Source organism: Ursus maritimus, unplaced genomic scaffold, assembly GCF_017311325.1.
Source record: "Ursus maritimus isolate PB19 unplaced genomic scaffold, ASM1731132v1 scaffold_25, whole genome shotgun sequence".
In the NCBI taxonomy this organism is placed as follows: Eukaryota; Metazoa; Chordata; class Mammalia; order Carnivora; family Ursidae; genus Ursus; species Ursus maritimus.
In genome coordinates, this window is record NW_024425008.1 from 10,949,169 (window position 1) to 11,021,257 (window position 72,089).

Genomic DNA, 72,089 nt, shown 5'->3' on the forward strand with positions numbered 1-72,089 from the left:
TCAACTCTCTAGTGGAAACCGCTTTAAAAATGGGGCAGAAGGGAGAATTTCAGAAGAGGAGCAGCTGGAGTGGAATCCAGGTGCAAGCAAGCGGTGGGGCCCAGCCCAGAAAGGGCTTCAGCCCGGAGGGTTTGTGACTACACGCTGGGACGGACTTCCCTCCCTGGCCAGTTCAGCACGCACCTAGTTAGGACCTGCTAGGGGTTAAGTCCACTTAAAATCCTTTTTGGAACAAGGCCAGATCTGTTTAATTAAATAAATACCCACCGAGTGCAGGGAACTGTGCCAAGTGCCAGCCAGAGAACAAAACAAAACAAATGTGTAAGATCCAGTCCCTGCTTTCAAGGAACCCTAACTCAAAGGGGAGCAGGACCCTCAGCTAAACCTCTATTTATTTATTTATTTATTTATTTAAATTTTTTTTTAATTATGTTAGTCACCATACAGTACATCCCCGGTTTCCGGTGTAAAGTTCCATGATTCATTAGTTGCGTATAACACCCAGTGCACCATGCAATATGTGCCCTCCTTACTACCCATCACTGGTCTATCCCATTCCCCCACCCCCCTCCCCTCTGAGGCCCTCAGTTTGTTTCTCATAGTACATAGTCTAAACCTCTATTTAATAGGTCAGTTCCAAAAGTCACTGTTATGCACAACATGCGTTATTCCCTCACTACTCAAAATGTGGTCCGCGAGAGCGTGAGCGCTGCCTGGGAACTTGCAAGGAATGCCGGTTCTGAGGCTGCAGCCCAGACTTACTGAGCCAGAATGTGCATTTCTTCGCAAGACTTCCTGGAGATTTGTGGGCACACCCAAGTATGAGAAGCATGGCCCTTTTGAGCCTGTCCTCGTGCATGGAGCCTGGTCACCATCTGCATGATTCCTCTTGGTCTAAGCAGGGATAATTGTGTTTGTGTCAGTCTGGCACAGTAGCACAAATAAGAGGTACCTAGAGGGCAAGGGGAGGGAGAAGGTTCACTAATTATTTTTTAGCAACCCCAGTTCAGTGCCTACACAGATACTGAAGGCATGAACACAGGACTAATTGCAGCGGCAACCCCTGGAGGAAATGAAATGGAAAAGGCCAGTGTTGGTCTCGTATAGAGCAGTGCAGGCTCTGTGTGGCCTGTAGAGACACCTTACCTACCATGGAGGCTTCTCCTCCATATGCGTGACTGTTACCAAGCATGCGTGCCAGGGATCAAAACTTTTCATACGATGACAGTTTTCTTCTCATTGACTTGGCCATACACGGATGCATTTATCAATAGCAAATAGAAAACCCTAGAATGTGGGAAATGCATCATTTGGAAAGCTAGCCAAGAGCCTTTGGCATCAAATGGAAGCCGAAGGAAAAAGTTAAAATGTTAACATGTTGTCCTATCCATAAGACAGCCGTCGGGTCACATTGACTGAAACAACTCCAAGAAACCAAATGGCACCTGCTTACTAGGATTTAGTATTTTCTTAAAACGTCTGTCCGTGGAGCCCACCTAGGGCTGTTTAAATCAAATTTTTGAAGATGTTATTTATTTATTTGACAGAGAGGCAGCCAGCGAGAGAAGGGACACAAGCAGGGGGAGTGGGAGAGGAAGAGGCAGCCTCCCAGCGGAGGAGCCGGACGTGGGACTCGATCCCAGGACTCCGGGATCACGCCCTGGGCCGAAGGCAGATGCTTAAGAACTAAGCCACCCAGGCGCCCCTAAAACAAATTTTTGAATCCGAAACAGGCCAAAGGAGTCATCAGGTGTCTGCCTTTAAACGTTTAGCCGGCTCTTTTACAGAACATTTGTTTTCTTTGACAGCTTCCACCTGCTTTCAGTTAATAGAACCTTGGAATAATTTCACATGCACAAATGGATTCTTCTTCTTTGACAGTTTAAAAAGCAATTCATTTGAATTGTACTTTTTGCTTCATTGAAATAGTGCCCATTACCAAATAGCCTCCACTCCAGCTCTAAGGACTCACCCTGCAGAAGAGATAACTGGGTTTTATACACCTTTCAGATTCAAAGCATTCAGGAGCACGTTCTAAGTCAGCAAGGCTATTGGGACAAATGGAAAATGCATTTCTGGGTTTATCTCAGACCCCGGTCTGGCTTCCATGCCACTGGATTCAGAGAATCCCCTCTGTTTTCTTCTGCGGTGGCATAGTGGGAGACTCTCCGCAAGCCAAATGGTTTTGGCCATTTTAGTAGGAAGGCTCAGTCGGTGGGGGATAGAGACAATATCTTTTTCTAAAAAATTCTGCCCGGTGACGGGAAGAACCTCACCATTTGTCTTACTTGGTTTTTTCAAGTTTACTAGAACGGCCTTCCCTATCAATTCTAATTCCCCTCGCTCTGCCTTTCAGATGACTGGAGGCAGTCAGCACCACCTAGGGCAGGGTTCTCAATCCTGAGCATGCCTCAGAATCTCCTAGAAGGCGTATTAAAACTCACCTGGCTGAGCCCCACCCCAGGGAGTCAGGTGCAATAAGTTCGAGGTTGGTGCCCAATAATTTGTATTTCTAACAAGTTCCCAGGTGGAACTCAGGCTGCTTTGAGAACCCCACTTTGAGAACCACTGGGCTAGGTTATGTCATGGTGACCGTAGCAAACAATGAAAGTTTCCTTCTGGTGGCAAAAATCCGCAACCCCCAAATATGCCACTTTGGCATAAGGATTACTTTGTGCTGAAGACAAATGGGAAGAAGCAGATACATGAAAAACTCTCTGCCCTTCCCCTGTTTGTATAAAAGCAGGACATAATTTTGTAAAGGTGCCCCCCCCACCAGGAAGGACAGAAGTTAATCACAGGTGACAACTCTAGATTCTTATCAGCCTAGAGACAGCGCCAGAGGGATCTAACAAATTTTGCTAGAACTAGCCCTTATCTTCCACCATTTATTTGCCTTCCCACAATTTGCCACCCCTAGAAGCTCGGTCTTTTTTCCTTTGTCTTGTCCCTTTGCTAAAAATGTATTGTTCTTTTGTTCAGAGGTGATACAAGCCTAAGTTCTAATCACCCCTTTGAGTTACTCATTACTGAGTGCACACACTCCTGTATGTACGCACGATGCGAATGTTCATACGCTTCTGTTTGTCTTTCTCTCGTTGATCTTTCATTGATCTAATTTATAGGCCTGCAGCCAATGAATCTAAGATGGGTAAAGGGGAAATAGTGTTTCTTCCCCTGCGCTGTGCTCAGGTACCTGGGAGCAGCCAGAGGGAGACTTCTGGAGGATCTTGCACTGGCACGGGAATATGCACGCTGGCCTGGAAGGGACATGCTCACTGCTTGCTACCCACCACTCATCAGCCAAAGCCAGTCCCAGGTGCCCACCAAAGCACCAGGAGGTCCTGCAGTGCCATTCTTCCCCTGCTGGCTGCCATCTGAACTCCGCAGTGGATGGCCCCAGTGAAAACCACAGTGCAGACCTCACATCCCTCTCCCCTGCTAGACAGGATCTTTCCTGCCCGCCCCTCGCCGCTCCCTGGCAGAACGGGCAGCGTGTTGCAAAGCCGCTGTCGTGCATCTCCGCGACATGGCCTGTGATAGGAGTGACAGTATCCATCTCCTGCTGGCGAGTGAAGGCCTCAAGGACTTGCTGTCTTATCCGCCGCTCTGAACACTGTGCCCAGCACATTAGGTGCTTAATAAATATTTAGGGAGTGAATACATAAACACATTTTGGCTACAATGTGAAGGAGATAAAGAAGAGTTGCCCCTGTGGGGTGGCGCCTGCTCTCATGAAGCCTTTCGTGCCACCTTAAGTTTCCATTCACGGTCACTGTCAAGGTCACCAGCGACCTGTGGCTACATCTCAGGGGAATTTGACGTGCTCGAACGCACCTTTCTATCAGTAGTCACATCTGTAACTTTCTGGATGGCACCTGCTTCTGGGTTTTCTCTTCCTTCTCTGACCAGCTCTTCCCTCAGCCCTCTGGGCTTCTGTCCTGGCCTCGTCTTTCTCGCTCTTTCCTCTCTTCCCCCGGAGAGCTCATCAGTTCTCTGCATGGCGTGATTTGCCCTCTGCTGCTGACTCAGAAGTCCAGAGCTGGGGCCTTCTGAGGAATGTAGACCTGTGTGTTCAGGAGATTGCCCAAACCAAAAATCTAGGCCTCACCCTGTCCTCCCGCCTCTTCCTCTCCCAGCCCGGTCTGTCACCACTAGGACCTCAGATGGGTCCGCTTCTTGCCATCGCCGTGGACACCACGGGCTCTGGGCCTCACCCGATCCCTGCAGTGGCCTTCTTAACCAGTATCTTGAAGGCCAGCCTGTCCATCACATTCCTGTCTCCACTGGGCGCTAGAGTAATCTTGCCAAAGAAGGAAAATTCGATTATGTCCCTTTCTTCCATGAAACCCTCAGAGACTCCCCATTGCTCTCAGCGTAGACTGCCAGCTCGTTAGCTTGACATAGGATCCTGCGTGACCTAATCCGGGCTTTCCACATTCGCTGCACATTCAATTCACCTGGAGAGCTTTTCAGCTCCTGGGGCTGGGCACTGGGCGCTGGTATTTTTTTTTTTAAGATTTTATTTACTTATTTGACAGAGACAGCCAGCGAGAGAGGGAACACAAGCAGGGGGAGTGGGAGAGGAAGAAGCAGGCTCCCAGCGGAGGAGCCTAATGTGGGGCTCGATCCCAGAACGCCGGGATCACGCCCTGAGCCGAAGGCAGATGCTTAACGACTGCGCCACTCAGGCGCCCCCAGGCACTGGTATTTTATCCAAACCGCAGCCAGGGTGGTGAACCCTGCTCCAGACCCTCACGGCCCCTTGCTCCCCATCCTTCATCATTCCTTTCCTTTCCCTCCAGGCTCCAGCCATTCAGAATCCCTTTCTTGTTCTTCAGGGGTGACCCTTGTCCCATCTTTCTGGATCGTGCCTTCCTGCCTCCAAAGCCCCCTTCACCTGGCACTATGGACTGAATGTTTTTGTTTCCCCCCCAAAATGCATATGTTGAAATCTATTGCCCGATGTGATGCCATTTGGAGGCGGGGCCTTTGAGAGGTGATTGTGAGGGTGGGGCCTTATTAGTTGGATCATTGCCCTTAGTAAAGGGGCTCAGAGAGCTCCTTCTCCCCTTCTGCCCTTGGGGACACAATGAGAAGATGGCTGTCTAGGAACTAGGCAGTGGACCTCCCCAGACGCGAAATCGCTGGCACCGGGATCCTGGACATTCCAACCTCCAGACCCGTGAGAACTAAATGTCTGTTGTTTATAAGCCACTCGCTCTGTGGGATTGTTAGAGCAGCCTGAACTAAGACACCGGGCTAACTCTTTTGCATCCAATCATGAGGAAGATATCATGACCTCTACGAAGCCTTGCAGGACCACTGATGTCTGAGTTAAGAGCCCCCCTCTTCTGTGTTTTTATGGTGCCTTGTATTTCTATCAAATAATTCATCAGGCCATATTTAATGACCTATTGTGTATAGTTTCCCGCAGACTCTGAGCTCTGTGGGGATGGGAGCCACACCTACCATGCTCACGACCTGGATATACTAGGTGCTCAATAAATGCTCATGGAAGGAAGAGAAAGCATACCTGGCCCACACTCAGCATGTGTGACTCGGCCCATTGTGTTGCTCCCACCGGCATCTGTCCTATACAGTGCTTTCATTGCTGCATTCTTTGATCCCCGTCATAGCCCCCACGAGGAGGCAGAGCCAGAAGGAGCACCCCGATTGTATAAGGTCCCTCACACTGAAGCGGCCTGCTCAAGCTCGCACAAGGCGTTAGAGGTACAGCCGGGATCTGAACCGGGGCTGCTGCCCGTTAGCCAGACCCTTCACCACTACAGCACACCACAGCTCTGCCTCCTGACGGGCATGCTAACTAGCTTGTTGGATAAGTTCTAAGGAGAGACAGAAGGCTACGTGTCATGGCGCTATGTCCTGCCTGGGTCATCTCCTGGTTACTGACTAATGGGGGGGACTCCCGGCCCAGGCCGATTGGAGGAGGAAAGATGCCTAGCTAGAGTAGACCTGGGTCTCCTAAAGTCAACCCATGTCACTGCTCCACGCTTTGCAAGTCTGCTTCTTAGATTCTTTGGATTTAAATATGAAAACTACCAAACCACTTTGTTCACCGCTCAGCAAACATTCACTGAGCACCTAACTCAGTATCGCTTCAGGCTTAAATACCTCACCACGCCACAAGCTTCCGCAGAATACGTCCGTGAGAGTGCAGTGAGTGGCTGTGTCAAGGAAATCCAGCACTACAGTGACTTAAAGGACAGCAGTTTCTTTAATACGAGAGTCCGCTAGAGCAGTCCAGGTCTATAAGGTGGCTCAGCACCTCATCACCACACAGGGACCTAGTGGCTCTGCCATCCCCTCGGGCATGGTCGTCAGCTATGGGGTTGAAGCCAATTCACCACCACTCCTGGTTGCAGCCAACAGGAAGGAGGAGGAGAGCCCAGTGTTTCAAGCCCCAGGCTCTATCACTCCTCGTATCCTGTCGGTGGAAGCCTAGCCGCATAAGCACACCTCACCCAGGAAGGCTACGAAATGCTTGGCTGGGCAGCGTGTGCCCGGGACAATCTGTGATGGCGGGAGCCGAGGAGGGGGTTTCAGTGGACAGCTACAGGCCTCCACCGCCGAGGGGATGGGGATCCAAGGAGAATAAGGGATTTGTCCAAGATGCCCCAGGTAGTAAGTCACAGATGCAAGCCTCCTCCCCAGGACGCAGATTACTGGGCGCCGTCTACTCATTGCCCCTCTGGTCATTCAGCTCTTGTCGGCCTGAGAGTAGACGTAAGGCAGGGACGGATCGCCACAAGGGACAGTAGGAAGGGCTATTTGGCAGGGGACATGGCTCCAAAGACGCCTCCGGTGTAGACCCTTGCTAATTTTCTGCTATTGGATCGGCCTCTCCGTGCTCAGTAGGAGCCATGACATTACACAAAAGCCAGATTTTCCTTTACAATCAGCGTACTGCACAGCCAAAGGTGAGAGCAGCATGGGTTTTTGTTTTCCTGTGAATGTGCCCTATTTTCACATTTTTTCATTTCTCTCTAATGGCTTGAGCCTCAGGAGCCCCAGCCTCTCTGTAGCTCTGGAAGGGCCTGAATATACGGGAAGAAATGACAATTATGCCAGAAGTAAGATGACAAGTGGTGAGAGACAAGGAAAGATAGAGTGTCAGAGGTTTTCATCAAAGGGAGTGCAGATCTGCCACAAGGGGAGTCACTAAATCCCGAAGGGACAGCCTGGCAGGCGCGTCTCCCATCCAGGTGCGTTTCCACAAATCACTCCGCACCAGAAGCCGATTCTGCTCGGTGAGCATCCTTCTAGCCTGTGCTTTGGGGTTTTAATGAGGGAAAGTTTCACTTTGCCCACTTCAGAGGCTCCCGTACAAACATTCCTGCTCATTTCCGCGGCTGGAAAGTCGGGAGAAGACCAAGATCCGAGGACCGAAATGGTGTGCCGCCTGGCGAATGGGAGGCGCTCCCTGCGGCGTCTGGGCAGAAACGCATGGTCCAGAAAGCAAGAGTAGTGAGCCCAGGCGGCCAGCCAGGGCAGCTGTCTGCAGGGAACTTGCCAGATACCAGGCCAGCACTTGCTGGACACGCAAGCTCTTGTCCCCAGCCAGAGAACTGGACGTCCTTTGGTTCGGTTACCCAGATAACATCCGAAACTCGGAGTCAAGCAACTGAATAGTCACAGCGAGGCTCAGCCCCTCAGGAAAGACGTCTAGGTCTTCACCGAATTCCAAACCTAGCCCGGTGCCTTGCTATAGTAACTCGGCTGCCCCCAGATCGCACTGGCTTAGCACTTCTGAAGTTTATTCTTCACTCAAATGACATCCAAATCGGGTATAGGGGGCGGCAGCCCTTCTCCATGCGGTTGGCCAGGAATCACGGTCCCCTCCATCGTGGCCATGCCATCTTCAGCATGTGGCTTCCAGGTTGGGGGGGTGGGGGGGGGCAAGCCGGTCTGCACTGAGAGAGCAGGGGGGAAAGACATGGAGAGTCCCAAACGGAAGGTTTTCATAAGTCAGGCCTGGACGTGGCGACGTCCCCCCTATGGGTTAGAACTCAGCCACGTGGCCACGGCTGCAAGGGAGGCTGGACGCGAGGTCCAGCTGTGCACCCAGGGAGAAGAGGAAGTGGCGTGGTAAATAGTCTGGGCCATGCACAAGCAGTCGTCTGGCCCCAGCCTCAACAAACACCATCCTAACAGGGTATCATATTCACCTCCCCTCGGTCTGGGCCAGGCAGTGTTCCAAGTACATTATATCTATTGACTCATTTAATCCTGCCAGCAACTCCGGGAGGTAAATACCATTATCCTCTTCTGTTTTCAGGTGAAGGAGTCCAAGGGTTCTGAGTGGTTAAGTAACTTGCCAGAAGTCACACAGCGACTAAGTGACAAAGCTGGGATTCAGAGCCAGGCAGTCTGGGTCCAGGATCCCTGCTCTTCACCGTCCTGCCTCAAGAACGAGCCTTCCTATCCAAGCCCCCCTTTTACACGTGAGGAAACAGAGACCCAGAAAAGACAAAGGGAGCTCAGGTGCAGAGCTTACTCTCCCACACGTATAAGCCGTCAGCAAACACTTGTTAAATGAATGGATTGGTGGTTCTCTTTTTGTGCATGATTCAAAGTGCTCTTAAAATATCAAGGAAGGTTTTCATGTTAGCTACTAGCTTTCACATGGACCACGACCCTTGCTTTGAGGCGAAAGGCTGACTAGGAAGCCGAACAACAGACTCAACCCATTTGAAAAATAAATTCGCAAACTGCAAGTCTTTTGGGGAATTAAAAAAAAAAAAAAAAAGGCCCAGAGGAGATTTACCACTGTGTTGCATAATAAAGTGCCCCCCAAAGTAGTACTAATACTTTAATGGCTGTTACGCAATGTGGATGGGCCTGTATGACTCAGCGTTTTAAATTAATTTAAAGGATTTCTGATGAATGCGGTCAGCTAGCTTTGGGGCCTCTCCTTTCTCTTTCCCCCTTTTAGCTGGGCTCTAAGAGCAAACTCTCTAGCAAATTCTTACCTGCAGGGTGGAGATATTTCGGGTAGGGACACGCAGATACTTCAGAAGATATCCGAGAAAGGAAAGAAAAGAGCTTTTGTGACCAGCACACAGTTCTGCTCTCCCCTCTGACAATTGCCGGAACCGTCCTCCGCTGGGTCATGCGTGTGAGCGGTCATGAGGCCCTTCGAGCCGAGAGAATTCTAATCCCTCAGGCTGCCCGTAAATAATAATGTATAAACTTATGATTAGTATTCTGTTTCAAAGGCCAGTGATCAAAAGACAGCAGGCGGCCAGAATGGTGAACTTTAGAGCTCAGCTTCTGAATGAAGTCTTCACAGGCTCCCTCTGTGGATCCAGACTTCACGCCTCTGGGTCCCGGTTCCACCAGAACCTTCTCTTGGTCACCTCGGGAATGCCCCACTGCCTCGGGACACGTCTGTCTATGCAGGCTGTGCTCGGTAATGAGGAGGTGGTTTCCTGCAACCAGTTCTCGGCTTCTGAACATCCGTCTCTGGTTCGCGTGGAGAGAGTCCAAGATGGAGGCCTTAGCATCTCTGAGGAAATGAGAGAAAGTGTCTGGCCTTGAAGAGACACACACTTTCAGGACATTGGTGCCCTGGAGCAACGGTTTCATGAATGGAGCCCTGTTGACCTGTAAGAGATGGAGCCTTTCTGAGACAGCAGTAATTTTCTCCCTGCCACAAACATGAGTATTCAGCAGCTAAGCTGCATACCTAAGAACCAGGGGGTGAGTGTCAGGACAGGGGAAGAAGCTAGGGGCGCCAGGGCCTGCCCGGGATGGAGGTGCTGCTTATCTCTCTCCTTGCCCCCATTCTCTGCCCACTTTCCTGTCATTTCTGTTCCCTGTTCCCAGGGCCCTGACTCCCAGTAAGATAGCAAAGTCCCACCTGGTTTGTTTCACATTCAAACTCTTACGTAGTCAAGCTTCCTCTCTACCAAGGTAAGAGTCTAAAGGCAGTGGGTAATTTGCTGAATGCTAGAGGCCCTATGCCCCCTGGGAAAGTATAGAAACTATACACATGGGAGTTTAAATACAAATTCTGGAAGACTGGAACCCTTCCCCCAAACCCTTCTTCTAAGGACTCTCAAGAACCCTTAAGGTGACCCTCATCCTACTTCCAAGACCTTACCAGGCCTATTCGTAGTTTAGACAAAAACTGAAAGAGCAAACAGCCATAGATGCTTGAAGAAGTGAATGCCTCTCCAAGGAGAGAGAGAGAATTCCGACGCTCATGCTGGAAAGACTGAGATGTTCTACGTTCAAATAAATTTCGAAATTATGCTACAATCCCCTTTTGGAAATCTACAAGGTATATTAAAGGCTCTGAGAAGATCTGCAACCATGGGCATCTTTCATTTTCCCAAATCCAACATTTCCCAAACTTATTTGGCCCTGGAACCCCTTTTGCTCCTATCCCCAGTTAGGTTCCCATAGAACTGGTGTTTTGAGGAATACTGATGTAGCCTAATCCCTGCATTTTATAGATGGGGAGACTGAGGCCCAGAGAAGGGGCATGACCTTCCCAGGGTCACAGTGAGTCAGCGGTGGAGCCAGTCCTTGGTCTCCTGGTTTGTGGCTCTCTCCATGTGGCAAATGGCCATAGTAATGAGGACTCCTCTAAGGACTGGAGGCACGGTGCAGCTCTCAGCCCCCTCTTCCCTCTGAGGAGACTGCAGAACAAGGCAGAACAACTATGTCCTAGTCACAGAGGCTGGGGAGGGGGTGGGGGTAGCAGAGAAGAGCATTTTCAGGGCCCCAGGTTTACAGCCCAGAGCCTGGAAATGTGTGTGGATTTTGCTCCATGATAATATTCTGAGAGCCTGACAGCTCAGCACAGGCTGCAGAATGGGACCTGGAGGACAGCCCTGGCTCTCAGGGACACTCTTACAGATCTGGTGACCCTACTAGCGTCGCCAGGGGAACCCGATGGGCCATCCCTAGGAGTACAGACAGCAGGCAAGCCCCCACCTCCAGAGCACACCTTGGCAACCAGTGAAAGCAAATTCAAAAGAACAGCCAGGGCTCCGATGGGTGAGTGGGGCTGCTCTGGGCCCCGGGATGTGGGCGGAGAGGCAGAAACTCTGCACCGACTGGACTAGGAATGAACCTCCCTTTCTGTTTGCTTGTTAAAACCTACAAATGACGGACTGCATCCTCCCCCCCACACACACACACTGCTCCAAAGCCTGCTTGGCAGCGAAATGGGGAGCCCTCCCCTATCACTTCCCCAAATCTTGACCCTTAGGAAGAGCCCTACTCCCATAGGACACCCACCGGTGGCATTTTCCCAAACATGCCATCTGAGCCTCTGTTCATCTTCCTGAGGCCAAGAGCATCCTCTGGTTCATTCCTAAAGACGCAGCAATCATGTGATTCATTCTCTCAGAAATCAAAAGATGTTAAGGGTTGCTACGAAGTTGACAGAAAAAGGTCTGGGATTTTTCTATTTAAAAAAAAAAAACCAATAATCCTCCTTGTCATGCTTATAACTATGAAGAAAATGTGTGCATTACTATGTGTGGGCAGAGACTGGAAGTAAAAATAGCTCCTTTGATAAAAAGAAAATATCAATGGCTTCCCTGGGTTTCTGGGCCATTCGTTGGACCGCAGGCTGCGTCTCTGTTCTCTTGAGTAGAGACAACTCCTCGGATGAAACTACCTGAACGTGGAGCCCACGGAGGCCCTAGAAGCCCCTGGCGATGGTGGCCCTCTGGGCTGGAAGGATGCACGGTGGGGAGAAAGAGGTGTCCCTTTTCTCCAGGCACCACTGCCTGGATGGATCAGTGCCTTTCCCTGAGGGAGAGGTGCCAGTCTGGGCTGCGTCAGGGATCAGCCCTGCAGCCAGCAAGCCAAGACGAGGCAGATCTCAAAAGGAGAGGCACAGAGACTGTCGCCACCAACCGCGGGAGAAGTCCCGGGTCAGGCAGCTCTGGACAATCACTATGGCCCCGGCACGAGATCCCTGGAGAAAAGGGGGCTCCCTGGCCAGCCTCCTGCCTCCTCAGGGTCCCTCCACTCCACCGCACCCCTCCCCACTTCTGCCTGCCCGCTGTACTCCTTCTCAGACCCTACCCCCCAGTTACTGTCCATGCTGTCCCCTCCCACCTAGTTTTTCATGACTGAACCGGAAGACGAAGATCTGCAACAAGGCGGTGATTCATAAGACAGCAAGCAGGGTTTGGGGTGTGCGGACCTGTGCCCCAGCCTCACATGGGCCTCACAGGTTGGGTGGCTCTGAAAGCGTCCCTTCATCTCTTTGTGCCTCAGTTTCCTGGCTGTGAACAATGGGGTTGGTCTCTCCTTAAAGCTCTGTCTCCAATCACTGAGCTCTGAACATCTGGTAGGAGCCTCTCTCTTACGCCACACGCCCCAAAGCCCTCGAGGGTGATCTACGGACACTACCAGCCACACTCACGACACAGCCCCGGGGTGCACCGGCTGTGCTCCCAAACTCGTGTTTCCTCTCCGGCCGCGCTCAGCTCCCAGCTCGGGGCTTGGGCTCCCGCTGCTGTCCTTAGGTTAATCAGTGGGTCTTGCTTCCCTACCCATTCCCTGGAGCACCTTATGGACTTGTTCTGACGGACGCCTCTGGCTCTGGCCACCCTTAGTGTCTAACATTCTCCACCTGGCTCTGCCCCTCCACTTGATTTTTGTCTGGCCCTGAGCCCACCCCTGACTCCCCCTGAATGGGGATTTGGTGAGTTCCGCAGGTGAGACAAGGTCATGCATACGGAAGCACTAACCTCTGTCATGTCTGGCACACGGAAGATGCTCACTGAGTCGCTTTCCTCCTGCTTTATCTTCTTAGTTCTTGGATCTCCTGGCTTCTGGAACCTACCAGTGACCCACACACATGCCATTCCTTTTGCGATACTGGGTCTAGTATTGGTTCTGCCAGAATGGCCAAGGAACTTTGTCTTACACACCATTTCTGATCAACTGGCGGTGACTTCCCAGAGCGTCACGCTGAGACAGAGGAGAGAGAGAGTGGGCTCGAGGGGGAGGAAGACCAGGATGGACCAACGGTGTGTGCCACGAGCATGCGAGGGAGCATTTGCAGTTCCCGGACACGCCCTTGTTCTGGTGGGGGCTCCCTCACAAACTGCGTGGTGATAAGAAAGTCACTTCCCTTCCCGAGCCTCTGGCCCCTCATTGCTAAGTGACAGAGGAGTCCCCGCCAGCTCCTCGCGGCTTCCTGGGATCGGAGGCTCACCTTTCTCCCTAATGGCAGGCCTGCTGGCTCTGGCTCCAAACCCCTAAATTGGGAAATGTTCAACTGCAGATTGTTTACATTGTGTATTCAGAGTACGAAGCGGTGTTTGAGAAGGGTTGCCATGGAAACGGTGAAGTGAGGAGGCAGCTAACTATGAAGAGAAATAATCCAATATTAACACGCACAAGCTACGCTCTTGCGCTGCTGTAAATTAAATATCATGTTATCGGGCGGGCAGCCACTGCCCGTGTGGCCAGCCTTCGTCTTCGAAATTGGAAGAGACTACCTCCTGGGTCTAGTTTGTTAAAGAAACCGTAGCCGATTCTGAGGCTCCCTGATTTGGGGCCAGGATTCCTTCCAGCTATAAGAGCTGGTGCCTCTAGGCCAGGGGCTCTCAAACTTGGTCGATTGGGGCCCCGCTTGGATTAAAGATCCCGTGGTCCACCTGCCGCGACCCTTCCCGATTTCCAGTGGGAAAGGAACCGTGTTGCTATTGCAACACCACCAGCCAGGCAAACTGGACGGAGCCAGAGGTGCACGAACGCACCTGCCTTTGGCCGGGGGTGTGGATGGTTTGCAAATGAATTGTAACATCTGAAATGTTAGCATCTAGTTATTGGAAAATTATAGACTCCCCGAACGGCCAATGCAAACAGACATCGCGACACACTGCAGGGTTAACCGCACAGCCTGCCACCAGCTCCATGGATACTGGTGAAGCCGGAAAGCACAGGCAACACAAGGCAGCGCCGATGGGACGCTGGCAGTGGGCATCCTTCCCTGAAGTTGCAGGATTCCCAGCCATTTCTGTTGCCAAGAGCTGGGTGGCAGCCAGACTCCTTAGTAGAACGCGGAATTAGAGTCCTCAGTAAATGCTAGCGACAGACTCCTTTTACCTTATAAACACCAGGTATTAGGAACCCTCCATACTCTTTTATTAGGTAATCTTGATGGTCTGTGACAAGGAAAGGCTTCGGGGAGGAGTGCCCTTTGCCTGGGGCAAGGGTTTGTGCGTTGTTTCAGGAGGGTCCCGAGGCCCTCCCATGGGCTGCAGGTCACTGAGAATCATGAGCAGGCAAAGCCAAGCAGGTGTGTCTGCAGCTCTGCGTCTCTGTCCCCCACTCCCGACCACGGTGCTGGAGAACGTTAGTCCCCAACCCGGGCTGCGGGCCAGCTACCTCAGAGTCGCCGGGAGACTTTGGGAAAAAATGCCTTCCTGGGCCTCAGCTCTGGAAATTTCATTCTACAAGGTCAGGGATAAAGCTCAGGGATCTACATTTTGAAAAATGTCCCCAGAGAGTGTGACAAGCAGCCAGATGTGGAAGTCTGAGCTCTGTCCTGGCAGGCACCAGGGCCTGGTTGGAAAAGCCCCAGCACCTCAGTTTCTCCATCTGTACATCGAGGACGAAGTGCCCACCCCTGCCCCCCAGGGGCGGTGAGAGTCACAGGACAAAAGCGTGGAAAGCTCTGGGCTCAGTGTGGCTCCTGGCGGGACCCTGCCCTGTTCGTCCAGAAGCAGTCTGGCCCATGGAGAGCCCCAGGGGCGTGTTCACAGAGGGACACTTTATTGTTATGCTTACAACCTTCACAGACATTGTATGTGTTCTTTTATATGTGTCGAATCCTTCATAGCTATTCAGTCTGTAATGCGAGGGCGGAGACTTCGATTTGGAGTCACAATGGGCTGTGTTGTCATCCAGTCCTGCCATTAGCTGTCCCCACTAGCTGTGTGATGTCCCCTCTCTAAGCTGCAGTTCACCGTCTTTAGAAATAATACTCGTTACCTCACAGGGTTTTAGTGAGGGCTGGAAAACAAATTTACCTTAAAATCTTTTTGAGGCGAATCCATATAACTGTATGAAGAGAATAAACAACAGGATGGAAATGGGAGGAAGTACAGAGAACATTCGGCATGATACCCGGGGGCAGAGGAGGCATGCCGCAGGCCCCTGCTCCTGGTGATTCCCGACAAGTGCCCCAGCAAGCCAGTGTGGGGGACTTGTGGCCAGGCGAGCCATAGACAGCCCAGGGTGGACCAAAAAGGGGCTGACAGCTGATGTTCTGCTGGTTGGAAGAGGAACAGCAGCTCTGCCTTGCAGGTCAGGGTGGCCGGCCCCCCACGTCTGAGGTGAGATTCCCCGAGGTCCCATCAGACGAGCAGAACCCAGCCTCACAGAATTGAAACGAACAAAATCGAGTCACGGGCAGGTCCTGCCTCACAGGCTCTGGGATGCAAAAAAGCTTCCCTGCCCAGCAACGGCCAGAGCACAGCTCACACCTCTCCAGGCCAACTTAGGAAGACGTGCCAACAAGCCAGCTTGACAGCATGCCCAGGCTTTTGCCCTGGGCCCCTGCCCTGCTAGGCTCAGGAATCCCTCAGAGGTGACTGACTCTGTGTACCCAGGCCTGAGGCCCAGCCCTAGCTGTCCTCGTCTCGTGCCCATAAACCCAGGCAGCCCCCCAGGCAGGCAGAGCCCACAGTGCTGCGGGGGACCCCGAGGGCTTTCTGCGGCCGGGCTGCGGCAGGTCCCCCCCAGCCCGCCAGCAGGCGGGATGTTCCGCCTGCAGTTACTGCACATCCGGCCTCCCCGCCAGCGTTCCGGTCCTGCGGAGCCGCCTCCACAACCATTTCCCTTGGGCACCAACCCCCCACAGTTTGACTGGGATGGTTGTCTTGTACAGCTCGAACTTCTATTACCCTTTGGCCTCTGGCCCTTGTCAAGGGTCAGCCTGTGGATACCATCTGCACCACCCTTCTGGAGAATTCGATGGCAGAGGCCACTCCTGCCACCTGATCAGAGTCACCCCCAAAGGGGAGGGTCAGGGGTTTGGGCCCTTTTCCTCAAACGGAGCACCTCTGCTCCTTCCCAGGTCTCCCCGGCAACTTCCCAGCTCGGCCTAAGATGGCTGGGTTGGGGGCATGGCACCTGCTCCTGGAGTCCGAACACGAGCCCAGGTTAGGTCCCCTGTCCTGGTAAACCTGGAACTCCAGCATGCCAGCAGGAGACCTGTCGGGCACTGGTGGCATCTACTGACTTCAGGTCTTCGTCTGTTTGAGCTGCTCTAAGAAAAACACCATACACGGGGCACCTGGCCGGCTCGGTCGGAAGAGCAGAGAACTCCTGATCTCAGGGTCATGAGTTTGAGCCTCGTGTTGGGTGTAGAGATTACTAAAATAAATAAATAAATAAATAGATCTTAAACGAATGACCATGCAACGGAAATTTATTTGTCATATTTGGAGGCTGGGAAGTGCAAGATTAAGGTGCCAGCAGATTTGGTGTCTGGTGAGATGTCCATCTAATTGCTGTGTCCTCACACAGGAAGGGAGCTCTCCGGGGTCCCTTTTTATAAGGACACTAATCCCATTCTTGAAGCCTCGTCCCTCATAACCTAATCACCTCCCAGCCCCCTCACGTTGGGGATTACGTTTCAACATATGAATTTGCGGGTGCGGGAGGCATAAAATCTGGTGTTTTGCACTCAAACCAGTGCTGTCTCCTCATTCTGTTCTAGGCCTTGGCGGGCCCTGCAGAGCCAAAGACTAAAAAGACACGTTTCTGCCCTCGGGATGTTCACCGCCTAAGAAGGGAGACGGTATAAACAATAACAAGGAACAGAATGGGAGCTTGGGCCAGGTCCTCAACACCCCAGGAACGGTGCTAAGGGACGACCATGGCCCCAGTTCTATCAGAGACGGGGCCTCCAGGCAGTTCCCAGAGCAAGATGTGGGTCCAGAGAGGAAAGCACAAGCCCAGGGATAAGGAGTGGGGCCCAGGACGGACAAGAACTCATCGGGACCAAAGAAACCTCCAAACCACACCGGCCCGAATTTACAACGAAGAGCCAGGCTGTCCGATAAAACCCAGGACACCCAGTTAAATTTGGATGTCAGATAAAGAACAAATATTTTTTTCGTGAAAATCTATCTCATGCCATATTTGAAATTATTTGTTGATTCTCTGACATTCTCTATTTTAATTTGCTAAATCTGGCAACCGTAAGAGAGATTTATTTCTCTCTTCCTTCGTCGTATGACCGGCCTAGCCGGTGGGGCGGCCCTGCTCCACAGAGCTTCGTCTCCCTGCCTCACCAATCTTCAGGGGTGGTTCAGAGCAGCCTGGCCTGTGGGAAATCACTCCTTAGAAATGCAATTCTTGGGTATCACTTAGGTCAAATAACAAAATAGCTAAAGCCCCTCGTTTGTTTTTTTAAGATTTTATTTATCTTTTGGGGGGGAAGGGCAGAAGGAGAGAATCTCAAGCAGAGCCCTTGCAGAGCCCGGCGCCGGGCTCGATCTCACAACCTGAGCCAAAATCAAACGTCAGCTGCTCAGCTAAGTGAGGCACCCAGCGCCCCGTGAAAGCCCCTCGTAACTGCACGTACTAGTCGAAGACACAGCTGAGGATGATGGTGACAGGGTGGTGGCACAACTGCTACTTCGATTACTGAGATCGAAGGTGTGGGAACCCAGGGCCTCCTGGGAGTGAGACCCTTCAGGCATGAAGGGAGATGGTCAGGAAGAGGATCTGAACAGGAGATCGTGAAACATCTCAGGCGTCTCCCTTTGCGAACAAGTCTGGGAGAAGCCACACCAGCTGGGGCTCCGCGGGCCGTGGCAGCCCCGCTCTGCCCCCCAAGCCGACACTCATCTGACGTCGGAGTTGACTGATTAAGATTCTGCCGGCCTCCGGCTCGTGCTCAGAAAAACCCCCTTCTCATTACAGCCCGGCTTGGTTTCGCTGAGGTGTCTTTTAAAGTTCCCAGCAGGGGTGGGGGTGGAAGGGCACAGTCGCCTGTGTTTCAAGGCGCGTTTGTTTCAAAGTGGGCTTCGAATAATGCTGCGGTGCAGAACTGAGCCATTGTAAGCGGATAAATGCAGGGCTGACGTCTGTGGGCCTATTATCTGCACTGTTTTAACTGCCCCGGGAAGAGCAGGCTTGCTGACCAACGGGACTCACTTGACCAAAAAGCAAAGGGGGGTGGGGTGGTGAGGCCAGCTCTCTGCTGATCACCTCACTTTGCTGATTGTATAATGAGGGGACTAGAGAAAGTTCCATCAGCTGGCATTGGACGTCTGTGGCAGAGTGGGAATGGGTAGGGCTTCTGTTCTTCTCCTGGCTCTTGAAAACCATGCCAACAAAGGAAAAAAAAAAAAAGCAGTTACTCATTCTATATTTTACTGTCTCCATTCTGCTGGATTCTCCACTTTCCCTGTTTCCAGGATCAGTTAGTATTATCTGGGGTCCACAGAGTGAACGATGGCTTTTTAGAAACCATGATGTTTGTCATATTTTGTTAGATGGGTTTCTTCTGTTCAGAAGGATAAAGATAGAGGGGGACACGATATGTATTCAACAGCATTAGGATCAAAGCTGTCACTTTTCACAGGTCAAGCAAGTCGCTTATATACATAAAGAAACTAGCTTGCTTATAATCAGATTCTAGGATTCAGACCCAGGCACCTAGCATTCTTTCCTTGACAACATACATGCTTTCGTTCCTTTATTCATTCATTCAGTAAATATCGACTGGCCACCACTTTGGGCTGGCAACACATCAGTGAATCAGGTGGATAAAGTTCCTGCTCCGCGGAGCTTACCTTCCAGTATGGGAAGACTTGAGTTTTCCACACAGGTGACTGTACCTCCCAGCACATCTCGCCCAGGGATGCATACCTAATCAGTGGTGAATAAATATTTAATAAGTGAATGAATAAATGCCCTAACCGTGGTCTTGATCTATGACTCTTCATTCGCTTCCCCGAGGCCACACTGAGAAGGTGTTCCAGCTAATAACACACCCAGACTCGCGTCTGAGGTCGCTTGTGGATGGGTACATTAGCTCCATCCCAGGGAGCAATTTGTAACTTTTCTCATGAAGCATGAACTTGGAATAATTTCTAAATGACAGGTGCACAAATTATTTCTCCAAGGAGAAGACAATTCCGTCTTCCCACTTCTCATCATGCAAATCTTTCAACCACAGTTGGTAATAAATGGAAATTGATAAATGAGATCCCAAATTCACATTTAACTGTTTGGAAGAACAGTTTTCGTTGAAAAAAAGCAGCTGAACAGAACGGGGGGCTGGTGAGGGCAGGGTCTACTTCTGAGACAAAGCTGAAGCTGACATTCAGGTAAGTGTCAGAGCAGAGAAGGTAAGAGAAGTGGGTTCTAGAGAAAAATATATTTTTTTAAAATTGTAAGATGAAAGTTGAGTATTCAAGGTCTGGGGACCAATTGTCATCTGTCTGCATTCAGTCTGCTGTGCCTTCAGACTCAGACTTAATCATCTCAGGAGGCTATGCGGGCCCCTTCAGGGCCCAGCGCCACCTGCCTTGCTAATCCCACCAGGCACTGAGCTCACTGCGTCAGCTCTGCTCCATCCCCCCCAGTCCCCTGTCTTCCAGAACATGCCATTTTCTGCTCTGTGCCTCTGCTTGAGCTGCTTCCCCTTCCTAGAAAACCTCTACTCCATCCTTCAAGATCCAATTCAGATGTGACCCCCGAGGCAAAGCCTTCCCTTGGACCAGATGGAACTAAGCCTTCCCTCCTCTGTAATTCTCATGGCCCTCGGCTCAGACCTCACAGGTAGCGTGTTTGAATCCCTCTTCTGGCTAGTTAGCGGTCTATCTCTTCTAGATTTTGAATTCCTTGGGTCTTAATTACTTTCAAGTGATCCACCGTGTACCCAAAAGTGTGTCTGGCATCTGTGAATGTTAAAGCAAAAGGATATAAATACCAATCAAATGTGAGGTTTGGGGTGGGGGGACTGCTAGCTGGGTGGAAAAGACTGGACATTGCACTCGATTGTTAAGGCAGGATTATGGAACAGCCTTTCAGGTGTATCTTAAAGACATTCTTTGGTTTGAGATACAGAAGCGCTTGGAGGCAGAATGACCAAAAGCAGAATGGCAGTGAGGATGGGCGATTGGGTAAATATCAACTCTGGAAAAAACAAACCATAGAGAGAAAGCCCAGTCTATTTTTTTCCCCTCCTCCCTCTCTTCTTGATTTGGGTACAGTCCCCATGGTGGCTGGGTCCTCCTATGGCCACCGTTTCTGCCAGCTGGCTCCTGCCCCAAGGCCACAGCTCTGATCTGGGTTCCAGGAACACCATTCTCTCCCCTTGTCCCCTCAGGCACTGGGATGGTGATGGCTTCCAACTGCGTGTGTCCCTGGGGAGTCTCAACCCCCTGTTATTTCCCTCATCTCACTCATTCCTTTATGAATGGGCCCTTTGGCTTCAAAAGATCCATTAAAAACCTTGACTGATACCCACTGTACGACTCCGAGATTTTAGTTTCTCTGGAATTCTGGTTACGAAAATGCTGGGTATCACTCTGCTGTACCCAGGGGCCAGCCAACTATAACCCAGAGGTCATATCTTTTATAAATATAGTGTCATCAAAACACTTTTTAAATTATTGGAATGCCACTTGTTTTTATAAATAAAGCTTTATTGGAACACAGCCACACCCATGCATGTACAGATTGTCCATTGCTGCCTCCAAATCCCTGCACTGGCAGAATTGTGTAGTTGTGACACACAGAGTGGCCTGCACTGCCTGAAACATTTACATCTGGCCCCTTACGGAAAAAGTTTGCCTCCCGCCCTTGCTTTGCACTAACTCTACATTAATAGGCCATTACTTTAACATCCATCTGCAAAATGTCTTTTATTTTATTTATTTATTTTTTAAAGATTTTATTTATTTGACAGAGATAGAGACAGCCAGCGAGAGAGGGAACACAAGCAGGGGGAGTGGGAGAGGAAGAAGCAGGCTCCCAGCAGAGGAGCCCGATGTGGGACTTGATCCTGGAACGCTGGGATCACACCCTGAGCCGAAGGCAGACGCTTTAACGACTGTGCTACCCAGGCACCCCATGCAGAATGTCTTTTAGAAAGTTCTTCTTCTTCTTCTTCTCCCTCTTCTTCTTCTTCTTCTCCTTCTTCTTCTTCTTCTTCTTCTTCTTCTTCTTCTTCTTCTTCTTCTTCTTCTTCTTCTTCTTCTTCTTCTTCTTCTTCTTCTTCTTCTTCTTCTTCTTCTTCTTCTTTTTGAGAGAGCCAGCTTGCACATGGAGAGAAGGCAGAGGGAGAAAGAGAATCTTAAGCAGGCTCCATGCCCAGCGCAGAGCCTGAGGCAGGGTTCAATGTGGGGCTCGATCACATGACCCTGAGATCATGCCTCTGGGATCATGACCTGAGCCGAAATCAAGAGTTGGACACTAACTGACTGAGCCACCCAGGCGCCCCTAGAGACTTCTATTTCTAAGGTGCAGTTCCCTCTCCTATCCTAACATCGAAACACCAATTTGACCCTTCCCATCCTTTTCAGGGGGCTGCACTAGATAAAGTCCAAATCCCAGAGTACATCTTCCTTGCCTCACTCACCAAACTGATCTTTGATTCTGCCGCTTGCCATGTGGCTCCTCTGATCTAATACACTATTGATTATATAAAGCACCACTGATTTATCGACAATTTCTCTGGGGAAGGGATCGAAACACTAGATGTATATGTCAATTTCAAACACATCAGAATTTCAGAAATGTTACACACGTTAAAAATAAGGCACAGCCCTGAATTGAGGACCGACAGGATCAGGGGAGCAGAGAAGGTGAGGGATAATGGCTAACGTGCTCCTGGAGAAGCCAGTTGCGGCCAGGGCCTCAAGGGTTTGGGAGTTAGGCCACGACATTCGACTATCATCCTGGAGACAATAACAGGCTGAGGGACTCTGCGTGAAGAGGCCAGTGACGTGGTCGGATCTGGCTTTTAAAGGGCCCACCGGGCGGCCTGTGTGGAGAGAGGGAGTGCAGAGGGGCAGATTTCTGGAAGGAGAGTCAGACCAAGGAAGCAGGTATTGACAGTGGGGCAGGACGCGGGGGCGTGGACTCAGGAGAAATTTCGGAGATGAGGTGAGCAGAGTTGCTGACTGATTGAGAAGCCCAGGGCAGAGGGAGAGGAGGGCGGTGTCGGGATGCCTCCCAGGCTCCTGTCTTGGGCATCTGGAAGAACCGGCTACATGCTCTGACTGAGGGGCTCTCAGGAAACCTTCTCTTTCCTAGATGCCGAAGCCTCGGCTCAGTTCTTGCCCCTTGAACGGGTCCCACTGTGACCGAGAGAGATAGGTCTTGTCTTGATTGTACAAATTTTGCAATGGAATCCCCAGTCTAGAACCGCGCGGGGAAGGGGATGGGCTCAGGGGATTTTCACGTGCCCTCAGAGGCTGGACCAGAGCTGCCCAAGGAGGAATTTGCTGGAAGGTTGCCCTCAGGAGTCTGGGTGGAGGCAGGAGTTGGCAGGGGTGAAGATGCCTCATTCTCCTTCTGAAGGCTGCCTACAGAGTAGTCACCCTAAATCTTCCCAGGTCCACTGTGTCCTCACTGCTTCTGCCCACACTGGCCCCATGGATCAGGGTGCCAATGAGGGAGAGTGACGGCCCCAGCAATGGTGGCAAGAGCACCTTGGAGGAATGCTCCTCCCACCCCTGCAGGGAAGGCCAGATCAAAGCCGCACAGCAGGAATCTCACAGTTGCTGGGGACCAAGGCCCTGGAACCTTCCAGAGCCAAGCACAGGGCCCCCCGTTTCCTCTGCCCTTAGGAAAGAAGCACGATTTGACAGGAGTTAGGTGTGTGCTCGGGAGGCCAAGCTTTGTTTTGTTCTCACCTTTCTGGTCTGAGAAATCAGAGCATGGTAGGCAGCCGTGGCTTGGACTGCGGGTGAGGTCCTGGCTGGAGGGGCAGCAGAGTCCAGCAGGTGCCGTAGGTGCTTGAGAGCGTCAGACCCTTCAGTGAGCAGGGTCAGAGATGCCGCGGGAGCAGTAGAACCTCGGGGGGTCAGAGGACTAGGTTCACCGAGGGAGACCCTGGGGTACGCTGTCTTTGGGAGTGGTGCAAATACAGTGGGGGAGGACGTATCAAGAGGACTAAAGGGTCCCATTGGGTTGGAATGCCAAGGCCGGCTCCCGAGAAGGGGCTGGGCTAGGGCCTCATTTAAGGTTTATGTCAAAGAAAGCGATAGTACATGGCTGTCCCCACCCCATTTGGGTCTCTCTAGGAGCATTTTCGGCGCTGAGAATAGCATTTCCCATGCATATAGAGTTTTGCAATATGATTCCAAGGTTCACACTCATTTTCTCACGCGGATGATGAAGGTGAAGACAGGAATTACTGTGCTTATTTCCCCAGCTGAGAACCCAGTGACCCCTCCCCCACACTTTTCTGAAGTCCCACAGTTATCGAGGGATGGAGGGGTTTCCAGTCTGGGATGGTGCTTATTATCTCCATGGTGAGATGACATAACATGGTCTAATCCAGTTGTCTCTGTTCCACACCTATAATCAGGTCTTGAAACAGGTCCCCCCGAAACAATCAAGCTTCTCATTGCATCACAAGAGACCTCAGAGGAAAGAGATGCTCTCCCAGGTTGGGGTCACCTGCTGTGACCGTAGCTGCCATGAAAGGCTGTTGGCTCAGCACATATGGTTCCAACCCCCTGAGACATGCATTATATAGACCAATGCTTTAACCAAGATGTATTTTCTTCATCATCATGATGTTAAAGATAATAATTGTCCCTCCCAAAAGTTGAGACAGTTATTCTGGAATATTTTATTAGTCCTAATTATCAAATGCTATCAAAAAATCTTTTAAACTCACCCAATTAAGTAGGTCTCCGGTGATCAGGAAGGTAAGAAGAGGAAGTTGCCAGATTTTCTGAATGCTACATAATGAGGCTTTTAGTTTGAAGAGTATTGTGTCATTTTGTTCTAACACCACAAAAACCTGCCTTGGAGGAGATTAAAGAGGGGATTCTTCAAAGGACATAATTTCGAAGTGCATAGTGAGCTCTTTATGCCCAGATGGCTGAGAACACTGCATTCACTCTACTCGAAACTTTTCAAAAGAAAGATGTGGTTTGAGAGGGAAAGAAAGAGGATGAGAAAAAGAGGAAGACAGACAGAGGGACCAGAATTAAGATGGGGAGAAGTGAGACAGAAATTTCCTAAATTAGAAAAATAATTTAGAGAAGAAAATGCACTGGGCCCATTGGGGTGGGGGGAGGTGTTTCAGTGAGAAGACAGAGGATTCGGTTTTAGAGACCCGAATTCTGGTTGCAGCTCTCTGGCTTTGCCACTTGTCCTTGAGCAGATCCCTCGGGTTTGAGCCCCACTCTAGAACCCCACTGGTATTCAATCTCAGGAGCCTCCCATGCCCACTTCCTCCCTTGCTAAGAAACCGGGTTTTGTGCCCCCCCACCCCGGGCATGTCAATGCCTTAGACGTGTACTCAATTTCTATTTCAGACTGGTTCTTGCACATTCTCTCTCATCTGATTCCAAAAAACCCTAGGAAATTGGCAGGGTGGGCGTTATAGACCCATTTTACAGACAAGGAGCCTGAGGTTCACTGGTCTTAAGTGCCTCATCCAATACCCTGGTAATTAGAGTTCTGAAGCAGGTCTCATGGCTCTTTGGCCAGAACATGCAAAACTCCTTGGGCTCAGGAGTTAATTCAGGCCCAGAGAACCAGATCCTGTATTGCTCTTCCGTTTAGCTCTCTCCCCTTTCCTAACTGAATTGTGCTGTGTGGCTGGGGAGACGTAACTCGGAAGGTTAGGGGGTTTTCAAGGTTGAGGATCAGAAAGTGTCACAGAGACTCTGGCAGGCGGTCTTGCAAGAATGTGGGATATTGGCGAGTCACTCTGAGTCCATCTGGCAACTGAGGATCTGTGCCTCTCTCAACAGCAGGAAGGGAAAGGATCTGGGTGTTGCTCTGGGGCCTTTTCTCACGGTGGCTGTACCACAAACTGGGTGGCTTAAAACAACAAAAACGTATTCTTTCACTTGTGGTTTTGGAGGCCACCTGTCCATGATCTAAGTGTTGGCAGGGCCATGCGCCATCTGAAGGGTCTAGGAAAGAATCCTGCCTTGCCTTCTCGTAGCTTCCAGAGGGTTGCAGACAATCCTCAGCCTTCCTTGGCCTGCCCTGTGCACCCCCCCCTTCTCTGCCTCTGCCATCATATGTTTTTCTCTCCGTCTCTGTGTCCAAATGATCTCTTCTTCGTAAAGACGCCAGTCTTTGGATTACGGCCGACCGCAAGTTGGTATGACCTCATCTCAACTTGCCGTCCGCAAAGGCCTTACTTACAAATAAGGTCTCACTCACAGATACTGGGGGTTTGGGCTTCAACATATCTTTTGGGGGGAACACAATGTAACCCAGAGCAGGTGGCTGCCCCCTCCTCCCTCACTTCTGAGTTTCATAAATAATTATCAGGAGGGCTTCCCTCAGTGGACACATTTCAAGTGCTTTGGCTTTGGGGGGAAAAAAAAACCTTAAGTCAAGAAAAAAATATTTTTCTACACTTGTGCAGGAAGAGAATTTCAACATGCTGTGGTCACGGTTTTTCCAGTACCACATCACTTAAACAAAGGTGAAACCCTTCCACTGGAGACGCTCCAGGTGTGACAATATACTTCAAGTTAAATGGGGTTTATAAGGCTCCCTGAATAAAGTGTTAATGGAGTTTGTGGGACTGCTGTCACTCCGCACTTAAGACGCTCATTATGTGTAGTTATGAAAGAAAGCAGTTTGGGTCTTAATTCACACTTGCTGGAAAGGCATGACTTTATTAATTTCTGTTCCATGAAAGGAAGTACAGTTCTGCCTGAACTTTCAAGAACATATTGCCTTCCTTACAGGTGATATGGATCACTGGCAAACCAATAAAGCACTGTGAACACGTTAGAAAAGCTGTCTATTCCAGTTTGGGCATATATTAATTTCTTGTGCTGGTAGAGAAGCAGTTTTACCTTTGGACAGTCTCAAAGGAGATGTATGGTACTGTGTTCACTTGTGTTATCTCTTCCTGCTTCCAGCCCCTCCCCTGATTGTTTGTATTTTTCTTCCCTTCTTGAGGGAAAAAAATATTGCAGTAGATGGACAATACCCATTCTCTCCACCCGGTTTTGGGCTTTGAAAAAACAACCCCATTTTCTAGTCCTCTGACCCCTTCCAGAAAATGTGATCATTTCTGCAGCTGCAAAGCAAAAAACTTTCCTTAAGAAGCACACAGGATGGGAGCGCTTGGGGTCTCAGTCAGTTAAGCTTCTGCCTTCAGCTCGGATCATGATCCCAGGGTCCCTGCTCAGCAGGAAGTCTGCTTGTCGCTCTACCCTCTGTCTCTCCTTGCTTGTGCTTGCTCTCTCCTTCAAATAAATAAGTAAAATCTTAAGAAGAAAAGAAAAAAGAAAAAAGAAAAGAAAAGAGAAAGGAAAAAGACAAGACACAGGATGGAAGGTGTGCTGTCCAGCCCCGGGTCAACAGTGAGTCACATGAAAGAAACATGGTCCTGCTCCTTCCCTCCAGGCAACCCCAAGTACCTACCTCCTGATTCTAAAACTTGAAGACAATGGTAATTCAATGTAAACTCCACTTTTCAATCTCCTTCTAAAATCATGCTTTCCCCCTGCTATCAGACATCTGCAGGTGTCTCCTCGGCAACCATATTCCCCTTCTCTCTTCCCTGCAGCTTCCAATCTCTGTCTGAGCAGCCTTGTGAGTCAGGACAATCTCATCCCAAATGATGTGGGCTCCATGGATGGACCATGGCACGGAGCCCATCAATGCTTTCTGTGCCCTTGGCCATAGTGATGGGTTCAGGCACGGACATGACTTATGGCCTAGGCTAGTCCAAGCAGAGTGGATCTCAAGACCTACACTGAAAATGCTAAGACAAAGATCTTCTATCCCCCTTTAGACAGGAGGGAGGAAGACTTTGACTTTGGGAGCTGCTGGCAGCCATCTTGTGTCCACGAGTGCTGCTACTTCGGATGAAGTCAGAGCTACGGAGGGTAGAGAGATGGTCCCTAGGCTAGATCAAGCCTCATGCAAAACGTATCTTTCTTTTGTACCATTTAGTTACACAGCTCAATAAGCTCCCTTTATTATTTAAGCCTCTTGAGATGGATTTTATATCACTTACAAGTGAAAAAATCTTTTTCCCCTCCCTTATTTCTCTGACACATTTCCCATCCACACCAACAGTCTTCTGATAATATATTCGAGGCATGATGAGTTTGAGGTGCTTGTGGAATACTCAGGTAGCCGTAACTAGCACAGTGCTGTCCAATAGAACTTTCTGCGGGGATGGCAACGTTCTATAGCTACCCTGTCCCACACAATAGCCATATGCAACCATCAAGCCCTTAAAATGTGGCTTATGGGAATGAAGAACTAAATGCTAAATTTTATTTTATTTTAAGATTTTGATTTTAAATAGCCACGTGTGGTTAGCAGCAACTCTATTGAATGGCACAGGCCTAGAAAGACTTTGAAAACATGAAGTTAAGACACGTGTTGGGCAAAGACAGAAACTTGGGGGTCTCAAAGTTTCTCAGAGGGTGTGGAAAGAGAAGAGAGTGAGGGACAGCACGTATCGATGTTCGAGTACAAGTGGAAGAAAGGAAACAGCAAAGGATGCTGAGAAGGTGGGAATGAGAAACAGGAAGAAAAACATAAGATATGGGTATCTTGAAAGCTAAGAGCGGCACATTTCAAGAAAGAAGGGGCCAATAACAAAGCCACATGTAGCAGGGGTACAATAAAACAAGTTTCCATTGGCCTCACCAACAAGAAGGTCATTGGTGGTCATCAAAAGAGTAGTTGCCTGATGGGAGGGGAAGCCAGATGGTTTGAGACATCTGAACTGAGATAGTCATAGTCATAGTCATTAATGGTCATAAAGAAGAAGTCAGACCATGGAATGTCCAGGAGACTTCAGCCAAGGAGGGACTAAATTTATACTTGTCTGGATCTTTACCCTGTTCGCTTTGATTTGCTTCTAGCGGACACATTTTCCTCCAACTGACTCTTCAGAAGTTTTGTCAAATCAAATATGGGTCCCTGAAAAAGATGGTGGAATCCCCCATGCCTGTAATCTCTGATTCTAATCTCTACATTGTCAGCTTAAGCTATCCAGCAGCTCATTCCAAATCACCATTTTCTTTTTTCTACCTCTGATATATGTTTATTTGGGGCTTCTATTTTTAGCCTGTCTGAAGGAAAAAAAAAAAGTAATGGGAATTCACAGGATTTATTGCACAAATTACTTCTCGGGCTCCCTCTGACCTCCATCAAGACTTCTGACAGTGGCATTGTATTTCTTATTTATTAGATTTTTAAGTGCTCTGTTAGGTAGTTTACAAGCTTTCCTTAATGTCTCTGCAACCCAAGTGCACAACAGCCACTGAAAATTGATCACAGGTCATATCTGGCTCATCTTTAAATTTAAATCACATGTATCTTTCTTCAACTCTGTACAGGCTTCCAACAGAGATTGTTGTGAGCCTTGCATAAAAACTAAGGAGACTAACTTCAAAGTTATTTATAATATACACACGAAGCATTGTTTATCCTTAATACTAATGGTCAAAGGGAACGCCAAAAAAATCTAAATAATTTCTGCAGAAACATTGCACTTCCCACAACTAGTTAGAAGACTTGTAGTTCACTCCCTAACTGCTAAGTTATACTGAGGTTTTTGAGAGAATTCTCCCTCTAATGAGCTCATTTTTCAAGCTCTTGCTGATCAGCATTTCATCAGGACACAAGAACAAATCATCATGGAATGGCTAAGGCCACTCTATGCCACTCCTTGGGTCCTAGGAGACCCTTGGGAGTAGTGGTTTTAGTCTACCTGTGTTGTTGCCTTCCACACCACTTCTCCCACCCTGAGCTATAGCTGATGCTGGCTCTTTCCAAGCTTCTTGCCTTAGCAAATAGTTTTCTCTGCTTCAAATGCCTACCCCTACCTATCCATTAGCAAACTCTTACTGATCTTTCAAGGCCCATTCATTGTTATCAAGCCTGAAGGGGTTCTCTCTATGTCCCAAGCAGAAATAGCTATTTCTTCCTCTTGGCACTCACTCCCAATTTATAGCTTGAGTACATTGCCTTTTGTTTATTTATGGGTCTTTCTCCCCTGCTAGATTCTCCCATGGTAGGGACCCTGTCTCATTCATCTACCCTCAAAGCCTAGCACAGGGCTTGATACATAATAAATATTCTCCAAGTATGGCTGGAGGGAGAGTGAGTAATAAATGAATGAGTGAATGAATGAACAAATGATATCTATGGAATCCAAAAGCAGCCAAGTCTGCAAGGTCAATGCAAAACAGACATTTTGGAGCAAATACATATGAAATGTGGAATAAGACAATCTCTGAACAAAGAATAAATACTGGAAAGAGGGGCTGGTCTGGGAGATTCAGAAAATTTGCTCTGGCACTAACCTTCTGGAGTGAGGCTAAGACATTTCCATTTCCATGTCCCCTGTAAGAGACAGGGCTCAACCAACTGATCACTAATATCCCTTCTAGCTCTAACTTTCTCACTCCCAAATCATAGGATGGGATTTCTGGGAACCACGTTATGCTGCTGCTGACTTGCTGTATGACAGGTGTCAGTAAATGGCAGGTCTAGAAGGAGGCTGTTTGCATGGGTTTTGAGTCCAGTTTGTTTCAAACATTAAGGCAAAGATTGTACCTTCTTCTCTGTAAGCTGCTCATTTTCCCCCAGCACTCCTCTTCTCTACCTGGCACAATACTGGTATAGAAGACGTTCCATAGATATTGATTGATCTAAATACTTCTAAGTTGGCTCCCTCCCACTTAACTGAATTATTCATTCATTCATTCGTTCATCCACTTATTTATTTATTCAACCCTCACGCATGCATCCAACTATTTATCCTCCCATCCTTGTATCCATTCAATAAATATTGTTGCATACCCTTATGTGCCCAGCACTATGTCAAGTACTGACGTAGTGACAGCCACCACTTGATGTCACGTGCCCATCCTGGGGAGAAGTAAGTGAACGATGCCACTGAGGAGCTCTCCACTAACGTGGGAAACAGGTAAAAATAATGTAGGGCCCCATCTCCCACAGAAGTAGACTATGGGAATCAGGAATGATTAGCTTGAACAAGAGGAACCTTGAGACTTTGAACACTTTCTCTACAAGCAGGCACAGCAAGGCCACCATGGCGTAGAAGTTGTAGAGACATGGATATCCACTTAACATATGAACAAGCTGGCTAGCGGAGCAATCAGAAAACAGAATGGGCTGCCAGAGAGGTAATGAGTTCTCTGGCACTGGAAGCGATTGTACGAGGGCTAGAGAATCATCATTTGCTGGGAATGTCACAATGGGAATTCAAGCGTGGAAAGGAGGGATTGGACAAGGTGACCTTCAAAGTTCCTTCTCACCTTGAATTTCAGAATTCTAGGAGCAAGACTACAGTGTTTGTGTCCAGCTCAGTGCCCAGACAGCCCACTTAGCATTTGGCATCCTCCCCTCCCCCTAAACCCCTTAATTCTACGGGAGCTAAGTTGGCAGAGAACACAGTAGCCTCTCCACCAGATCAGTTGGTCTGCATCTAGGAAAGAAGTTTGGGAGCAAGAATCCTTAGAGATATAAAATTCTTAACCAGGAAAACAGAAAAAAAATCAGATGGATTTCAGGCCCACCCCGTAAGACTGAATTTGTACCTGAATTTACAGTGTCGGGCAGAAATTCTCCAGCGGTCTTGGGTCACCAAGAGCTGGGACACATCCCCCACCTGCATTTCTGAAGCTTGGAGCTCGGAGCCTATTGGGTTTGCTAACAACCACACCTGTCATCTCTACGGTTCCTGAGGGGTTAGCCACCCTCTTGGAACATAAACCCGAGTGTTGCTTTTTTTCAAAAATTAAAGCAGTTAATAGAACAAAGAAAGGAATTCTGAGGTTCCTCCCACCCCCCTGCCAAAGAATCTCATTGAACTCTGCAAACACAGGAGGCAAATAACAGAGAAACGACCTTGATCAACAGCTGGCAGTGAGGTTTAAACAAGTTTCTCTGGTCCTTTCTTCTGCTTTCCCCAGCACCAGAGTTCTAGTGACTTCCTTTCATTTCTCAGTAGGAGGAGCAGATGAATGCGGCTGTTTGGAGAGCGAGGTTTATTGGAGAAATAAATCTCTTTGCCTAAATATGAACCATGCAGAGGAAACAAAGGAACTGCTTTTTAATGACCAAGGTTTCAATGAAGCCCAGCAGCCGAAGGCAGAACCCCAATTAAGAAGAGATGGGAAATTAGTGTCCAAGAGACCACTTAAGGTTACATAAATATTTCCGGAGCACCTGCAAGGTACCAGGAATAGTTTTGGTTGCTGGGATTTTAAAGATAAGTAAGACACTCTCCCTGCCCTCTGGGGTTTGACGATGTGGGGTACAGGTGGGGTTACCAGGTGAGGTTAAAAGGAAGAGGACAGGACAGGGCGAGATGTGCTATGATCGTGGTCTGACCTTGTGCTGTGAAAATATATCTCACCAGGAGGGAATCAGGGAAAGCTTCCAGAAGAGGTGCTGTTTGATCTTGTCTTAAAAGGTGTGTAGGAGTTTGCAAGGGGGAAAAGGAGGAAGTGTTCTTCTGGGGAGAAGGAAGAGCACGTGCAGGTAGAGGAACTGGGAGGGGCAGAGCCCACGATGTTGGGTATGACAGGTGTCAATAAATACCAGATCTAGAGAAGGAGGACACTGTTTGCATGGCTTTGGGTCCAGCATGTTTGAAACATTAAGACAAAGGTTGTATCTACTTCTCTGTAAGCAGCTCATTTTCCCCCTAGCACTCCTCTCCACTATCCAGCACAATACTGGTATGGAAGACGTTCCCTAGATATTGACTGACTGATTGATCGATCTAAATATTTCTAAGTTGGCTCCCTCCACTTACTGAATCATTCATTCTTCTAGCCATTCATCCACTTACCTATTTATTTATTCCACTATTCACCCATCCATCCAACTATTTATCCGTCCATCCAACTATTTATCCGTCCATCCTTGTACCCATCCAATAAATATTTATTGCATACTCGCAGTTCAGTGTGAGTCCAGCCGTGGAAAATGCAGCTACACAGGTAGGCCAGAGCCCAGTTGTGGAAGCCGCCAGTGCCGTAGAGACATTTAGGCTGTATTCTGTAGCTCAGGGTTTCCCAAATTTAAGGAACACAGAATCACCTAGGGAGCTCATATTAAAATACAGATTCCGGGGCCACGGCTGCAGAAATTGTGCTTTTTCTAGGTCCAAGGTGGCCAGGAAACCTGCATTTTGATGAGCACCAATGAAGGTGGCCCACACAGTTGAGGAGTGTGTCTCAGTAAGAGCTGGGACACTGCTGAGCGGATGGGGTGCACGTCGAGGAAGGGGCACGGCTTCTGCTTGGCCATTCTCAGCTGGAGGCCTGTGGGAAATGACCTGGAAGAGGAGGGAGTGGAGACTGGATTGTCACAGAAGTACAAGAAACTCAGAGTGGCGCTCGGGGGGTGGGGGGATGCCCGCAGGCCCGCCTCTGTCGTGGCACCCTGGAGGCCTGTCTCTAGTGGACTTGCCATGCCACCTGCTGCAGTGAGACCAGGAAAAGCAGGGGGAGAGGCTGGGGCAGAGCCTGCCTGCTCGTCGGCAGCACCAAGGGGAGGGTGGCTGTCCCAGGGGAGCCAGACCTCATTTGTGCACCGCGCCACTAATGAAGCCCGAGGCCCCAAGCCTGGGAGGGGCTGGCACCCAGGCTGGGAGCAAAGCTGGGACACAAACAAGTGGCAAAGGCAGCAATTGGCCCGCCCCAGGGCGCCGGCCGTGCTGATGCCCCACTCCGCCTGGTGACGTTGCCAGTGACGACACAGTCCCACGGTTGAGCCCCAGCTCGGGGCCTCCAGGTGACCTGGCTTCTCAGGCTGCTGCCAGCTGCTTGGCACAGGGTAGCCAGCCGGCTCAGGGGAGCTGCTCTCTCAGCCAGGCCCTGTCTCTCACAGGCTCCCTGTGCCAGGCAGCAGGGTGACAGAGGTCCGGAGCCTTGGTGGTGACCAGCCCTGTTGTCTAAAGTAAGGAGTGGTGGCCAATGCAGGTGCCAGAGCCTTGCTGGTGTTGGAGGCAGAAGAAATGGCAGAAGTAAAGAGGTTCCCTTCCTTCTGAGGTGCTCCACTGACATGAGGTCACCCTGGGCCGCGTCAGGTGCAGCTACGGCAAGAGGCTGAGGAAATGCGACCCCCTCCCCCACTCCCGCCAGGGCGCCCTGGACGGCTCAGTCAGTGAAACATCTGACTCTTGATTTCAGCTCAGGTCGTGATCGCAGGGTCCTGGGATCGAGCCCCGCATGGGGCTCCCTGCTCAGCGAGGAGTCGGCTTCTCCCTCTGCCTCTGCCCCTCCCCCCACCCCCACCCACTCCTGCTCTCTCTTGCTTGCTCTCTCTTGCTCACTCACTCTCAAATAAATAAATAAAACCTTAAAAAAGAAATGCGAAACCCCCAAGGCTGCCACGGCTGACCAGCCCAGCTAAAGTTAGCCCCCACACGGTGCCTTAAAGCAGAATTTCTCAACCCCTGTGTAATAGGCCCCCTTTTAAGAATATTCTGTACTCCCTTTAAAATCTTTAAGTGAATTTGGAGATAAGATCACCACTCAACTCATAATTTCCAGAAAATATATGATGCCCTGTCTGTGATAGACAGGATGGAAGAACAGTAAATTAGAATAATACATTTCACGGCTCTACCAGGAGACATAATGAGGTAGACACCTGCGTCTCTAACTAGCACGGATGAGACAGCGGCACATATGCAAAGCCTGGCATAGGGACATTGTATCAATGACTCAAGCGCCACGAATAGAGTTGCGTTAGAGATTCGGTGGCTAAATGCGTGCTGTAGAAAATGTGAGTTTTCTGAAGTGTAGGTTAATTTTTGATAAAGTTCTGAACAAAATAAAGCACAACCCTCTCTCACTTTGCCTGGCAATGCATTCCCATAAAAAAGCATACATTTAAACTTTGCAAAAAAAAAAAAATAGCAGTACTTGGTGTTTATACATGCAATAGAATTCGGTGCTAGATTCGGATGATGATGGGTTGTTGTTTTTACCTACGAGAAGGCACAGAGGACATGAAAAAGTTGTGAGCCACAGAGGGCAGTTCATGGTGCAGGACCGTCCCCCATGAAGCTGGACTTCTCTCTGGCTCCTGCCCACTAGGTGCGATGAGGTCCCCTAACTTTTGTGACAACCCAAAGCATACAGCCACAGATTTCCAAAGTGCCCCCTAGGGGTGGTGCTGTCCCTCCGAGGACCAGAGCTGTGGACTTGACAAAGCTCTTTCTTGTACATTCGCTGATTCGTGCCTTCCAAGTGAGGGAGGCAGAGCAGAGGAGAAAACGGGCCCAGAGAGGGAATGTCGCACCTCCGTTCGTGGGGAGTTAGCAAAAGAGAGTGGACCCCGAATCTCTGAATCCAGGACTGATGAGGTGGTGGGCTGACTTGTGTTGAACTCCTGACTCCCAGTACCTCAGGAAATGTGACTGTATTTGGAGATAGGGTCTTGGAGTGGGGATTAAGTTAAATGAGATCATTAGGGCAGGCCCTAATCTAATCTGACTGGTGTCATATAGTCCTAAGAAGAGGAGATCAGGACACAGGTGCAGAGGGACGACCGTGTGAGGACACAGCTGGGAGGAGGCCATCTACAAGCCAAGAAGAGGGGCCCCAGAAGAAAGCAGCCCCACCGACACCTTGATCTCAGGTTTCTGGTCTCCAGGACCGTGACACAATACGTCTCTGTTGTATTAGCCGCCCAGTCTGTGGCTCTTTGTTATGGCAGCCTGAGCCGACTCATACAGATGGGACCTTGAAGACCGTCTAGCCTGACTGCCTGCCCCCGTGTAAATCGCCTTGGGATTGCCAGGAGCCGGTCTCCTGTCTGCTGTTCTCCACACACCAACCACAGGGCGGAAAGGAACAGACACCGCGTTTCACTCTATCAGCCGTCTGAAGTCATTCACACCCTGCCAGGGAAACTCAGAAAGAGTCTCCCTCAGGCGGGTCAATAGGGAAACATGGACAACCTCTAATTGTATCTCCAATGTTAGGGAGAACTGTGTAGTCCAGATGAGACCAAACAGGCCAATTAATTACCCAAATTACATTAATTACCCAAATCTCTGTGTTGAGGCTCCATCTGTCTGGCTAAAGGGAGACTTAGTCATCGCCTGGAGTTCTTAGAATCACCAGGTGTGCTGACTCATGTCTGGAAACTGGAATTTCTGTCCTCATATCTTGTTTGTCCTGAGGGTGGGGCAGAAAACCCGGCGCCCTGTGATGGGCAGACTCCCCAGAGAGAACCCACTACCACCCCTAGCATCCTGTTCCTCGACGCATAGGGCTCTGACCCAACCCACAGAATCCCTTCGGTCTGGGACAGCTCAGAATTGCCTTTCTAAGTAACAACGCCTTTTGTTTAATGCTTAGGCAAGGGAGTCCTGCGACAAGGCGAGCTAAGCCCCAATGTTCCAACTCCTTTCATCCCCACACACCCACGGACACTTTCTCCCAAAGCACACGGCAGTTTGGGAGATGGCCTCCATCTGGCCCCTTGACCAGTTGCTTCACTGAGCCTTCCCCTCCGACCCTGTCACCTTGGTGCCAAGGCCACGGGCAAGTTCGGAGTCCTTGCTCTCCTCTCTTGGTTTGGGAGGAGGCGAGAGTGTTCCTAGGACAGGTGGTCTTCCCTAAATCTGACCTCAGAAAAGGGCCACCCCGGTGAATCTCATGTTTGCCTAAACCTCCATAGGGTTCAGAGTGCTTGGGTCCCTTCATCTCTGAGGTCGCCAACCTCCCTGTGTCAGCTCATGTGATGACGAGGGGCCCTGGAGCAGGGGCTCTGTGCAGCTCTGTGCCAGCGGCAGCCAGGCCCTCGGTCCTCCGAGACACTCACCCCCTGGGCTGCCCAGGCACCACGCTCTGCTGAGTTTCCTCTCACCCCACCAGCCACTCGGTCCCCCAACCTCTTGCTCACTTCTCGTCTCAACAAACTCTCAATGGTAGAGGGCTCCAGGACCCCTTCTCCTCTCTGTCTACACTCACTCTTTGGCTGAGATTCATGGCTTTAAATACCACGGATGCACTGGCGACTCTAAATTTATGTCTGTACCCCAGCCCCCTCCTGTAAACTCTGGACCTGATCATGCCACGGCTCACTGCACGCAGCCGGGCACCTCTCGGCCTTGATGTGTCCACGCTGCCCTCCCGATCTTTCAGCCCACAAATCAGCTGCTCTCACCGCCTTGTCTCATCTTAGTACATGTCAGCTCCGCTCATCTAGATCCTTGGAGTGGCCCTAAGTATGTGACCGTGGGCAAGGTGCTTTGACCTTCCTGTGACTCGGGCTTTTCATTTGTAAGATGTGAAAAAGAGGGGCGCTCCTGCGTGGCTTAGTCGGTTAAGCATCTGCCTTTGGCTCAGGTCATGATGCTGGGGTCCTGGGATGCGGCCCCATGTTGGGGGGGGGGGGTTCCTGCTTAGCAGGGAGTCTGCTTCTCCCTTTCCCTCCCCCCTTCCCCCCTTCTCATGCGCCCACTCTCTCTCTCAAATAAATTAATTAAATCTTTTAAAAAAAACAGATGGGGAAAATAGTTTTTAACGCATAGGATTTTTATGAGGATTAAAGGAGTTAATATTTGCAACAGGCTTGGACCCGGGTCTGCAACAGGGTAAGTGCTACAAGTATTAGCACAGAGATCAATCTTGGGCTCCTCTTTCTCTCCCATCTCATGTCCAATATGTCAGCAAACATTTATTGCACCCACAAAATAGCATCTGATTGCTTCTCACCCCACCCCACTATGGCCCTGGTCCAAACCAATGATTTTCAGTAAATTTATAATTATGCAACCATCACTATAATTTTGTTTTGGGACATTTTCATCATGTCTTTTCTAGACATTTCACATAAATGGAATCATACACATGTGGTCTTTGTGGCTGGTTTTCTTTGCCTTTGCCAGGGCTCCGTCCCTAATACTAACTACAGTCATGCATGCAGTAGGTGCCTAATGAATATTTGCGGGGGGGGGAATAATGTTTTGAGGTTCTTCCATGTCATGGCAAGTATCAGTTTGTTCCTTTTTTACTGCTGAATGGTATCCTGCCATATGGATTTTGCCTGATGTTTGTAATAGCCTTCCCCCCAGGTCTCCTTATTTCCACCTGTCCCCTCATCCCCTCTATTCTGAGCACAGAAACCAGAAAAATCCCTCTACAGCAGAGGTCAGTCCACATCCCTTACTGAAAACCCCCATGGCCCCCATCTCAGAGCAAAAGCCAAAGTCCCTACAGAAGTGGTTTAGTCTGTTCAGCCTGCCATCACAAATGCCATAGATGGGGGCTCAAAGCACAGACATTTATTTCTCACAGTTCCAGAGGCTGGAGGTCCTGAGATCAGGGTGCCCGCCTGCTCAGGTTCTGGTGAGAACCTTCTTGGCTTGCCAATGGCCATCTTCTTGCTGTGACCTCATCCATGCAATCTCTCTCTGTCTCCCTCTTCTTATAAGGCCACCAATCTTATCAAATGAGGACCTCACCTGTATGACCTCATTTAGCCTTCATTATTTCCTAAAAACCTCATTTCCACAGATAGTCACACTGAGAGTTAGGACTTGAACTTTATGAAGGCAAGGGATTGTGTGGCTTTGCCAGGGCTCCGTCCCCAGTTCTCACCGCTCCCATGCATACAGTGGGTACCTAACCAGTATATGTGGGAGGGAAGAATGTGCGGAGCTCCTGCGAGCTCCAGGCCCTGCCCAGCCACAGTGTCCTTCCCCACCAGCACTAGGACAGACCCGAGGGTTGTAGGCGGCCACATTGCTCAGCAACAGGACCCAGTTGTGCTCACACAGGTCATTGTGAGTTTGCTCTCTTGAGGAAACAGAATAGCACCCCGGCCCCACTGTCCAGTTGGGGAGATGGGCCCCTTGCAAGGTCCCGCCCCACTTGTGTTCATCCATTCCACTACCATTCCCTGAGTATTGCCTGTGTGCCACGCATGCAATGAAGTCAGGATCTGGTCCCTGCCCTCCTCGCTGGGGAGACAGGCCCAATCCAAGGCAGCCGATCACTAGTAAAGGATGCAGAGAGTGACTAAGCCCACGTGTGAGTGGGATCTGCTTCGTGACATAGCAATTGCGTCCTGGAGGATGGTTAATATGATTAACAGGCAGAGCAGAGGGAAAGGCATGTTAGGGAGAGGAAACTCACTGTGCGGGGGAGGAGGAGGACATTTGGGGGTGGGGGAGAGCACATAGAGGCTGAGTGGTCCTCAAACTGCTCTGCGGGGTTCTTTACAACCTCCAGAGAGACTGTCAGGAGAGATGGAGGACAGGTGCGTCTCAGAACATCTCTCTGAACCTCTTTCACATAGGGGACTTTCTCCCAAGGTTTCCTTTTAGCAAGAAATTTGAAAACTAGCCCTATCTCGTGCTGTCCAATAGAACTTTCTGCAGCTAGAGAAATGTTGTGTATCTGAGCAGTGGCCACACTGCATTTGAAATGTGGCTAGTGCCGCTGAGCAACTACAGTTTTCATTATATTTAATCTTAATTAACATACGTTGAAATGGAAATAGCCACATGTGGCTAGTGGCCACCATACTGAACCAGCGGCGAGGTGACAAGAAGCCAATGGAAATGTGTAAGTGGGACAACATGACCACAGCTGTGCCACGGAAGCAGCAGAGCCCTAAGACTGCCTTAAGAAGTAGATAAATTTGTTTCCATTTTGTTGATGAGGAAATCAAGTCTCAGAGAAGTAAACGGACTTGTTGAAGGTTTCAGAGCTAGTAAGTAGCTGAGGTGGGTCTTGAATCCAAGTCCTTCTAGCACCAAACCTGGGAGCCAAAGACACTGATGGGGCATGCCAGGGGAGCTATATAAATTCTATCATTGACAGTTATGACTGTTTTGACACCACTTGCCAAGTGAAGTACCCGTGGGCCCTAGGCTGAACACACCCCGAATTCTGCTTTAGAGATAATGAGCCACTTTGACGGTACATGAAGATCTTCTAGAAGTAGAGTTTTCTTATCAGGAAATGTTCTGCTGAAATGTCTTCCTAAGTCCATACAATTGTTTTTCTGTTTGTTTGTTTAAATCATCTGCTGTGGGGTCTTGGTTAGATGTTAAAATTCATATGCATGTACTTAGCTTTCCCTGGTAATAAAAGTCTGAGGCAAACAGTGAGTTGGACTACAATAATAACCCCTCTTGGTAGTTCACAGTCAAGCATGTCATCCACCAACATTACCGCAAACAATGAGGAAAGTTCTCGGCCCTCACATGGGGCTCTTAAAGATAATTTCCTAATGGATATTTTCTTTTTTTTCCTGGCAGGTAAAATAACAAGTTGGGAAAAGCCTTCACACTCATCCCCGAGAGATCAAGCCCTTGTTGTTCCTTGGCTGCTTTCATGTCCGGCTGACTCAAAAAGGGCTGACTGGGGAAGGGAAATGAAAGTTGCTCAGGAGAAAGCAACCATGTTCTCCACTGATCTTAACAGAATCTGGGTTTGTGTAATAGTCAGGACACGGGGGGGGGGGTTATGCGGCAGTAACAAACAAGCCCCACAACTCAGTGACCTAGGGTAGCAATGGCTATTTCTCTCTCAGGCTGCACATCTGTGTAGGGTCAGCTGGGGGCTGTGCTTAACGTAGTCTTTCAGAGACTCAGACTGACAGAGTAGACTCCTTCTCCAACACCGTCAAGAGCCCCGAAGGGTTTCCACAGTGACCTAAATGCTCTGGCCTGGAAGCGAGGTGCATCACTTCCCCTCGCAACTCACTGGCCATCACTGATCACGTGGCCCCATCCAACCACCTGGGGGGGGGGCAGGAGATACAATCCTGGTGGAAATACCTAGCGTTTGCCCTAATGACCACCCCAGGAGAGACCCACAGGTTTTCTCTGCATCTCTACTTCTCTTATTTTGGAATTCTACCCTCCTCTTGATTACCAGGAACAGAAAGTCAATTGAGAAGGCAGGTGTCACAAGATCATCTGAAAGTCTTAACTGAACAAACGGCCCCTGCCAAGGTTTTTCAAATCATAAGCTACTTTTTGGTGTAGACCCCCTTGAGGGAGCCGCTGAGGAGCAGTGGCTCACCAAGCTTCAGGGAAGGAGCTGGAAGGGGCCACCCTGTCATCTCAGGGATGAGGAAATCAGGGCCCACAAAGGAGTTTTCCTGAGGTTGCTTGGGCAGAGGTAGGACTAGAACCCGGCTTTCCTGGCTCATAGAACTAGAAAAAAAAGAAATTTCCCCATGGCTCACCAACTGGCATCTCTGCACAGACTCTGATCTGAAAGGAGTGGAGGGGAAGACAGAGGCTGAAGGGTAGGGGACATGAGCCCTGGACCCCACTGCCTTTCTTCAGCAGACCCTGGACAAATATTCCCTTCCTGAGTTCCCCTGATCAAGGCCTTTCCCCTCCCCTAAACCAACATCTCTGGCATGCTGTATGGCAGTTCCATTTCATGTCATAAACCAATGACCCAGAAGCTTCTTCTAGCTTCCTATGACCTGAGAAAGCTGGAGCTATGTATGTCAGAGAGAGAGAGATTCAGAGACAGGCAGCAAAGGTGAACAGGATGAGCGTGGCTTACAAAGAGCACTTGACGTGAGCCTTCCATCCGCCATCCCAACATTATCTGCTCCAAAGACTACCGTATGGAACCTTCCGATTTATTTTTCCTTGTCCAGGGGCTCTCTCCTCCACTACTAGAATATACATTCCATGAGGAGACCGACTTTAGCTGCAGTCTTGCCCGGCACGCAGGTACATCCCAAGCACTGGGAGACACATCGCAATGTTCGCAATAGTTCATTATTTGTTGAATGGATTTGAGGAGACATTTAAAGGTTTTAAATGCAGAGGTGACAGGATCATGTTTGTCTTTCAGAAAGATCAAAAGAGAGATATGTACAAGTGACATTTGAGCTAGTCTCCAAGATGGTGAGGGAGAAGCTGGAGAATGAGGCACGTGGAGAGCATTCCAAGCCAGGAGAATGATGGGCTGATGACAGGGAGAAGAAGACAGGTGCAATTAAGGTCCATTCATTCTCTCACTCACTCACTCACTCAGCCCACACTCTTCCCTTGGAAGTGGCAGTGAGGGTGGGGGATGGCACAAATGAGGGAACTCAGCAAACACTGTCATCCCAAAGCCCTATTGTCCACATTATGGATTCTTCCTTCTCTTGATCCAAAGACAACGTGAGGGGTCCATTTGAGCCCGGGGTCCCATTCTCCCTGCCCCCCTGCACAGACATGTTATACCCTCATCACCCCCGGGGGAGAATGAGCCAAAAACAGAAACGACAGAGACTAGGCTAGCAATAAAGATGGGCTGTGAGGGAGGGTCATCAGGAAGAAGTTTTTGAACTCAAGATCAGAGTCAAGGCTGGCTAGACAAAACTATGGCACTGGAGGCTGAAACCAGACTCCGCCAGGCTGCGAGTGTACATCTGGCACCCAGCCTGTGGCCCGTGGCCTCTCCACCACTCATTCATTCACTCATTCAATTCTTGCCATTCTCTTGAGTCCGTTAATCTCACTGGTCCTCAGGGAACACTTGCTTTAGGGGACTGGTTTGGGACACATGGTCTTATGATTCACAGATTTTCTTGGTCAAAGAGAATAATCACTGGGAGGTAATAGCTGGGCACTATTTTACATCGTCTTCATGACTGGAGGAGGACCACCTCACAGCTTCCCAGCACTACAGCCACGTAGAGCTCATCGGGAGCCCCAGCAACTTGCCAGATCCCCAGGGAAGCCCAAGCACACCGCCACTTCTGGCCTTGGGAAGAGATAAATATTTAACACCAGGAAGGATGTGTTGCAACCTTTGCAAAGACTTTAGAACACCTACAATGAAGCCCACCCCCTAATCCGTCTGTGGAAAGGCATCTTGGCTTAGTTCCGTTCCCTAAATCTGAGGCAAATGGACTTGCCTTGGGTGAACCAGAGGGAAAAGTGGTTTCAAGGTGAGGGTCTCCCAGATATGAAACAGTGGAGAGGGGGTGAGGGGGGCTGGGAAATCCAAGCCTGAATAACATGTCAAAAACAATCTGGTTATTTAAAGCTGAGGTGCAGGGAGAATCCTATAGAAGCCCTGATGACGCCCATTAACACCGAGAGAATTCATCGTGACGGTGGCTCCAGTAAACAGCAGGGGAATGAGAAGTGATTGATGAGATCATCTCTTTCAAGCATTGCCAAACACTGCCTTGGAGAACGCACTTGCATCTCCACCAGTGAAAACTGCGTGTTCAAATAATGTCACCTGTACTAAATTATCACCCTTCTGTCCAGGTGTATACAAATTGGTCTGCGGAGGCCTGGCTGGGGTGTGAGGTTGAGAGTATGTTGTAACACACGTGTCTGTGTGCAAGGTTCTCCGTCTTCACCCTCTGCCACGGCGGGTAACACAGACAGGTAAAGCCAGGTGCGTGACGTTAAGGTCACCTTTAGAATCTCCTGCTTCCAGGCGGTTCTGCTTCGCTTGGATACCCAGCCTGAGGCCAGCTGTGGCCAGCTGTCCTATATGACCATGACATACTCCAGAAGGGTGCCTGTGCCTGCCTGTCTCTGGCCCATCTCAGCCAGGCTTCACAGAGCCTCCAGCCACTGGGGTCCCCTGCGCCTCTTGCCCAAGTCGCTGAAAGGACCACACCCAGCAGATAGTGACTCTACCTTCTGTCCCTCTCACCTGCGGATCTCCTCTTGACCCTCCTCCCCCAGCTCCTTAGGTGTGGCCTCACCGTTGACGACGGGACTGCGGAAGTCTCCACCCAAATGTTCTCTTGTCTCCAAGTCATCACTCTACTGTTGCCAGAGTGATTTGTCCAAAGTGCAAATCAAATCACGCCCCATCCTACCTTACCTTTCAGGGACATCTCGCTGCTCCTGGATACAGATACTCCTTTGTAGGACATGGAAAATTTTCAGATTCCAACCTGCAGGGAGCCCGCATTCCACCCACGTGAAGGAACCGGTGGGTAGACAGCCCTGGGGAGCGGGGTTACATCTCCAGGCCTTTGCATATTCTGTGCCCTCCGCCTGGATGTTCCTCCAAGCCTCCTTCCTCGGTGAAGCCTCTGACTTCAGTGCCTAGAAGCAGAGCCCAAGACCGGGTTCCTGTTCAAGTGGTTTACAGGGAAGGGCACGAGGAAGGCAGGATAGGGAAGGGTCTGGATTTAGCTGGGGATGATCTTCTGTCTGAGCTTATGCAAAGCTGTGGCTCACACCCTGCACCCCGGAGCTTGCCACACGCAGGGACTGGAGGCAAAGACGGTCATTGGAGGCAGTCGGTGGGGGTGGGGATGGAGGTAACCTCCCAGCTGAGGCAGCTGCCCCGGCAGAGAGCAATTCTCCGGAGAAGGGGGCATCTGCGAGGGGCTAGCAGCAGTCACTTATGGCAGCTCGGGGATGCTTGCCCTGACCTGTAAGGGGTATCGGAGAGGGCACCCCAGCATCCGCCGTGCGTGCCGCTGACTGGCGAACTTCAGTGGTTCTAAACTTCTCTGCAGAGCTACTTAGCATGCGGGCGGCAGAGCCCCAGCCCCAGAGATTCTGATTCGGGAGGTGGGGGTTGGGCTGCCAATTTGCATTTCCAATGCGTTCCCAGGTGTTGAGAGTCAGGACATTACACCTTCTCCTCCCCGCCCTCCACCTCATCACCAGGACAGAAACTACCTCATCTTCGGTGGGTTCACCCAAAACCTGCACCATTAAACCAGTCATGTCATATGATGTTGCTAGTCATGGTCTGCCTCCCTTACTAGCGGAGAACCACGAAAGAACAGGTCTTGAGGTCCTGTTCCTCTTTGTGTCTACATATCCCAGCTCGGTGCCTGGCACATGGTAGATCTCAATAAATCCATTTTGAATGAATAAATGAATGCTTGCAGCGATAACGCATATATATCTTCTACTGTCCCAGGGGCCGGGACCAGGATAAGCCACTGTTTGGATGCTGCCTTGCTCCAGGAATGGAGGGAAGGAAGCTCTGATCATTTCGAGAAAACCACGTCTATGAATCTTCTCACTGTGCAGAGGTGAAGCCAAGCTGGGGAGACTGAGAATTAGAAGCTGAGCTGTGCTATGTAATAATGTTGGAGCTGGTCTTCACTGCAGAGAAGCACCTTTGAGAAAGATCAGGATATTGATTGGGAAGAGGGAAGGATGTTAGCAGTCCGGACCCCAAGAGAGCAGAGGGCAGAGGATTGTGGTCAGGGGCTCCTGGTGGGGAAAGAGGGGTGACCCTCAGCACAGGTCACACATGGACCCACACCAAGCAGCAGCAGGTTGGGGGCCAAGGAGAGAGAACGAGCCTGTGGGCTGGGGTCCTGAGAGCCACTCTCAGATATTAGGTTGCTCTCTTTCCTACAATTTCATCCCTAAGTCAGAGAAGATGAAGAGCAGGAGACAGCCTGCTTTTTGCTGGACTTTGGAGAACCATGCAGGGTGGGCAAAGAAGGAGCAGCTTGGACAGGCCAATAATGAGATGGTGAGAGATGTTCCAAGGGATGGAGTAGCTGGCTTGGGAGGGGGGTGGTGGCCAAACACCCCTGCTACCCTGGGGTGGGGGGCTTCCCAGGTCATGGGACTTTCAGTGCTAGCACTGGGAAAGCTCCAGACAAACCAGGATGAGTTGGGTGCCCTTCTAGATGGTGCAATCAGAGAAAACAAATACCCATTTGTGGAAACCATAAGCGTCCCTCTGATACCTCCCTAATACTTCGGTAGGGGAAGCAGTTAAAGCTGGCCTTCCTTCCATCCCTCAGAAAGGGGACGAGGCTAGTTGGCTGTTAAAAGGAAGGGTGCCCCTGAAGGCCACACATCTGAGAAATATATGGGGTACACTCATAATCTGCAGGAGTTTGGAAAATTCTTATCATGGCTAATGATTTTATACCGGTCTTCATCGGAGGAGAAACTAGCAAATGTGGCAGAGCGGATGAGGAATGTGCCAGGAATCATGAGACCTGTGCTCAAGCCCCAGCCCTTCCACTAACTAGCTGTGTGACCCTGGACGAGAGTCAAAATGAAGATCTGAAATAGGTCCCTTAGGCAGTTTGGTGAGACTTACAGATATCTTGTAAGAATAATGCTTGAAGTGTATAAAATAAAATCAAATTTACAAGGGAAACCAATTATATTGTCATAAAATTATCAACATATTGAAAAAAAACAGTTTGTTATGCACTAACATATGTACCTCTTAATAGATGCAGTAAAGAATAAGTCCCAGCAGTGCGTATAACAACTGTAATTTCAAAGTAGTTATGAGCACTAACAGTATTTCAGGATATCTGTGATAACCATAATTTGATGTGAAAATATCTGTGATTTTTATCAGTGATGACATCACAGGTGCTACTATTGCATACATTTGTGATGTAGGAAGGAAATGCTACATTTGGGTTAGAAGTTAGTAAAAATAAAAATGCAGTTTTTTCCTTTCTATTTCTCCCTGATTTTATCCACAAACCTTATTACAGGCTGAGTTGTGTCCCCCCAGATTCCTATGTTTAAGTCCTAACCCCTGGTACCTAAGAATGTGATTGCATTTGGAGGCAAGGTCTTTTAAGAGGAAGTTAAAATGAGGTCATCGGGGTGGGCCCTAATCCAATATGGCTGATGTCCTTATCAGAAGAGAGTAGGACACAGATACACACAGAGGGAAGACCATGTAAAGACACAGGGAGAAGGTGGCCATCTGCAAGCCAAGGAGAGGGGCCTCAGAGGAAATCAACTCTGCCAACACTTCGGTCTTGGACTTCCAGTCTCCAGGACTGCGAGAAAATAAATGTCTGTTGACTGAGCTCCTCCATCTTCAGCGCTTTGCTACGGCAGCCCCAGCTGACTAATACGAGCCTCTGGGTCATAGACCCCAAGTTAAGAATTCCGGAATGGACAAGCTGTAAGGTGCCTTTGAATCTGCCCATGCTGATGGAAGACATGGGCTCTGGAGATGAACATGAAAGGGCGTAATCTTTGGGCCACTGAGAAGAAGCCAGGATGAGAAGAAGCCCCAAGTGCTCTGGGCCCTCTTCACTGACTGTGGTTGTATCCAGCATGCTGAGAAGTCTCACCAGGGCTCTCCAGGACAGCCCCTGTGTTCCTCATGGTGTGTCTGCACTTCAGCCCATGAGGCTTTAGGATCCTGAGGCCCAGTGGATGGTGCCTTCAAGAAGTGAACGAGGTTGGAGGGGTACCTCCTGTCAGGTCCTGGTGGGAGGCTGAGGTGGGTGTTCCCAGCACCAGAGGGCCTGCCCTGGGAGCACCACCGCCTCCCCCCCAGCCAGTACACATTTGCTGGGGGGGTTGGTGAGGGTGGTCCAGACTTTCTGGAATTCTGGAGGAGGCACAGGGAGTAGAAAAGAAAGAGGAGGAAGAGGGAAGAAGGAGGAGAGAAAAGGAAGATGAAGAGGGGAGTTGTTGAGATAGAAAGGAAGAAAGTAAAGGGAAGAAGGAGGAGAGGCAGGGAGCACTAGATGAGTTCAGGAGATGTGAAAGACAGAGAGAGAGGGAAGAAGAGGGAGAAGAGAGAAGGAGAGTGGGCAGACAAGGCTGTCTGAGGTCCCCTGGCCTCTCCAGCAGCTGCCAGTGACCCAGGAACATGAGAAGCAGGAGAAGGCACAAAGAGGAGGACCCTTCACGTCTCACCCAACACAGGATTCCTAAGGATTGAGCCCCAGCTCACATGCCAGCTATTGTTTGAGCAATCTGTGAGTGGACAAAAGGCCTTCCCCTGCACAGCCCCAACTCCTAACTCCAGGGAGGCAGGACAAGGACGGGTTGCCTCTCAGTCCCACCCAAGCTGTCTCCAAGACGGCTGCCTCCATTCAGGCAGGGAAGCTGCCTGACTCCACGGTTGGCCAGCAGCTCCTCCTCCCCAGAGCTCCGGCCCTCTGCCGTCTCATGGAAAATCATTGATAGGGTTTATTTTCTTGATGCTGGTTTGTTTTTCAGTCCTGTCGGCCCTGATATGCTTAATACTTCCCTGGAGAGATGTGCGAAGCCATTGCAATCTCTGAGGTAAATACCTAATTAGGATGCTTCTGAACAGAGTATTATTTACTTGGGAGAATGTATCTTGGGTCAGCGTGCAATTAGGGAGGTTATTTTCTCAAGAGAGGGTGGTGGTTCCGGCAGGCCCTATACTTAAATATGTCATTAGGTGCTGCTTAAAGCATCTGGGGTACCTGGAAGATACCCTTCATTTATTTTTAAGAAATTTGCCTATTGCAGCATTCATACAGCTTAACTGCTAGGGTGAGGAGAGCTAAATTGTGATTCTAACTCTATGGTTGAAAGAAGCAAAGCCAAACTCTGGATCACCACCCAACTAAACCAGTAGCAATTAATGATTTAGAGCCAAATAGGCCCATTGATTTAACCAAGAATCTAGTCGAGATCAAGCATGGTGCTCAGTATTTTCAATTAGGGGTTCCTATTACTCACTACGTATCTGACTTTCAGCAGGAAATTACAAAGCATGACAAAAGGCAAAAGAAAATTGAAGAGACAAAGCAATCATTAGAACCAGACTCAGATATGACACCCATGTTGGATATCAGGCAGAGAATTAAAATGAATATGATTGATATGTTGAGGACTCTAGTGGAAAGAGTAGACAACATACAAGAACATATGGATAATGTGAGCAGAGAACTGGAAATTCTAAAAATGAATAAAAAAGAAAGGGGGGAAATCAGAAATATTACAACAGAATGAAGAGTGTTTTTGATGAGCTTATCAGAAGACTAACCATGGCCAAGGACAGAATCAATGAGCATGGAGATAGGTCAATAGAAATATCCCAGCTGAAATGCACAGAGAAGAAAACACAACAAAAACAGAACCGAACATCCAAGCACTGTGGGACCACATGAAAAGGTGTCTCATATGCATAACTGGAATACCAGAGGACAAGACAGAGAAAATGGAGAAGGAAGATTTTAAGTCTCAATGGCCAAAAGTTTCCAAAGCACAAATCTGGGAAGCTCAGAGAACACCACACAGAATAAATACCAAAACGAAATAACCTCACGCCTGGGCTCATCATATTCAGACTACAGAAACCCCAAGTGGAAGAAAAATATTGAAAGAAGCCAGAGGAGGGAAGATACCTTACTGGTAGAGGAACAAAGATAAGAGTTACAGTAGTATTCTCACCATAAAGAAAGCCAGCAGGAAGAGAATGCAGTGAAATATTTAAAACGGTCAAAGAAAAAATTCACCAAACCCAGGATTCTACATCTGGTGAACTTATTCTTCAAAGCGAAAAAGATAGAAAGCTTTTCTCAAACAAACAAAAACGGAGGGAATTCATCACCAGCAGACTTGCCCTGAAAAAAAAAATGATAAAAGAAGTTCTACAGGCAGAAAGAATATGATAAAGTTCAGAAACTTAGTTTACATGAAGAAAGGGAGAGCATCAGAGAAGGAATAAGTGAAGGTAAAATGAAATCTTTTTATTTCTTCTTATTCTTAAGTGATGTAAAAGATAACTCTGTTTAAAGCAACAACAGTGACAGTGTAATGCATGATTACAACAGATGGGTAAGGGCAATGAATGACAACGATGTCACAAGGGATGGGAAGAGAGATTGGGGGAAAAGTACCTACACTACATGCGAAATGGTACAGTATTATTTGAAAGTAGACTTACATTTTAAAAATGTATTTTGTAACCTCTAGGGTAACCATTAAAACAAAATAAGAGTTATAACTTATATGCTAAGAGCAGAGATAAAGTGGTATATTTAAAAATGCTCAATTAAAATGAGAGGAGGGAGACTTCCGATTTCTCGCCTGGCCTGTAGGAAGCATGGATGTCACCATTCTATCCTAACAAGTAAAAAGCTAAGCAAAATGACAAATCAACTCTCCTTAAGATTCGTAAGAGAAGTGAAGTCATAGAGCGAACCACAGCCCCCAAAATTGGACAGACCAACAGATAAATAAATACAGAGAACCATAACTTAATCAAAATAGAAACCCACAAGCAGCAACCTGGGAGGGAGCCAGTGCTGAGGTAGGAAAACCTGAACTGTAATTAACTAGAGGCTCAGTGTAGACAAGTCTGAGAGCTCAAAACTCCAGGGCCACCCAGTCACAGGGAGGCCCCTATACTTTTGTGTAGCTCTAGCCTTCCATGTGGGAGAAGAGAAACACCTAACATCAGCCCCCTCTAGCCATTCTGTCCCACTTAACGAGGAGAAAAAAGCCTGAGAATCTTGTGTGAAGTTTACAAGTCAAAGATATGAACTTGCTAAGACTGAGACCTAATCATGGGACTATAGAATGCTTACACACACACACACACACACACACACACACACACACACACACACACCTCATCACCACATTACCAACGGCCTATTTACACCAGTTCCTTTTACCCTATATATCATATCCAGCTATCAAGAAAAATTACAAGACATGCTAAAAGGCAAAAAACACAGTTTGAAGAGAGTGAGCAAGGACTACAACCAAATTCAGATATGGCAAGGATGTTGGAATTATCAGAGGAGGAAGGTAAAATATCTATCATTACTATGGTAAGGCTCCAAATGATAAAGCAGATGGCATGCAAGGACCGATGGGCAATGTAAGGAAAGAGAAGGGAATTCTAAGAACCAAAAGGAAGTGCTAGAGATCAAAAACGCTGTAACAGAAATGAAGAATGCTCCAGATGGGTGCATTAGTAGCCTGGACATGGCTGAGGAGAGGAAGAATGTGGCTGAGCTTGAAGATGCAATACAAAGCTGCCAAACTGAAAAGCAAAGAGAACAAAGACGGAAGAAAATTGAACAGAATACCCAAGGACCGTGGGACATTTACAAAAGGTGTAATATACATGTGATGCAAAGACCAGAAGGAGAAGAGAGAAGGGAATAGAAGGAAATTTCCCCAAATTAGTGGAAATTTCCCCCAAACACACAAAACCACACCTCAGAGAGCACCAAGCAGAATAAACATCGAAAAGACTACACCTAGGCAAATCATCACCAAACTATGGAAAATCAAAGAAAAAGAAAAAATCCTGGAAGAAGCCAGAGGGAAAAGGACCTTACCTATAGAAGAGAAAAGATGAGAGTTACAACGGACTTTCTCCCCAGAAACCGTGCAAATAAGAAGAGAGTGGAGTGAAATATTTAGTATTAAGAGAAAAAAAACACCAACCTAGAATTCTGTACCCTGAGAAATTATCCTCCAAAAGTGAAAGAGAAATAGACTTTTTCTTTTTCTTTTTTTGAGATTTTATTTATTTATTTGACAGAGAGAGAGACAGCCAGCGAGAGAGGGAACACAAGCAGGGGGAGTGGGAGAGGAAGAAGCAGGCTCCTAGCAGAGGAACCTGATGTGGGGCTCAATCCCAGAAAGCTGGGATCACGCCCTGAGCCGAAGGCAGACGTTTAACGACTGTGCCACCCAGGCGCCCCTAAAGACTTTTTCATACAAACAAAAATTGAGGGAATTTGTTGCCAGTAGACTTGCCTTGCAAGAAATATTAAAAGAGTGGCTGGGTGGCTCAGTCATTAAGTGTCTGCCTTTGGCTCAGGGCGTGATCCCAGGGTCCTGGGATCAAGCCCCGCATCGGGCTCCCTGCTCCACTGGGAGCCTACTTCTTCCTCTCCCACTCCCCCTGCTTGTGTTCCCTCTCTCACTGGCTGTCTCTCTGTCTGTCAAATAAATGAATAAAACCTTTAAAACAAAACAAAACAAAAAGAAATGTTAAAAGAAGTTCTCCAGAGAGAAGGAAAATAATATAGGTCAGAAATTCATATCTACCTATAGAAAGGAAGACCATTGCAGAAGGAATAATCAAAGGTAAAACAAAGTATTTTTTATATTCTTAATTGATCTTACAGATAACAGTTTCAATTATGAATGCATATAAAATATATGTACATACATATATATACTTATGCATGCTTACGTATAAGTGAAATGAATGACAACAGTGATACAAAAGACAAGAGGGAGAATTTAGGGTTATTTTGTTACTATAATGTATTTGCCTTACTCATGAAGCAGTAGTGTTACAGGAATGTGAACTTGGATTAATACAACTATATCTGTAATCACTTTGAAAGCTCTTGGAATGTGAATATTGTCCAATTTCAAAAAAGTCAAATCAGCAAATGGCAACTTAATGAGGTTTTCTTGCTTAGTTCATTTAGCTTTGGTAAACCTTTTTGTTTTGTCTTTGTAAATCCATTTTAAGAATTTTTAATTTATATCTGCTACAGAACCCTCCTGCTATAACTGGGGTATGGTGGGAAGAATCATGGAGAGATATGGAGCCTGAGGAGCAGAGAGATTTGTTGTAAATGTATAGGGCAACACACTATAAAATGTAAAAAAAAAAAAAAAAAGTACAACTGATATGCTTAAAAAGGAGAGGAAACATAATCACAGGAAATGCTCAATTAAAACCACAAATGGCAGAAAAAGAGTGGAAGACAAAAATATGAACAAAGAACAAGGACAACAAACAGAAAGTAGTAACAAATACGGTAGATATTAATACAACTATATCTGTAATCACTTTGAACGTCAATAGTCTAAATACTTCAATTAGAAGACAGAGATTATCAGGGTGGATCAAAAAACAAACGCACCTAGAGTTGTCTCCAAGAAACTCACTTTAAATATAAAGACTCATATAGATTAAACGTAAACGAATGACAAACTGTGAAGTTAAAATAATACAATGACAATCAAAACAAAACAAAAAAGTAAATGGGTGGAGAAAGATATACATTGTTAACACTAAATCAAAAGAAAGCAGGAATAGCTATACTAATTTCAGACGGAGAAGACTTCAGAGCAAGGAAAGTTATCAGGGATAAAGAGGGACATTATGTCATGATAAAGGAGTCAATTCTAGAAAAAGACATTTTGATCCTTAATGTATGTGTGCAGAACAACAGAGGATCAAAATGCGTAGGACGAAAACTGCTAGAACTGCAAGGGAACATCAGTGAATCCACTATCATAGTTGGAGACTTCAATACTCCTCTGCAGAAATAGACAGATCCAGCAGGCAGAAAATCGGTAAGGACATCGTTGAACTCAATAACACCATCAATCAACAGAAAATAATGGACACCTATGGACTACTTCATCCAACAACAGCAGAATACACATGGAACACTGACCAAGGTAGACCACATTCTGGGCCATAAAACACATATTAACAAATTTGAAAGAATAGAAATTACATAATGTCTGTTCTCAGACTACAATGGAATTAAACTAATTCTAATTAATTTCTGTTATCAGAAATTAATAACAAAGATAGCTGGAGATTTTGGAGATTAAACAACATGCTTCTAAAGAACACATGTTCAAAGAAAAAAATCTCAAAGAAATTTTAAAATATTTTGAACTGAATATTTTAACTGCACAAAATGGAAACACAAGTTATCAAATTTGTGTATTACAGCAAAAGTGGGGCTGAAATTGAGGGAAATTTACAGCATTGAATGAATATACTAGAAAAAGAAGAAAGATCTAAAATCGATTCATTAAGCTTCCACCTTAGAAAACTAGGAAAAAGAGAACAAATTAAATTCAGAGCAAGTGGAAGAAAAGAAATAATAAACATTAGAGCAGAAATAAATTAAATTTTAAATAGGAAATCAGGAGAAAAAATCAATGAAACCAAAAGCTGGTTCTTTGAAAAGATCAATAAAATCAGTAAGTTCTATTCAGGTTGACTAAGAAATAAAGAGAGAGGACACAAATTACTAATGTCAGAAATGAAAGGACACCACTGAGGATCCCATGAACATTAAAATGAAAATAAATAAATACTAAAAAAACAACTGTACGTCCACAAATTTGATAACCCAGATGAAACAGACCAATTGCTTGGAAAACACGATCTGCTAGAACTCACACAAGAAGAAATAGACAATCTAAATAGGCCTATATCTATTAACAAAATAGAATCAATAATTAATAACCTTCCACAACAAAAAGCAGCAGGCCCAGATGGGTTCACTGGTGAATTCCACCAAATACTTAAGGAAGAAATTACACCAATTTTTCTACAGTTTCTTCCAGAAGACAGAAGCAGAGAAAATACTTCCCAATTCATTCTATGAGGCCAGCATTACCCCAAACCAGACAAAAACATTACAGTGAAACTAGTCTGTCAACAACACTGTTGTTACAGGATCATACAAAGAAGTTCGCTGCCCTGAAAATCCTCTGTGCTTTTCCTATTCACCTCCCCCGTCCTCCACCCCACAACCACTGATCTCATTACTGTCTCCATAGTTCTTCCTTTTCCAGAATGTCATGTAGTTGGAGTCAGACATATGCACGGAACCTTTCCAGCCTGGCTTCATTCACTTTGTCATATGAATTCAAGTTTCCTCCATGTCTTTTCATGACTTGACAGCTCATTTCTTTTTAGTGCTGATTAATATTCTATCATCTGGATGGACCAGTTTATTTATTCGTTCACCTGCTGGAGGACATCCTGGTTGCTTCCAAGTCTTAGCAATTACAAATATAGCTGCTATAAACATCTCTATGTAGGTTTTTGTGTGGACACAATTTTTCATCTCTTTTGGGTAAATACCAAGGAGCACGACTGCTGGCTTCTATGATAAGAATATGTTTCGCTTTGTAAAAAACTACCACCCTGTCCTTCTAAGTGGCTGTATCATTTTGCGTTCCCACCAGCCATGAATGGGAGTCCCTGTTGCCCCCCATCCTCACCATTTGGTATCGTCAGTGTGTAGATTTTGGCTTCATTGTCATTTTTATTTGCATTTCCCCGATGACATATGGTGTGGAGTGTCCTTTTATGTGCTTATCTGCCATCTGCATATCTTCTTTTTTTTTAATCCTGTGAGACGTTATTGAACTGTTACAGCACATCATTAGTTTTCCATGTAGTGTTCCATGATTCATTGTTTGCATATCTTCTTTGGTAAGGTACCTGTTAAGGTCTTTGGCCCATTTAATTGTAACAAATGTAATACTCTGGTGAGGAGGTTGATAATGGGGAGACTATGCGTGAGGGGGGCAGGGGATCAAAATCTCTGTACCTTCCGCTCGGTTTTGCTACGAACCTGAAACTGCGCTTAGAAAACAAAGCCTCTTTTTTTTAAAAAGAGAGGGCAATTGTTAATGGGCACAGAAATTCTATTTGGGAAGATGGAAACGTGGAGATGGATGGTGGTGCCCCTGAAAACCTCTAACACGAGGAAGGTTTTGTTTGGAGAGAACATTCCCGGAGGTCGACGGTTGGAATGGCCTTACCAAAGGGCTCCTCGTCTGGGTGGAAGCAGTGAAACACAGGCCTCGGGCACGGGGCCCAGAGACGGGGCTGCTGCCACCTCCAACCTATCTGACCTCAGGTCATGGATTCGAATTCCTACGCCTCAGTTTGCTCATCTGTAAAATGGGGAGATGAACATAATGATACTGCTGACTTCTGAGGCTCGCTTGAGGCCTCAAAGAAGTCAATGGTTGTAAAGAGCTTTTACTGTGTGACTTGATAAACGGTGACTATTGTCATTTTAAATGCTTTTCTTATTTGATCTTTTCAGGCCAGGTCTGTAATTATTTCTTGCAGGAAACAGGAGCAACTTTGGTGCAGGCAAGTGGCCCCTCCCCAGGGTAGCCTGCAGGGCCCTTACCCTCCTCCCACTCCCCTGTTTGTCCCGGTCACCTTGATGGCCCAGGGAGTCTGACTCAAGACAGCCAGGTAGGGCCTGGGCCTCTCTCAGTAATGTGACCCAGAGACCCGCAATCTCAGTCCATCGGTGAGAATGGCCTGGATTTGTACCATCGCCAGGGCTCAAGGCCTGAGTCCACTGACATCCAGGAAAGCCAGAAGTCACCCGGGAGCAGAAGTTATGGGGGATCAGGGGGCAATGTGGGGTCAGGTTTGGGGGGGCTCAGGTAGAACAGAGGGGAGAGGCAGAGAAAAAGATGGGGATGGGTCCCATGAGGTCCCACCACACTTCCCCAACTTCAATTCCATCAGATTCCCTCACCCCTTTCAGTAAAACACCTTCACACTTGAGTTTTTTAAATGGGTTTCTGTTTCTTACAACCGAGATAGCCCTGACTGAAACCTTGATTTGCAGACCTGTTTCACCCACCAGACTAGGACACACCCTTGCATTTCTATCCCCCAGCATGTTTCTGGCTCAGTAACTGCTTGTGCAGGAGTGCAGGAGCGAATGGACGACTCCGAGACAGGCCTGTCCAGGCCCTCCTCCCTGCCCCACCTTGCTAATGTCCCTGCATCCAGCTTCAGCCGCTCCCCTCCCCCCGACTGACGTGGCCCTTTGGTCCGACATGTCGCAGGACCCCAAGAGGCCAGCGGAGAATTTAATTAAATTGCAGAGCCTGGAGATCCCACTCACATAGAGGTGGGAAGAGAGAGGTTGCTGATAGCCAAAACGTCATCCCAGAAGCCATGGTTAGCCCCAGGGAAGCTGGCTGTTTCCAGGGGAGGGGAAGGGCAGGTGCTTCTTAATGCGGTGGCCCTGTGTTCCGGGCATCCACGTGGGCTTTCCCACCGAGTCTTCGAACCTGTGGCCTGGGGTCCTGAACCCATTGGCCCTCAGAGCCACGCCTCCCCTTTCCTGCTCTGCTCCAGACAGCCACGCGGGCTGGCCCCTGTGGGCTGCGTTTCCCAGCAAGCTGCCAGCGAGGTTGGGCCAAGGGAGACAATGGCGGGAGATTGGAAGGTGGGATGAAAGCAATAAGCAAGGCTATTTCTCCTCCTCCCTCCTTGTTCAGGTAGCATCCTGGCAACGGCTGTGTCTTCTGTGGTTCCAGCCTCAGCCCAGTGACACTGTCACCTCCCTGCCCGCGGTTGTCTTCCTGCTCATCTCCGCACTGCCTCACCTTACCCCTTTGGCTTTCCGGCGCTGTGATCTCCTGTGTAACAAATGCCCTGCACTAAGGTCACTCCGTTCTTAAATCCTCCAGGAGCTTCAGCTCCCCCGGCCTAACCCAGTATGACCTCTGCGCCACAGCGTGAAAACAGAACCACAGGGCTAAGTAACTTGTCACAGGTTGAACGGCTTATAAGTGAAGACACTGGATCTGAACCCAGTTTTGATTCTGAGGCCATGTTCTCCCACTGCCCTTGAACATCCCTCTACCTGCTGGGAACACTGGCCTCGGCCCCACCTGTTCCTGTGGCTGTCTTGGGAAGGTCTCGCAGCCCTCCCTGGATGACAGACTCCAGGAGCTCTGGCCGTGGCTGCTGGGCTCCCTGTTAAAGTCAGACATGTGGCCCCAGCCCCTGGACGCTCTACTGCTAATGTTGGAAAGCGCTGGCCCTGCTCTTCTCCTGGAAACCGCGAGAACGGACTGTTCCGAGACTTTAAAAGCTGCTTTTGTTGACTCGTTTTATCATCCTCTCAAAGAACTTCTATCCTAAGGATCTGTAATCCTCTCACTACCCAAGTAAGATGTGCTAGCTTTTTCTAGAGTGTTTCCTGCCCCTGCCTCCGCTCCAGCAAGGGACTGGACGTTTTCTGTTTGATAGTCTAGTAAATGGTCTAGATCTCTGATGCCCACAGTGTGGTCTGCTGACTGCCAGCATCACCTGAGAGCCTGTTGGAAATGCAGAATCCCAGGCCCCACCCCAGCCACGCTGAAGCAGGAGGTGCGTTTTAACAAGGTCGAGATTCCCAGATAATTCCTAGGCTCGTTCAAGTTGAAGAAGTCCTGCCCTAGATGCTTCAATAAATATCTAGTAGACATCTATTACGTGTGACTTCCTAACAGGAATACATACCTCATGGAAACGCAGTAAGAATTAAATGAATTAATACATTAGAACAGTGCAGCACAGGATAAATGCTGTGTGTTTGAGTATAATAATCACTATTAGTGGAACTATTTGCTGGACCTCAAGTCAAGCACTAGGGGGCCCAAAGATTAATAGATGAACAGGAGCCCTGCCTCAAGGAGCTCTCAGGCTGTCGTGAGGTGTGCATATAACCCAACAACTGATTGAATTAGCCTGTACTCTAATGGTTACACACCAAGCTGTGGGGCCTCCGGTTTGGACAGTACCCTGTGATTTACCAACAAAATCCATATAGTATATTACTTGAGCAGAAAGCAGCTTTATAAACTACCATGGCCCTTATTTCCCCATGTTTGAGCTCAGAGGGGCAATGTCCAAGGTCACACAGGGACTCGAATCCAAATCTTTTCTTAAAAAAAAAGATTTTATTTATTTATCTTAGAAAGAGAGAAATAGTACACGTGCGAGCGGGGGCAGGGGCAGAGGGAGAGAGAGAATCTCAAGCAGACTCCATGCTGGGTGTGGAGCCTGACGTGGGGCTCGATCCCACGACCCTGAGATCATGACCTGAGCTGAAATCAAGACTCAGACACCTGACTGACTGAGCCACCCAGACGGCCCTTGAATCCAAATCTTTTACCTCCAAATCCAGTGTTCTTTCCTGTACCCAACCTGGCCTCTTCAAAAGAGGAGGCACTGGGTGCCAGCAGGTCTTGGAAGGTTCAAGGTGGAGGGAGAGCTGCAACCGAGGAGTGATATCAGGTCACGCTGGGCTGGCTCCTCACTTTGTACTCGTTGTCGGAGAAGAACAGTGATCAGGCTCGGAATCGAGAAGTTACAGACAAGTGGAAATGAAGCTCAGGCAATCGACGGGGGTGCAGGATCACTCTCTCGGGTTGGGGGCTTTGGGGGAAAGTACAGCAATGTGCACACTGCCCCTCTAACATTCACATTTTAAAGAGCTGGTCTCAGGCTCCTTCTGGAAGCCCAGCTGAGGGAGCTGTGTCTCCCCGTCGCTCTGTCCCACCAGCAGCTCAAGATTAGCACATGGAGTCTTTGAAGCAGGCTCTTCCAGTGGTGGCTGAATACAGCAGTTCTCAAAGTGTGTGCCCCGGACCAACGTGTGGATGCCGCTGTGGCATCACCTAGGAAATTGTTAGAAATGAAAATCCTCCAAGCCGCCTTGGAACTAGGAGGCAAAAGCTGGGGGTGAGGCCAGCCTTAGGTGTTAACAAGTCCCCCAGACGATTCTGAGCATGAGAACCACAGATAGGGCTGTCCAAAAGAGCTTTTTGCAATGGTGGAAATGTTCTCTCTGGGCTGTCCAATATGGAAAGCACTAGCCGCATGTGGGTACCGGGCACGGGAAACTTGGCTGGTGCAGCCGAGGAACTGGATTTTAAGTTTTATTTACTTTTAATCAATTTAAATAGCACATGTGACCACTGGCTGCCCCAGTGGACAGCACAGGTCCAGAGGACAGTTTCCCTATCCCCAGTTTACTTGGTCACACGACTCCCCAGCCAGGTGGCAGGTGGGTTGTCTGAGAGGCACAGGGAAAGAAGATGTCAGGAAGGAGATGCTTTGTTGCCGGGCCCAGGGAGAAGCCAGGTCCTGCTGAAGCTCAGCTGAGACCGTGCAGGCATGGACATTCCCTAGAAACCCTGCTCCACTTGTCCACGAAGGTGACACAGGTAGGCTTAGGCCACATCCTCAGGGAGAGGTGCTGAAATGGACAGATGGGGACAAACAGGGCAGTGATGAGTGGCAGTCGGGAGGGCTCATTGACTCATAAGCTAATGATTCACGTAGACTAGAAAAAGAAGGGAAGTCAGCCAAAGAAGACGGGCATGAATTAAAGCAGGACAGATTCTGGTCAGACCCAGGAAGGACTGCTCGTCAGGGTGGCTGGGACAAGTCACGCTGTCAGAACCTGGGAGCCTCCATCCTGCATGGGATGTGTGGGGTGGTGAGAGGGTCCCTGCATCCTGACTCCTGTTTCACTGACCAGATAAGTGACCATGAACCTGGGCCTTGACCTCGCTGGCCTCTTTTTCGGAAACAGAGGAACCAAGAGGCAGAATGCTGATTGGAGGGGACGGAACAGCAAGGTGATTAAGAGCTGAGGCTTCTGGAGCTAGCCAGACATGGGTGTGACACTCAGAGTGGCCTCAGCTGCAGGGCCCCGTGTAAGGCACTTGACATTCCTATGCTTTAATTTCCTCATCTGTAAAGGAAGTCTGCTAACAATAGAGATGTCGTAAACACTACGTGGGTACAAACAGAGCACAGTGCTGGGCATGTAACGGGAGTACAATGACAATTTAAAAGCTTGCAAAATGCTCTAAAGCTTTTATGCAAACTCACTCATTTACTCCTTACAACAACCCAAGGAAGCAGTCCTGTTTCTTTTCAGATGAGGATAGAGAGCTTATGTAACTTGCCTAAGGTCACCTACCCAGTGGGTAGCTGAGCCGGGATACAAACCCAGCAGCCTAGCTCCACAATCCATGTTCCCAAAAGCTCTTCTAAAGTGCCTCCCCAGGGTCGCCTGGGTGGCTCTGTAGGTTAAGCGTCGGACTCGGTTTTGGCTCAGGTCCTGATCTCAGGGTTGTGAGATCGAGTCCCATGTCAGGTTCTGCACTTGGTGCACAGTCGGCTTGAGACTCTCTCTCCCTCTGCCCCTGCACTCTCTCTCTCTCTCAAATAAATAAATCTTTAAAAAAATAAATAAAGTGCCTCCGTTCACACTCACTTTTTGTTAGTGGCCACCTGCAAAGCGACCAAGTATAGTAAACAGGACGGCATATCAAGAACCTCCCACCCCCAGTGTTCCCATCTGTGCAATAAGGGTGTGGACTACTTGGGGGCGCCTGGGTGGCACAGCGGTTGAGCGTCTGCCTTCGGCTCAGGACGTGATCCCGGCGTTATGGGATCGAGCCCCACGTCAGGCTCCTCCGCTGTGGGCCTGCTTCTTCCTCTCCCACTCCCCCTGCTTGTGTTCCCTCTCTCGCTGGCTGTCTCTCTCTGTCAAATAAATAAATAAAATCTTAAAAAAAAAAAAAAAAAGGGTGTGGACTACTTGGATCTCAGAGCCTCAGGAGCCATGACAGTCTCCAGGAAGAAGCAACCCAACTTTTTGTTCTGTGCAGTTTAAACCCATCTTCGCCTGGTGGTCAGAGGGAGATGGGAAGTCCCTAGAGGATCCTTCCAGGTCCTAAACCTTTTAAAGGATGACCTCACCCCAAGCACTCAGAAGGGTCTCGTGGGAAGTGCCAAGAGAGTAAGGCTGGACCTAAGGTCCCAGTCCTGACTTGGCAGGGTCAGCTTAGGCAAGCCGTGCCCTTCCCTGGCCCTCCTCACAGCCCATCTTCCCTACGGCTCTGGCTGGGCGTTCCCCCTCCCAGCCCCCGGGGTGAAGGTTGACTGGTCCAGTCATATAACTCCACCCCCCATTGGTGATTGGCTGATCCCTGAGTCCAGGACTCTTCCTGGCCAATGAGGGGGACTCACCAAGGAGCTGCTAAGCAAGGATTTCCTCCCTCTCAGCACAGCCCCACAGGAGAGTCTGCCTTCACAGAGCACTGTAGGGATGCCTGGACCTGCTGTGGCCACTTTGTGGCCATGAGGAGTAGTGGAAAGAATCACAGAGAAGCCGGGACCTAGTGTTAGGGAGTGCCTGAGTTAACCAGCCTGCAGCTAGCAGGACTACTTTTCAAAGAGATAATGAACTTGTTGCTGTCGAAGTCCTTTTTGGTCCAGCAGTCTCTTTCTTGCAGTCAAATGCGTTCTAAATTACACTTTTAGTGTCCTCATTTGTCAAATGAAGATAATACCACCAGGTTCCTGTGAGGATAAAATAAGATGAAAGATGTGAAAATGCCCAAAGGCTCCAAGAGTGCCTGCCTCCATCAGTGGCCCGGACGCTAACAGCTTTAAAGGTGTGCGTGGAAGGAAGGGGGGTGTTGTTGGTCCTCCTGTAACCCACTGATGGATGATTTAACACCCAGGCGTTTTTCTATTGGGGGGGAAGAAGCCCCCACAATTGTGTGGACTTTCCTTAATGCTTGATTTGTTCGCTTACATCTAACCAACAGAACGCAGAAAATCCATTTTTCTCCATTATAAATATGATGAATTCAATGTCTGTAAACAATTTAAAAGCCAGTTGCAGACGGTGCATCTGAATTTTTGGATACTTCGAATCCCTCACACAGCAGACAAAACACTCAGAGGCACAATGGTTGTACGACTTACTACGGTGCCCGTACTTAACGCTCATTCGCAAACAGACAAGCCATGGCCTGAACTCGTTATCTTATACTTGATCTATCACCTTGCCAGGATTATTGTTACATTTATTTCTTGATTACATTTTTATATCATCCTACGGTTTCAGTAATATTTTATCCCTTCCAGGGGGGTCATTCATCTTAACAAAGACTTGCCAAAAAAACAGAGGACACTTTTCTTGGACAAGCTGAGGACACAGAATGGGGCTATTGGCTCATCGATTCTTGGCCGGGACATGGACCCGCGTGCACAATTTAAAGTGAGTCAACATGAGTCCCAGGCCTGTAGGTGGGGTCTCTTTTTATAAAAAGAAAACTTTGACTTGTGATGACTTGGGAATTTTAAGTATATGTCTTTTTAGGGATTTTTTTTTTTTTAAGTTTTCAAATGTGGTGTCTTCGCCGAGATGATGTAATGGGACGAATACTTCACCTGAGAGATATTCTTCCACCAGACCCATCATTGTCATCTGACCACGAGAAAAACATCTGACAAATCCAAACCTAGGGACACTTTACAAAATACGTGACCGCACTCCTCAAGACTGTCAGGTGATGCAAAACAGGGAAAGTCAGAGACACTGCCGCAGACCAGGGGAGGCTAAGGAGACACGACGTCTGTGTGGAACACGGTCGCCAGGATGGGTTCCAGAACAGGAAAAGGATGTTAGTAGAAAAACTGATAAAATCTGAATAAGGTCTGGAGTCTACTTACTAGTAAGATACCAATGTCGATCTCTTGGTCTTGACGTATGGTAAGTGATCAGGTAGTGTTTGGACTTAAAGTTTCAGCCGACGAAGAGGACTTAGTTCTGGAAATCGTGCCCATAGTTAACAATATGTATTATGCTCTTCAAAATGTGTTAAGAGGGTAGATCTCATGTTAAATGTTTTTACCAAACAAACAACAAAAAAGGGGGGGCTATAAAGATCCTTTGGGAGGTGTTGGGTATGTCTATTACCTTTATTGTGGTGTATTTCTATTTTTCTATATTATCTATATTTCTAATTGTTGGCATACTTCTAACCCCATCAAATTGTACATGCTAAATATATACAGTTCTTTGTATATTAATTATACTTTAATTAAAGCTTTTTAAAAAAGAAGTCAACAATTAGAAGAACTGGGTACGAGACGTCTCTGTGACTGGTTGGACCTCAGAGCCTCAGTATCTGACAGATTATCTTTGTGACCTTTCTCAAAATCTAAACTTATCCCAAATGAGTTTATTTTTAAAAACAGTGCCTTAGCCAGGGCTCCCCGAGAAGCAGACTCAGAGACAAGGATAGGAGCGGAAGTAGTTTCTTAGGGAGGTGATTCTAGGAATCGCCTGGCAGGCAGGAGGTGGGGACGTGAGACTGGAAAGGGAATGATCCAGAGCAGCCGTGCTGGCAAGCAAGTTCCCGTCGTGGGCCAACCGGGACAGTTCTGCCCAGAAATATGGGAGACGGTGTAGATCATACCCCAGAGTTACTCCAAGTGGGAAGCAGGGCAGCTAGAATACCCATCCAGCGTTCCATGCAGATTTTGGTTGAGGGCTGTCCTGGAGCTGGACACTTTCAGGCTGCCCTGGGGGAGCCAAGCAGGCTCCCATGGCCACAGACAGCTCTTGGGTAAAGAGCTGCACAGCTTGGAGTCAGACAGGTGAGGGGACAACGTGCCCCCCCCCCGGGGGGGAGACAGACAGGACACAGATGGCAACTGCCATGCTCGGCTTCTTTCCCAGAACTGCTTCTACCTTTAAATGTTTCTGGGCTAAGACATCTAACCCATTACCCTCTTAGGATGTGTTGATCTGGTGCGACAATATTATTTGCAACTGATGCAGTAACCTGTATTCAAATTTTATTATAATTAACATAAGGCCACCTAAAACTTGCATCTCCGGCTTGATGAGGGATTGAATCAGCAAAGCGAGCTCCTCTCCGGAGAGCATCTGCTAGGAGCGTCTTGTTGAGCTTTCTCCCTGCTTCTTGTGTGTCCTGTGCCAGTCAGCTTTGGGTCCCCTCTGCCTGGGTTTTATGTGACCACGGTGCTCATCGACCCTTCCTGCCCTTGCTAGCGTGTCTGTTGATTCTGAGATTATTTGGTTTATTCGCAGTTGCCAGTGTTTGTTCTCCCCTGCTTATGCAGATAGAAACAATGACCTAATCTGTCAGATACCAGCCAGGAAAACGGAGGTCACTTCAGTAGTTTCCATGGAGGGAATTTATCAAAGATTCTTCAGCTAAGAAGCCAGCAGAGGACGGGTGACGTAACCAAGATGAGCAACAAGAAAGAACTGCTGGAAATTTTGGGGCCGGTGGGACAAAAAAAGGGAGAGTGAAGGGGGGTCTGGGTGGCTCCGTTGGTTGAGCAACTGCCTTCGGCTCAGGTCATGATCCCAGCAAGCCCGGCTTTGGGCTCCCGGCTCAGTGGGGAGCCTGCTTCTCCCGCTCCCGCTCCCCCTGCACGTGAGCGCTCTCTCTCTCTGTCAAATAAATAAATAAAACCTTTTAAAAAAAAAAAAAAAGGAGAAAGTGCTACTGGAGCTAGAGGCCTAGGGGCCCCAGAAGAAGCTGGTACCGTGGTGGGTCAGCAGCTGTGGCATTGGAGGTGATGTGGGGAGGGGATGTAACCAGGGTCAGGCACTGCTGGAGACAGAGAAGAGTAGGGAGAGATCCCCTGGCTCCTCTCCTCTTCCTCTCAGCTTCCCTCCCACTGGCCAGGCCCTGCCAGCAGCCCAGAAAGGCAGCCTGTAGGAGGTGGTCCCTGTGTCATGAAGAACAGAGAAGGGTCAGGAGGGAATCTGAGGCTCACAGGCAAACCTCCTGTCCTTAGAACCAGCCACCCACCTTACGGAAGAAACAAAGTACTGTATGCGTTAACACTCCCTTACTGACTAGAAGAGAAAGTAACTGTATCCATTAGTCATCTTCCTCTGATCATTCAACTACCCTTTTGTACGTTAGGTGAATTTTTCTCATTTGCATGTCACTACGAATTCACAGCCTTTCATGAATGCTCCCATTAATGGCCTTATTAAATGGTCAAATTGTCACCCTGTCCATGTGAGCCCTTCTAGGATGCCCTTGGCATCCTTGAAAGCATTTTTCCTGACTGGCAACAAGATGATCCAAAACTTTCTGTCCTAATCCCACCCACCCCCAGACATGGAATCAGCCATTTTCCAAAAAGTCCCAACTCTGTGAGCAAAGAACAAGGGTTTAAGATAAAAATCTGGCTACAAGGAGTTGACCCTGAATAGTGACCAACCTGGGAACATTCTTTTCTGAGATTATAAGTTTATCTTGATAGTTCCAATTCAACACAATGTCTTGTGGAACCTCGCCTTTTGAAAGTAACCTATTGTTGTCCATGACTGAGATTTCTCACAGACCCAGCTGGACCAAAGTGCCTTGAGGAAGAGTCAGGGGAGTGCTGGCTTCAGAAAGGACTAAAGCACAAGCCATGCCCCTGAAACATTGTGACCCAAGGACATGCTTACTGCCAGCCGGGCACTGTTCTGAGCACTCCCCCAGCAAGATCTCACTCGGTCGTCCCGACCCTCGGCAAGTAGGGTCATCATCCCCGTTTTATATCTAAGAAAACAGACTACAGAGGGTAAAGTGCCCATGGTCCCACCAGATGTCACCTGCAGAGCCACGCTCTTCACCCCCACACCACACGGCCAGGCTGGGTGGTCCCGGGTCCCCACACAAACCACCTCCCCTCCCATGGCCACATCTCTGCACCTGCTGCCTGCTGGCCCTCCTTTGCTTGGGATGCTTCCTTGACCTTCAGGTTCCAGCTTGAACCTTCCTCCTCTGTTCTCTTGCTCCTTGTACATCTCAACACACATTGGAGTCGTGTACGTGCGTGTGTGTGTGCGTGTCCCATTACACCGTGAGCCCCTCCAGGACAGATTCTGCATTTCATTCATCATTCATCCTGCACAGCACCTGGCAAGTAGCAGGTACTCAAGTCAGACTTAATGCAGGAAGAAAGAGGGCACCCTGGATCTTGGGTAGCTCAAGGAAACACTTCTAACGCTTGGCACGAGCTGAGGGATCACCCCTCCCCCGCACTCATTTCCTATTTATTAAATGGGGGTCCCCCCAACCCGCATCTTAAATATACACCAATATTAGACGGCTGCTTCTCTTTAAATGCATGAGTCTTTATCTGCTATGGAAAACAGCCTCATTTGCTCCTGTCTTCGAGGCTTCAGGTAACAATCTGAGAGATCAGTGAGGAGAAAGGAAATAGGGTCAAGACTACGGACTCTGCAGTCTCCTTTCAGGGGTCTGAGGGCTTATGAGAAATCTCCACAAGTAAGCGGTGCTCTTGCTAGCTGGCATTGGATCGCTCCCCCCCCCAGTCACTCACACACACACACACACACACACACACACACACACACAGCCTGGGTAACCAATGGTTACTAAAAAAAGCCCCCATGCAGCCACATTCCCCACAATGAGAAATCCTCTGATGATACACGGGGCACAAGCAAGTTTCTTCCGAAGCGTTTGGCGTGCATTGCTCCGGAACCGCCTGGGTGCACGGGAGCCCGGGTGCGTGCACCGACGCCCAGCGCGGGGCCGTGGAGCATCGCCGGCAGGATTCCTCAGATGGAAACTCTGTGAGCATTTGGGCAGCGCCGGGATGGGGTGGCCGAGCCCGCCTTAATGAATGCATAATTAGCGCTGCGTTGTTCTGCCAATGGCCAGCGTTCAAGTCCTTGAAAACAATCTGTTCCCTGAAATAGGTTAAAACCCTCTCCACCACCTCTGTTACCTCGCTTACACTATTGACTCAGCCACAATGCCTATATGTGCGAAGAAAAATCCCCGAAGAAATTATTAGTGTTGGCATAGCAACAATATGCTAATTGTGTCTTCCCTAAAGCAGGCCAGCAGGACCTCTACCTGGTGCTGGTCCAGTTACTGTGCACTTCAGGAAAGAATAAAACTGCATTCCTTTGAATGCATGCCGTATTCCAGACCCTCCTCCCCTCCCCACCCCCAGTTTAACCCAAGTTAATAAGGTTTAGGTGCAGTTAATGCTTCCATGTTAAAACAGAACACCCACGGAGGCTCAGTCCACAAACTCTTCTTGATGTCAGGCCATTGAGGAGAAAAGAGGTCATTGTCTTTCCCATATTCCTTTGTCCTCCACCCCAGAATCTCCCTGCACCTCTGAAGTCTAACTAACCAACTGAGGAAGGCTGCTGAGAAGCATGGTGAGGGGGACAGCTTTGAACAGTTACTGTGTTTGGGTCTGCAAATAATAGGGGAGCCGAGTCAAACTGAATTGAACTGGAGAGAAGATTGGCAAGGGCATACAAAGACATCCAGACAGGGTGGGCTTCAGGCTGCAACATTTTGTGCTCAAGGACAGAATCAAGGACTCAGGTTCTTTCCAGATTTCTGTTCGCCCATCCCGAGCCCTGAACTCCTTCCAAGTCTGCACCCCTGTGGTCATGGCTACTAACGTTCAGCAAAGGGGGAGAAGACTAGAGACAGACAGACAGACAGACACCCACACACAGAGACAGAGAGAATGGATCTGGCTTCTCACCCCTCCACAAAAGGTAGGACATTTTCCCAGAGACCTTCAGCAAATCACTTCTTGTGTCTCATTGGCAGAATCAGGTCATGTCCATTCCAGACCCAGTAAGTAGCAGAGTAAATGGGATTCTTCCCAAATGCCTCAGGCTCACCCTGTGAGTTAAAGTTAATTTTTCAAACTGAAGTTCTACTCAGCTCCATGGGAGGGGTGGGATGGACATTGGGGACGCCGCCACAATGTCTGCTATTACAGCAGTGGTAAGTACTACTAGGATACGGGTCAACACCCCTAGCCTGTGAGTTAGCATTACTAGGACATGGGTAAGCACTTCTAGAATATGGGTACTATACATTCTGTCACCACTGTCTCACCTTAACCACCCTCAAGCTTGGGCTCATTCACAAGGGACCTACCTCGAAAGGCGACCAGAAGTGGAAGATGGGGTCCAGTAATCCTCCTTTCATTTGGGAATGGGGTACATGCTCTGTAGTGCATCATTCTTTAATCCTCTGTTGTGACGTGTGACTCTCAGCAGGTGCACTGGGCTCTGACCACGGCCAGCAGGAGCTGCTTTCTGGAGTCTGGGCAGATTGTGGACAGAGGAGCTCCCACAATGGCAGAGCGGAGGCCATTTCTTCACTCAAGTCCCCTTTATCTTGAACCTTTTTATCTGTGAAATACCCGCATGGAAGGAGTATAATATTATGCAAATAAAGAAACACCCATCAGCCACAGACCGTTCATACAAGAACCTGGGTGATTAAAACAGCAATGGCGGTCCCTGCCCAATTTCCAATGTTTCACTAACCTTTATAATTTGAGCCTCAGAGCAACACTGGGAAGCAGGTAAGAAAACTATATTATCCCCATTTAATAAGGGGCGAGGCTTAGGTGCTTAAGTAATATGCTTAAGCACTGGTGGACCTCAGATCTCGCAAAGGACTTGTATCCAAAAATACAAAAGAACTCTTAAAGCTCAACGGTAAGAAAAGCAACAACCAACTTTTAAAAATGACAAAGAGCTTGAGTGGACACTTCACCAAAGAGGCCATAAGAATAGCAAATACATGCATCAAAAGATGGTTCGACATCATTAGCCATGAAGAAAACACAAATCAAACCCACAAATACCAATGCACACCCACTAGGACGGCTACGACGAAAAAGACAATACCAAGTGCTCGCAGGGATACCGAGCAACTAGGACATTTCTGGTGGGGATGCAAAAATGGTACAGCTGCTCCGGAAAATGGTTTAGCAATCTCTTATAAAGCTAGATATGACCTTCCATAGGACCCAGCAATCTCCCGCCAGGATATTTACATTAGGAAAGTGAAAACTTATGCTCACATGAAAACCTGTACACAAATGCAAATGGCAGTTTTATTTGTGAAAGCCCCACCCTGGAAACACCCAGATGGTCCTCACAGGTGAAGAATCAAGGTGATGGAATACTACACAGCTGTAAAAAAGAATGAGCTGTTGATGACGAAGACTTGGATGAAGCTTGACAACAGTGTGCTGCGTGAGGGAAGCCAGCCTCAAAGAGTTACAGACTGTACGGTTCCATGTACCTGATGTTCTCAAACAGGCAAACCTGTAGTGCTTGGCAATCAGGTCGGCGGCTGCCGGGTCTTCTGGATGGAGGAGAGGGATGGCCATGAAAGGAGGTCTTCTGGGGCACTGGAACTGTTCTGTCCCCCAGTTGCGGTGGCCATCCTAGAAATGTATACATGTGTTAACATTTAGAGCCCTGGACACGGAAAGGAAAATGAGCCAAATGTTACTGTATGATCGTTTTTTAAATAAAACTTTTTTTTTAAAAGATTTTATTTATTTATTTGGCAGAGATAGAGACAGCCAGCAACAGAGGGAACACAAGCAGGGGGAGTGGGAGAGGAAGAAGCAGGCTCATAGCAGAGGAGCCTGACGTGGGGCTCGATCTCACAACGCCGGGATCACGCCCTGAGCCGAAGGCAGACACTTTAACGACTGAGCCACCCAGGCGCCCCTTAAATAAAACTTTTTAAAGAATCAGTGGCTTGTAGACCAGTTCAACTCCTTGTCCACTGCTGTCTCTACCACAGCGCACAGCCTGAATCAGCTCGGGGCTTTGCTCACGGCACAGGCCCCAGGCCCTCGCTCAAAGCCTTGTCTTGTGCAGAACATTCTAACAACTTTGCTCTCCGTTTTCCCAGCTCATGGAAGCAAGACATTAGAAGGAGAAGGAATGGAGCTGCTGAAAGCAAACACACTGCCATCACCAGCAAGCTACAGCTGCTCGTTAAAAAGGAGGCCGAAAACCACACGATGCAAACCTACACATTCAAAACATGGTCGCGTCTGGGGCCACGTTGGTCAAGGACTAACAGTCCCCAAACACACAGCCACATGTCAGCCCTGATTCCCGATGAGGAGCCTGAATCCCAAGAGAAAGGCCATTCTAGGCTCTTGGCTCTCCCTGTGCAGCAGCAGAAAGGAGTCAGGAGGGTAGGCCCATCGTGGGTACTCCTCTCGTGGGCAACCCTTTATTTGGGACAAGAATTTGGACATGGGGATTCAGACACCCAGGACAGCTGTCAACGGCCAGCATCTGCCTCCAGTACGGCCTTGTTGCTGTCTCACACTCCCATCACCAGTGACCATCACACCTAACATTTACTGAGCCCCTACTGTATGCCAGACACGCTCTTAAGAGCTTCAAATGGATTGTTCCATGCATTATCCCAACAGCCTTATGAAAAGGAACCATAGGGGCGCCTGGGTGGCACCGTCGTTAAGCATCTGTCTTAGGCTCAGGGTGTGATCCCAGCATTCTGGGATCGAGCCCCACATCAGGCTCCTCTGCTAGGAGCCTGCTTCTTCCTCTCCCACTCCCCCTGCTTGTGTTCCTTCTCTCGCTGGCTGTCTCTCTGTCAAATAAATAAATAAAATCTTAAAAAAAAAAAAAAAAGAAAGAAAAGAAAAGGAACCATAATAAATCCAACTTTCCAGGTACGGAAAGTGAAGTCAGAGAGGGCAAGTGACTTGCTTGAGGCCATACATCCAGCAGGTGGTGGAGGCAAGACTGTCTAGGTCCACAGCCTCCCCCACAACCACGGTGCCCCATGCCTCGAAGAGTGCACCCTGACATGGAAGAGAGCACAAAGGAAATTGACTTCAGAGCTGAAATAGAAGAGAAGAGAAAGTAAGGTTGATTAAGGAATTGGTTCTTCCTTAGGACCCTGCTGGGCAAGACCCCAAGCTCAGAGGATCGGCTGCCATTCATCTATCCTGCCTCGCCTGGGGGGTGGTCCCCAAAGGAAGACGATGCCACAGAGGCACCTACCCGATGGGGACTAAATACGCCCCGTGATTTGGGTTGAGACTGAGAGATCTCGGGGCTGCCATGCCAGCTTCGAACCATCTGTTCCAATAATCCATTATGGCCCTCTGAGGTCTGACTTGTCCCAAATAGTCCCTGGGTTTCCTGGGTTACCTACTCCCCACCTCCACCCTTTGCTGACCTGAATCTGGGCAATGCTGACGCAAAGATTCTCATTATTATTAGACTCATGGGTAGTTAGAATGACTTTTGTTGTTTTGATTTTTTTTTTTGTAAAGCAGGAAATCACATCTCAGCCAATTGTAAGGATTCAGCTTGTTAAATGAATTGAACAGGGGAAAAGAAGAATAAAAAACATTCCCAAACAAACGGAATGAACGGGCCAAGTCAAGAGATGGCTTCCTTCCACATCTCCGCAAAATTCGAGAAGTGGGCTTCTCCTGGCTTGAGATCGAGGGACTGGGGAGTCGCCATCACCCCTGTTCCCCCACTTCCTCCTCCCTCCTCACTTCAGGCTGGATTGTATTTGCCACCGAAGATGCCTGAGGAGTCTGGGGGGTCAGGCACAGTCAGGTGAGCTAGGGAGTGGTGGGCTGGCTAGGGAGTCTACAGCCCTCCTTCCTTCCTGGAATTTCAAGTTAAGGCCCTGGAAGGGCGTTGCTCTGGAGAGGCCCTGAGATGGCAGAAGAGGGAGGCCGAGGTGTAGACAGTAAGGCCCAGAGGGGGCTCAGGGAAGTTCCCCAAGCCAGCATTCTGAAGGAAAATGCTTCTGAGCTTGCTGTCGTTCCCTTTGGGATAAGCTCTCTTTCTCCTGGGAATTTGAATCTTCAGCGCACAGGGATTAAAGGCAGCAGAGAGGAACTGTCCCACAACACCTCCCTAACGAGATGTTCTGTGCGTTCCTGAGATGTTCCGATTAGCCTCTCCCTGTCCAGTTCATGACCCACCTAGAACCCAACAAAGCAGAGGCCGGTCCCTCCTCTCCCTTCTTCCTTAGAAATAAAACCTGGAGATTCTTGGGTGTGTAATGTACTCAGCTTCAAAGCACCAACTTGCCTGGGAAATGCACTTTTTTTTTTTATACCTTCTTATCAGCATTCTGGAAACTGACCTCTAGATACAAATCTGTTCATAACTACTTATGTAGAATTTTCCCCACCCTGGCTCAGCCCTCTGCATTTCAGTCCAGACCTAACAGGTGGAAGGAGTTGACCACCTGTGCATATAAAAGAAGGAGAGAGCGCTGACTAATTTTTATTGAACCCTGTGTGCTTGGAACCATACCAGACTATGTATTCTAAGAATAGCTACACCGTGATGAATACAGTCTATGTGCCAAGCACTTTGCTTGTTGTGAGAGTTCCAGTTTGATTCTAAGAGGATTCAGATGTGCCTGGACATGTCAGGAATATCAGTGGGGGGGACGCCTGGGTGGCTCAGTGGGTTAAGCGTCTGCCTTTGCCTCAGGTCATGATCCCAGAGTCCTGGGATCGAGTCCCACATCGGGGTCCTTGCTCATGGAGAGTCTGCTTCTCCCTCTGCCTCTGCTGTTTCCCCTGCCTGTGCTCTCTCTGACAAACAAATAAAATCTATCTATCTATCTATCTATCTATCTATCTATCTATCTATCGGGAAGACCCCATCAGAAGTCTCTGCACTGAGGACTAACAGATCTCCTGAGAGGGAATTTACTCCAACAGACAAAGGGAAAGTACCTGGCCTGAGTGTGACACTGTCCATTAGGATTAGTTTTAGCTGAATATAGCAAGGAAAAAACAACCCTTAAAATGACTATAGCTTAAACAAGATTCAAGTTTATTTTTCGTTCATACAAAAGGATCCAGAACCAATGGTCCAATACTGGCATGGAGATTCTGTGGTGTCATTAGGGACACAGACTTCAATCTTTCTGTTCCACCATTCAGGGACATAGCTTCCATCCTCAAGCTGTCCTCCTGGTCCAA

General features: G+C 48.6%; 1 long non-coding RNA gene across 1 annotated transcript; it reads right to left on the reverse strand.

Moving 5' to 3' along the window:
- Positions 1-17,412: 17,412 nt before the first annotated feature.
- LOC121105182 lies at positions 17,413-24,074 on the reverse strand. Its single transcript, XR_005837569.1, has 3 exons — positions 23,879-24,074; positions 18,813-18,888; positions 17,413-18,333 (listed from the first exon to the last, which is right to left on the reverse strand). It is a non-coding gene; the product is annotated as an uncharacterized LOC121105182 (long non-coding RNA).
- Between the last annotated feature and the right edge of the window lie 48,015 nt (positions 24,075-72,089).